At 41.6% G+C, this 72,089-nt stretch overlaps 2 protein-coding genes and 1 pseudogene across 4 annotated transcripts; 1 reads left to right on the top strand and 2 right to left on the bottom strand.

Moving 5' to 3' along the window:
* The first annotated feature begins 6,421 nt into the window (after positions 1 to 6,421).
* LOC147896093 (uncharacterized) lies at positions 6,422 to 18,389 on the top strand. Of its 2 annotated transcripts, none has more exons than XM_087382321.1 (2): positions 6,422 to 6,501; positions 17,426 to 18,389. In XM_087382321.1, exon 2 carries the CDS (start codon positions 17,596 to 17,598, stop codon positions 18,265 to 18,267), a length of 672 nt encoding a protein of 223 aa, XP_087238447.1. In that variant the 5' UTR covers positions 6,422 to 6,501; positions 17,426 to 17,595; the 3' UTR covers positions 18,268 to 18,389. The 2 variants fall into 2 exon arrangements, with proteins under 2 accessions (XP_087238447.1, XP_087238448.1); XM_087382322.1 differs by lacking the exon at positions 6,422 to 6,501 and adding an exon at positions 6,556 to 6,701.
* A 7,411-nt stretch (positions 18,390 to 25,800) lies between these two features.
* Positions 25,801 to 27,460, bottom strand: LOC147896094 (E3 ubiquitin-protein ligase RGLG5-like; annotated as a pseudogene). Its single transcript, XR_015541859.1, has 7 exons — positions 27,449 to 27,460; positions 27,057 to 27,264; positions 26,781 to 26,894; positions 26,506 to 26,603; positions 26,245 to 26,318; positions 26,046 to 26,154; positions 25,801 to 25,953 (listed from the first exon to the last, which is right to left on the bottom strand). The product of XR_015541859.1 is annotated as an E3 ubiquitin-protein ligase RGLG5-like (transcript).
* A 24,166-nt stretch (positions 27,461 to 51,626) lies between these two features.
* Positions 51,627 to 59,115, bottom strand: LOC147896095 (E3 ubiquitin-protein ligase RGLG5-like). The gene is made up of 11 exons (XM_087382320.1): positions 58,959 to 59,115; positions 58,772 to 58,865; positions 57,857 to 57,936; positions 55,486 to 55,570; positions 53,242 to 53,385; positions 52,956 to 53,069; positions 52,701 to 52,798; positions 52,422 to 52,495; positions 52,219 to 52,324; positions 51,999 to 52,126; positions 51,627 to 51,835 (listed from the first exon to the last, which is right to left on the bottom strand). The coding sequence occupies exons 3-11, from the start codon at positions 57,902 to 57,904 to the stop codon at positions 51,763 to 51,765; spliced, it is 870 nt and encodes a 289-aa protein (XP_087238446.1). The 5' UTR covers positions 57,905 to 57,936; positions 58,772 to 58,865; positions 58,959 to 59,115; the 3' UTR covers positions 51,627 to 51,762.
* Positions 59,116 to 72,089: the final 12,974 nt, after the last annotated feature.

A 72,089-nucleotide genomic window follows, 5' to 3' on the forward strand; every position in this document is an offset into this window, starting at 1 on the left:
TGCATTGACACATATGAGGGATTATTATCATTTTGAGCATTATCAAGGTCTTTGAGGTTTATCCGATGAATCGGTTCACCATTTGTAGGCCAACAGCTCCATAATCTGGCAAATGTTGCCCGAACAAAATTTTCTCCCATAGTGAAAGATCAAACTGCCAAACAAGTCAACAATGGTGAGCCTATCATGAGATCCTGGATTCCAAAGGTCAAACCACATACAAACACCTCGACCATTGAGTTTGCACGATATCCTTGGGCTAATCTGATTAGGCCCACCAATATTGTGGAGTGGGAAGCCATTGAAATCCAACTAACCATCTCCACTCAACCTCTGTGTATCTTGCCAAAATGAGCCCTGTAGTATATGTTGCCGAACACTTATCAATTTAATGAGTGTTTTAGACTGAGAGATTTAAATTGGAAAGCATGAACAAAGTGGTTACTACCATTTTGCATTCTTGCTGGAAATACCTAAAGCACCCTGTGTTCAATCCAATGCCATGCAATGACTACTCATGGCTATCAAGAATGAAGCTTGAAGACCCACTTCATGCATAGATGGTCACATTTATCTTTTAATGAGTTGATCCCGCCTTCATTATCAAGACCTTCACTTAGAGGGGGTCTATTCACCACACTTTCCCAAGCCACCCAACTAGTAGTTATGATACCAACAATGGACATGTTGCAAAACATCTTGAACATATATATATACCAACAATGTAGCAAATCTCACCTTCTAATAGTAAACATATATCAAAAGCAAACCCTCTAGGGAGGAACTCACTAATGTGAAGTATATTATATCATTCTCAGTGGCATACATAGAATCTATATCCACTCCATGAGAATGCCATAATGTAAATCCATGAATAGACACTCTCCATTTGCCATGAGGTATGAGGTGGATATAGTCCCACATAGGATTATACACATGTATAAATCCACTCCCTCACACATGATGCCACCTCATCATGCCATGTGCGCCATCATTATAATTGGGTCTCTGAAACAATTAGTGTAGTACTGTCTCAAGCAAGATAGGATGGGCTATGTAGAGACCACTTTGAGATTGGAAGGTCCATTGGAAAGGCCCACATTGGGTGTACTTGATTGCTTCAAGACATCATCCTACTTCCACTTATCTCATCATTATCAGTAGTATGGTACAAAAAAACCACTTTTGTGGCTTTTAGAGACTGTAAAAAACTCTCTAGACATAGAATTTTAAACAAAATCGATTCAAGTATTTTTACCTAACACAAAGAAGTAGTTGAAAAAATATGTAGGGACCAAATACATTTGAAAAGTCTATTTTTTCAAAGTCGTGGTTAGGAGTGTTTTTGAAAAATTCATCCTATTTTAGTCTTTTTAGCATAACTTTTGAAAGATTTTTTTGGCAAGCCACAAAGTTTGTGAAAAAATTTACTCAATGGATTTGAAAATTGAATTTTGTGAATAATTTGTTGGAGAAAAATAATCCAACACTCATAACTCATTCATCCCCTCTAAAATTATTGAGCCACTCTTGTGCTTTTGAAGAATAGAAAGTTTTAAAATTAGCTAAACTTCACTCAAATCTCATACCAAATTTTTAATTTACAACATTTGGATACACTTCAAAAGTATCATTACTTTTTGACTTCATTTGTAAAAAATGTACAACCAAATCAATGAAATACGAATCTAATTCGAGCCACAATTATGGATTAAAGCCACAATTGTGGATTAAAGCCACTTTTGTGGCTCAATTACAAGACTGTTATTATACTATATTTGAGGCCCTTTGGGAAGAACTGGTGAATCCCCAAAAATTCTAGCCTTCATTGCCACAAAACATGAAGTTAATGAGGGAAAAATCAAGAGATGGAATGCCCACTTAACATTAAGAAATACTAAGTATATAGAAGAGAGAGATCATGGAAATGGGATGACGACAAGACATGATGGAGAGGAGAAGTGTGACCAAGGAATTTGGATGGGAGACGAGAGTATCCCAACACAGATGGAACAACTCAAGAAAAGAGTGCAGACAAGACACACAAAAAAGACAAGGAGAGGGATGCCCAAAGGGAAGAGACCCTCCAAAGACATTAGTCCATCTGCATATAATGCCAAATTGGAGACATAAAATTTTGAAGCTCTAAGAGATATCTTGAAAAGAAACAAGTGAACTGTTCATCACCAAAGACAAAGGAGCTGTTGGTTCCAACAATGGTATACCCAAGCTATATCCTCTCACTAATTGTATCATTGTAGTAACAAGGAAAAAGACTTAGGGAGCATGCCAAAGGTGGAGCTCTACCAAGCAAAGTAGCAAATGCCCAGGTGCTAGAACATAGCAAGATGATAAGCCATTTTTTCTCATCCTAGCTTTGGAACTTGATGACACATGAAGAGATCTAGGGTGTTGCCTCTTGGTGGGGTATTTTAAAGGGGACAAATCTCCAATATATATTGTCTCTAGGTGGTTCCGAGGCATTTGGAAGTGTTGAGACCTTGATGTTGCTAAACTCCTGCTCAATCCATCTATGCAAGTTTATTAAGGTGACTTCATTTCTAATGAGATTGTCATCATCTCCTAACTTTCTTTTTAGCCTACTTACATGAAATATTGGATGTACTCTACATCCCTCTGGTAAGGCTAATTTGTAAGTTTGTTCTCCAATTCTCTTAAGTGTTATGGAATGGTGGTCCACAATGCCTAGGAGACAACCTCGAGGCAACTTTGGACATTTACTTGTCTTTAGGGATTCTGAAGATTCGGGCACCTTAAGATAAACTTTCTCATTTATTTCAAACGCTAGTCTCCAACCTCCTACGATGTGGATTTGCATAACTTCTTGCTCTATCTTGAGCCTTTCTAATGCTATCTTTAGCTAATTTCAGCATCTCATTCATATCCTTAAGAAAGGATTTGGCTACTTGAATCTTGTCTTTTCCACTACATTTCGGGCTCTAGGTTGAACCATACATGATCATTAATGGATTAAAACGTATAATTGAATGCTTGGCACTGTTATATGCAAATGCTAATGTGGGCAAACATTATTTCTAAATAGTTTGCCATTCACTTACATATGCTTAAAGCATATCCTCAATGACTTGATTGACCCTTGCAATTTTCCCATCACTCTATGGATGATTTGTGGTGTTCATATTCAAAGTAGTTTCCAACCTCAATAAAAATGGATGCTAAATTTCCTATCTTTGGCACTAACAAAAGTGGCTAGTAGCCCATTCAATCTATAGATTGTTAGAAAACATGGATCGAAAGAGAGAGATGGTGGAAAGCTCTCAAAGGAGAAATGCTCACAAGAAGGAATGTGGAGGAATAAGAGGGAGCAAGAGCTTATCCAACTTCCAATATTGGATTTCATTCCACACCACACAATTCAACTTGTGTGTCTACTTACAAAAATTAGGATTAGAGTCCTCATCCCCAATCCACAAGCGTGCATCTCATTGGCTTGCTAATCACCCACTCACCCATAAACCCCTCTCCATCAAATGGCTTGATGTGACCAAAAGAAATTTATTTTGTGGCCAATTTTTTAGAGGAATACAATGACTTAGGTGCTAAATATGTGAAGAAAATGAGGGAATAAACCTTTGGAGAGGGCTTTACGAGCCAAAATTTGAAATGCCTCGTGTTAGCACCAGAGCATCCGTGAACCTTTGAAGGAAACTTAGGCTTGCAGAGCAGAGAACGTCATGGCATCTTAGAGAACCCATCGCAGGCTCATCGGGTTTGCAAAATGAAGACGAACGTGGCTACGGGTATCTCTTCGGGGAAGGCTCCAAGATAGAGGGGAAAAAGATTGCTCATCGAGTCGATTCTGAGAAACTTTACATGAGCAGAGGAAATGACTATTTCAACCAAGATAAGCACATAGAGATATCCTAGAGCCTTTTGTAGTGTTGGCTTAGAGATGCTGCTCCAGATAGGATCCAAATGGAATAGGAATAAACCAGAGAGTAGTGAAAGAGAGATAACCATTTGGGGGGGTCTATCCCATTTTTGTAAACCTTGACCCTTGGGCACCTTTGCTAGCATGAGGTCCTAGCCATAGATTTATCCTTGACCACCATGAGATGGCTTGTGACACTATGTGCCTAGATGAAGCCTTGACGTAGCAAGAGGCAAACCCTTGAGGGGGGTTATGTCAGGATATGTGTGATCAAGGGCTTGCTAGGTGCATGTGTACATCCACTAGCAGTCATATGGTTGTGTGTGTGTGTGTAGAAGCATAAGCCATGACATAAGTGATGATGTAATGCAAAGGTCCCCCACATGGGGTGGTACCGATGATTGTGGAGTTCCTATGATTTAGGAGTTACCTCCTTTGATGTAGGCGAGGTGCCATTGATTAGGCCACCCTCTCTCCATTTCTATAAAAGAGGGACTTTTCTCTCAAATCAATAGAGAACACCCATTTCAATATCTTATGTGTTCTCACTCCTTTTGCCATAATGCATCTATTCTCCCCCACGTTCCAACAACTACTTCACATGAACAATTACAAAAAGAAGTCGTCCAAAAATGCAATGCTAGTGTAAAGTTGGGTTTTTATTTCATACTGAGTCACAAATTCATGGAGAGAGTGACTTTTGGCAAACCAAATAAAAAATGCACCGAGGGTGGTAATTGCAAAGATACCGATTGTCAAGGAGCGACTCTAGCCCTGCAGGACTTCCAAATGACCCTGGAAAACAATGCAAAAATCTATCGACATCGCAACACAGTGTAGCAAATCACAATGAAGTATAAAACCCTTCAGCCCAGAAACGTCAATGGTAGCAATATTCAAAGATTGGCGGCGAGGTTTTGGCATGAAAAACACACATGATGAAGTGAGACCTCCTTTTGAGAAAATATGTTGTACTAGGAGTACACACTCTCTGAAACTTTAGCCACTGTATCCTTCAGAAATAGTGACTCATGAAAGATGACTGTGGAAGACTACAATTGGCAAATTGAAGAAGAAGAAAGAGAAAAAAACTCCCATGGGCTTTGATACCATGTTAGAAAACATAGATCGAGGAGAAAGATGGTGGAAAGCTCTCAAAGGAGAATGCTCATGAGAAGAAACATGGAGGAACAAGAGGGAGCAAGAGCTTATCCAACTTCCAATATTCGATTTCATTCCACACTAGACACTTCAACTTGTGTGTGTACTTATACACAGATTAGGATTAGGGTCATCATCCCCAATCTACAAGCCTACATCTCATGGGCTTGCTAATCACCCACTCACCCATGTACTCTCATGCTTCCACTTAGGAATAGAATTCAACATAGATATGCTCTACAAATAGCCTTGCTAATTATGGAGTTTCAACCTCTTCATTAGAGTCATGCCCCATTTGCACCCTAGGTAATCCAACAATTACTCAGAGTCAACCCAAAGTCATGCCCCCTCTACGTCCTAGGTAATCCAACAATAAAATCCATGGATATGCTTTCCCTTTTGCCAAATGGAATCTCCAAGGAGTGTAGGAGACACCCTATCCTAGGGGTTCTACCTTATTGACTTAGCATTTTTGGCACTTCAATATGTAATCTTGCACGTCCTTATCTATTCCAAGCCAAGAGAATTGTCTTTTCAAAAGTGCATATATCTTTAGAATTCTCGGGTGTCCTGCACTTGGACTATCATGACACTCAAAAGGAGTTTGTGCCTAATGTCATTATTATCTGGGACACGTAATGTACCATTGTAGAACAGGTAACCATTTTCAATGCTATATTTTTTCCACTTGAGTCCTTTATCATCAACTTGTGGTGTGTCACCATTTCCACTGTGAAAGCTCCTCGATTTGTTATATCCCTCCTCATAATTTCTTTCCATATTTTAAAAAAGTGGGTTGGAGGATGCCGTGTCCTCCAATGATAAATTTTTCTTGCAAGACATTCCTTTCACATGCATCCACCTGCCATGCTCTAAAAAATGAGTGAGTCTCACCTAGCGGGACACAAAAGTCAGCCAACATCAAGGTCATGCCCAAGAGAGTGTCCGCTTGACTGGAACTACATTGACAAGGGGATTTGAAGTTGGCCCCTTAGGGTGAGAGTTCTGGGTGTCACCGTAAAAAATATTCGGCTGTTGTGAAAGCCAACACGAACGGGCGGTGATCACAAATGCTCAATTTGGTGGAGAGGCAAGTGGGGAGGGACCCACTTGCATGCATATGTGTGACAACCTGCCTTGAGTGGATGCTTGTAAACCCCAACCCCGCGCCCCCACTGGCGCCCCCTAGAGCTCAAATCTTGTGGAGTAGCAAACAGGGGGGGACTCGCGCCGGGGTGCATGTGGGGCACTCTACTCCTTGTCGTTCCACCAGGACGCCCAAAAGTCAACGCAAAAGTTGACGCGGGGTGCTTCTTATCCGTAAGTGTGGCAGCGACGTGTGTGATTATCTGTTGAGAAAAACAGAGTCTTGGGACCCCTGCTCCTTCAAAGCTCACACCCTCATCCCCTCTTCTGCTCTCCAATCGGTATGCCTCCCCCTCTCTCTTTTTTTGCCTGCTTTTGTTTTTAACAGCTTCTTGCCTCCTCGTTTCTCCTGGCTTCTGTTGCCTTGCTTTATCACATCCGCCCAGCTGCCTCGGAAACATTGACATGCTTACACTCCTTGCCCTAAAAGGCTTTATTTCACCTTACCTGCTTTTCCCTCCTTTGCCGACGGTGTTTCTAGGTATCGTTGCGGTTTGCGCACTCGCATTGTCAGTCTATGTAGGTATTTGTCTCTATGGATGTGCTTATCATGGTGCATGCTGTTTTGAAGTAGCATGCTCTCTGATGTAGGGACCAGCTCTGCCGACTAGTCAACCGGATTGGTTCGGTTGACCAGAAGTGGCCCTTTTAGGAAGTGTATTTTCTCGCCTCTCCCACCCTTCGAAGCTCTCAACTCTCCACACAGCAGCAGTAGCGATGTGCCAACTACATAAGTCGTCTCGTCTTCACTTCCACATGAAGTTGACGTTGGAGCATGTCACTGAACTTAAGTTTGCAGAGATATTCAGAGAACAGGGCAGGCCTAGGTAACCCTGCTCACTCAGGTCTGGAAAAATAAAAGAAAGAGGCAACACTTAGATGTGGAAATACACAGCAAGATTACAACAACTAGATCTTTCCGCCTCAAGCTTGGCCAAAGCACTGCCCACATGCAGTCCATAACATATATGTTACAAAACAGGGATGGAGGCTGCTTGCTGTTGCCAGCCCTCCCGCTACCCAGGAATCACACAATGCTAAAGTCAACTCCGCTTTTTTGTTGTGCACACAATTGTATAGAGAGAGAGAGACACAGACACTTTTTCAACATTACAAGATGGACAAAACCTGTTACAAAAGCGTGCTCAGTGTGCCACCATCGAGCAGCTAATGTACTGCGCAGTTGTGGACCCTTGCCACCTTATAGAGCTGTCCTTCTACCTCCTCCTGGCACTTTCTATTTTCTGTGAGCCTGCGTGCTCACCAAGAGCTTCAGTGGCTGGCTGTAGTGATGCCTGTGCACTCCTTGCTGCTTTTCTTCCTGATGAAGACATGCAGGCTGAGTGCTCCTCCTCTCTCTGGATTCCTGGCTGCAGAAACCTATCCACTCCAGAGGCTCCAGTGATACTGAATCCTTGGGCTGCTCTGCTGCAGCCAATGCTGAGCCTCCTCCGGATGATTCCTGGCCTCCCTGCTGCTCTGCATTGCAGCCAATTGTGAGGCTCTATGAATGAAATTCAATGCCCTCAATGGGGTCCTTTTATAGGGTTTGCCCTGCTGATCTGGCTGACCAGATCCTACAGACTGGGACCAGTTTGTGCTTCACCCGGTCAGATCACAGGCCTACTGCCCAGGGCCGACCCAGACGTACAGTAGACCTATACGACTTGTACTTCTGGACCAGACTTGTGCTGTGGGGGCCAGACCAATTGCATCATGACTTGGTGTACTGCCAACTGTTGTCTTTAGTTCTGCTGACCTGTCTAGTGCAGACTGCACTTGTCCTTCTGTACTGCTGACCAGACCTGCTGTCTGTTGACTCTACTGGGATCAGATCCTGAAAGAAAATGAAAGGTAAACCGAGAGATAGCAAACTCTGCTCACCTTTTCCTTTTCTTGAAACACAACCTCTGACTTGACCCTCTAATACACTCCTATGTTGATGTGCGAGTCCTTTGAGCTCAATCGACTTTCTTGGCTGTTAGACATGAACCTGATACCATGCTGGAGTAGTACCTGAACATATACATCTAGCTCAAATCCTAGCCTGTGGTACCATATCAGAACATGCGGAGCGGAAAGGAGAATCATCCACAAGATTACACCTAAGAACGCTAGGAATGTGCACACATACATGTAAATGTAAACCACGCTCAGATCGGGATTAGACAGTTACTTGAATAAAACATCCAAAATGGTGCACTCACTAACCACACTACGTGGACAGCAGGGTGCTGGCCACTAGTGCTGGATCTGAATGCTGCCCTAATCTACTGCTCTCTCCTTCAGCTGCTTGCCTCTGTTGAGGACTTCAATGGCCATGGGAGGAGCCCAAAACTCTTTACCTCCCAACACCCTCCTTACCTGCTCGCTGGATGAGCTCTCCACACAGGCTAAGGGATGCTGCTGCTGTTGCTGCTGGTGCCTCCGATACACAATGCTATTGCCTCTGTCTCCACTGTCTCTAGTACTTCTGTGGCTGGAACAGATGCTAGACTGTTGACTGCATGTGCCCTTGCTGCTGCCTCTGTCTGATCCTTCTATTGCCTGGTTGTGCACTCCTGAAGGGCTTGCTACAATCTGTAAATTGACACCTGCTTGTGCTATGGTGGCTCTATATAGGGGTTGGTAGCCCCCTGATCTGCGTATGGCTTGTGTAGGCACATTCTTCAGCTGTCCAAGCATGCATTCCAAAATGAAAAATTACCCTAAATTCCTCTCGCAGCTTTTGGGCATGCAGTTTAGGCAATTGGGCATAAGACTTGTAAATGGGCATGCATCTTGAATTATGTTGTGCATTGCAATTTGTGGACTCTTTTGTGCACTGAGAACAGTCTTAGCCTTGAAGGACTGGACCTCATTGGAACAGAAGATCCATTTAGCACTTTCAGAAGAACAGACAGGTCTTTTGAAGAAATGAGCCTTTGATTAGAGAGAAGGGGATTCGGAATGTCCAAGGCTAGATGCATGGAGTGGTTGAGAGATGTCAAATGGAGGATGTCAAGACCACATAACACGGCAGCATGTATTCTAAACAAAGATATCCACAAGTTATCTTCAAAGAAGGATTGGTTGGTCTTGTACAAAGCTATTTTCAACATGTAGTATAGAGAGGGAAGATTGAGATTTAAATGCTCGTCTGGGAGAGACTAAAATGAAATTGTTTAGTCTTCACAAGCAGTTGTAGCTTACCTTTTGATTAGCCTTCTCCCTTAGTGCTAGCCTTTGCCATGGCTGAGTCTGCCCTTCACTTCCAGAGTGCCGACAGAAAATCAGTCAAAGCCTTTGTAATAAATGGATGCTCAAGTATGTGTGGGTGTGTGGATTTGTATGTGTGAGAGCTTATGTTTATACTATGGTCTACAACCCCTGTTGGGTGCTGATGACATCAGTGGGAATGTCATAGTAGCTAGTCCCTGCTATGCGTGATGGAGTTTATGGTTTTCAACCTTATGAGTGACTATCATGAGATTGAAACTTCTCTATGTTGTGTTTTTAGAGGATGAGTTTGGGCATGTTCCGGGACTCATCTAGGTATAATAGAGAGGGAAGATCATGTGGTAACCGATGCATTATCAAGGATATGGGCTGGTGTGTTTTGTGCAATTCAAGAAATCCACCAAGATCGGATTGATGATATGCTCATAGGAATATGCATATGGATGAGGAGGCAGGACTTGGATGGCAATTTTCACCCACATTTTCAGTTTAGAAATGGGCAATGGGTTGTGTTTGTAGAGGATGAGTTTGGGCATGTTCTTGGATTCATCTAGATAGATATGGTTGACACGTCCCCAGCACTCCTGAAACCTCTGATTTGCAAGCAAACACAAGAACACACCAACGTAAGGAAACTGAGCAGGCTGCTCACCACCCAACCGTGACATCTACGAGATGTGATCCCGAATCAGGAGATGTCCCCTCCGAGCCACGAGATGTGATCGTCGAATCAGCTACTGGCACGAACTCCCAACCAGATCCTAACTAGCCTGGTGTCCCATACCACCAGGTGGCGCTGTGAAGCCTGGGATCTGCTGTTGAGCCTTGGGCTACGCTATGATGTAGGCGCGCGTCTACGACTCAATCCAAGATCAGACCTAGCACCTGGGAATGAAACTTGCTCCCATTGGCTCTCTATGAGAACTGAACCTCTGGGCCCCTTATATAGACTCGGGCCCCAAGCACCAAAAATAGCGAAGACCCCGAACTGGTTCGTACCCTTGCCATCAACTCGAGAATCAAGCCTGCCTAGCTCTAAGCCTCCCCATGCTACCTGAGCTAGTCTTGTGTACCCAGTACATGTCGGATACCAATCCGTGCACATGACATACTTCCCCTCCTCGAAGAACTCACTCCTGAGTTCATTGACTATGTAAGAGGGCAAACCATACAGCTTAAACAAGTGGTCCACAAACTCGTGAGCCAGCTGAACAGCTGAAATAGTTGTTCTAGTAGGTAAGAATCGAGCCATTTTTGTCAGACAGTCGACTATGACCCAAATGGAGTCATGACCCTCGCGCGTTCAAGGCAAATCAGTAATAAAATCCATTGAAATACTTTCCCATTTATTATATGCAATTTGCAATGGCTGTAATAAACCCGCGCTTCTAAGGCGTTCTGCCTTAGTAACCTGACAAACCCGGCAACCTACCACAAAGTTTTCAGTAAATGCATGCATCTTAGGCCAATAAAAGGTATGCTTCACAAGAGACAGAGTGCGATGTATATCCGGATGTCCAGCACTAGGAGCATCATGACACTCCCAGAGAATCTTGGATCGAAGTTCCAGAACATCTGGCACACAAATCTTTCCATTCCAGAACAATAAGCCGTTCCTAATCATCCATTGACCTCCCGTCGCTTGTACCGTAAGGGGCACAATCCCTGAGTCTTGGTCAACCATGGAGCTCCCATCTTGGACTTTCTGCCAATAAGAACTGAAATGACTAACAGTTGCGCAAAGCTCTCTCAAGGATTGAAATAGGTCTGAGGATATTTTCGTAAATGACATAGCATTTACAAACTTGACTCGACTTAAGGCATCCGCCACACTATTCAACGAACCCTTGCGATAACGTATTTCAAAATCAAAATCTTGCATTAATTCTGCCCATCTAGCCTTGCGTCCCCTCAATTCAGAGCCATCACACATATACTTGATTGACTGATGATCGGTCAAGATAAGAAACTTTGAACCATACAAGTAGTGTCCCCAAAACTTCAGTGCATACACGACTGCATAGAGTTCTTTTTCTACTGTGGGCCAACGATATTGGGTGTCGTCTAACTTCTTACTCTCAAAAGCTACAGGTCTGCCCTCTTGGAATAAAGCTTCCCCGATCGCAAAGTCACTCGCATCGGCCTCTAAAACATAAGGCCGATAGCAAACTTCAAGGTTTCAAAAGCCTTGTTCAATGCATCATTCCAAGAGATCGGCTTGGTAGATCTGCGTCCACGTCCTTTCAATATGTTTGTCAGGGGTGCCGTGATGTGTGAATAATCACGCACAGACTTCCGTAGAAATACCGTAAATCCTAGGAAAGAACGAAGTTGTTTCACCGTCTGAGGGATAGGCCATTCTAAAACCTTCTGGATACGATCCAGATCAATGCTAATACCTTCATAAGAAATCTTGTGGCTAAGTAAATGGTCTCCTTAATAAAGAAGTCACATTTACTCATCTTGGCATAGAGCTTATGCTATCTTAGAATAACTAAGACAATCCGGAGGTGTCCTATGTGATCCTCTAGCGTTCGGCTATATACCAAGATGTCATTTAAGAACACTACAACGAATTTGCCCAGAAAATCTCGGAACAAATTGTTCATGATTTGCTGGAAGGTGGCAGGAGCATTGGTCAAACCAAAAGGTAATACAAGAAACTCGTAGTGGCCATACCTAGTTCGGAATGCGGTTCTATCTATGTGTTTAGCAAATGTGAACTCTTTGGTCCCTAACTTCTCCATAAACTCGGAAAAGATCATGGGAACTTAATAACGAAGTATTAAAAGTGCAATTACAAGAAAGTAGGCAGGTAATGACATTTACAGAAATACCTGTCATCGAAACTTGATTAGCTCCCTTGGCTTTGGTACCCGGACCCGCCTGGAGCTTCGATCCCGGCGCTTGCTTCTGGTTCTTGCGCTTAGGACAATCATTCTTAGTGTGGCCCCGCTCCTCACAGATGAAGCAACGTCCCTCTTTCTTTAGCTTCAAGGTACGAAGGAAAGGGGAATGAGCATTCTTCGCCTGAGTCAAATGTTTCTTGGAGGCGTTGTCTATAGACTTCGACTCCCCGGTACCAGTGGTAGACTGGAAGAACTTCCTCTTGTTCTTCCCACCCGTGTCGGTAACTGTGGTTACCTTTGCACTAGCCATGGTATCATCATAAATGCACGCGTAATTCATGGCCTCTTGCAACGTGGTATACTTTTTGTTCTTGATATGTAACTTGTACGAGTTAGGCAAACCATCCACAAAGAAACCTAACAAGGTCACTGGATCCATCTTAGTAGCTCTGGTCTGCAAATCCCAAAACCTCTGAAGATAAACCTCAAAAGTCAAATTCAGCTTGGACATATCGACGGCTTTGAGTTTGCCTACGATATCGTAATCTTCCTCCTCCTTCAGAAACTCTTTCCTGAAGACCCCTTCGAATTCTATTCATGTTGCAGGCTTGGGTTGGAGTTCCTTCCACCACAATAACGCCTTTCCTGACATAAACCCAGTTGCAAGCTGTATTTTCTTGTCATCTGGGTAAGGGTGAAACTGGAAGTGTACTTGCCACTTGTGCAACCAAGTGTCAATAATCTCCTTGGTACGAGACTTTGGATCTCCAGGAAAAGGATTTGGAGTGATGTTCGGACCTAACACTGAAGCCATGGCATCCACATGCGTGAGTGTCTGAACAGTGCTAGTCAAAAGTGTGAGTGTAGTTTGAATCCCTTGGAGTTGCTGCGTCAACCCCGTTTGATTCGTGTTAACTTGCTCAAACTTTCCATCAAGAGCAGTGGTGAATTCACTGAAGGCTTTCTTCGTAATCAGATCATCGTAGAGACCTTGGTCATCCTCCGCATGGTAGTTCATATCCTGGTCTTCCATCGCAAGCTCAGGGTCTACAGAATCAGCCATAAAGGATGTGGAGTGAAGGTGCTTTGAAGGCCAAAGGGAAAGGAGAGAGAGTCGTGAGGAAAGGAGGGGGCAGTAGAGAAAACGGAATTCCGAAGCAGGCAGCAAACAACGATCTGCCTGGAGATTTCGTTAGAGGGGAGAGCGTTGAAGCAGAGGAGCAGCAAGGTGGCGAACTGGAAGGCTATGAGAGAAGGGCTGTTCCGAACTCAGAAGTGCAATACAGCAGCCTGAGCTAACGGGCGGTACTAGGTGAGGGCGGGTGGATGGTTGGCTATGCGCACTCATGGACTGCGAACTAGAGCAGGCGAGATGGCTGCCTGAGCAAAGAGCGCCATACTCGGCTTATAGTAACCTGCAGGCCAAAAAAAACAGACCCCTACTTTTGGTAGGGCCTTTTGCTTTTTTAAGCTTCCCAGGCCTAATTTGGACGCAGCTTTCCCCTGCCTGATCCGCGTCTAAGCCAGTCCCTCGAGATTGTCGTCTGCTGCGCACCTCCATCCTCACTCCAGCCATCAATACCCGCTCCCTAACTCTCATCCTGAAGGTTGCCCGTGGCCTTCCATCCCATCCTTGCTCTCTGCTTTAATTCTGAAACTCGCTCCTACTTCTTTCCTGCGCCAACTCCTACAACTAACGAACTACTCGCAAGCTCTTCCCCTTACAGACAACCTTTCTCATGGCCTCTCTTCCACTCCACCTTGCTTCTTGCGAATTCACCCTTACTCTTTGTCTCTCCTTCCTTCTTTCCCCATCTAAGCGCCACCCTTAACCATGAACCATAAGGCACGTGCTGGGTAATAAACATGAATTTCGAAATTAGGGCATACTTGGAGGAAAAAATCGTCCAAAATTCTTGCAACAGAAGTTCCTACCTCGGGAGTTGGCTCTGATACCAACTGACACGTCCCCAGCACTCCTGAAACCTCTGATCTGCAAGCAAACACAAGAACACACCAACGTGAGGAAACTGAGCAGGCTGCTCACCACCCAACCATGACATCTATGAGATGTGATCCCGAATCAGGAGATGTCCCCTTCGAGCCACGAGCTAAGCTACTGGCACAAACTCCCAACCAGATCCTAACCAGCCTGGTGTCCCATACCACCAGGTGGCGCTGTGAAGCCTGGGATGTGTTGCTGGGCCTTGGGCTACGCTATGATGTAGGCGCGCGTCCGCGACTTAATCCAGGATCAGACTTAGCACCTGGGAACGAAACTTGCTCCCATTGGCTCTCTCTGAGAACTGAACCTCTGGGCCCCTCATATAGACTCGGGCCCCAAGCGCCAAAAATAGTGAAGACCTCTAATTGGTTAGTACCCTTGCCACTCAACCCGAGAATCAAGCCTGCCTAGCTCTAAGCCTCCTCAGGCTACCTGAGCTAGTCTTGTGTACCCAGTACACGTCGGATACCAATCCGTGCACATGGCAATGGCTGTATGACATGATTTGCTCAATGTCCCATTCCTCTTTTAGGAGAGTCATTTGTCCCTTTGGTAGGAGAAAGTAGGTTCTTCCTTGGCAATTGGAGCAGCAAAGGTATATCTTTCTTGGCAACTGGAGCAGCTTCAATGCTAACTGGTGGATTCTTTGGACTTTCCTGGAACCCCAACTATCCCAATCTCTTCATCTTGCATTCCCTCTCTCGTGCATACCGTATCGCCTCAATCTAAGATCCGGCTTAAGGCCTACAACAAATCTCTCCTTTTTAATCATTTCGGCCCTCGAGTGGGGTTTTTGGATGTAAAACTGCTCTCCAATGGTTCAACAATTCAGAAAAACGAATCATGTATTGATTGACAACTTGGTTTGGTGCCTGTTGATAATTGCATAGCTCCTTCTAAATTCCATTGGGGTCTCTTTCCCCAGCATATTGGTCTAAGAATACAGCGCTCACTTCCCTATGCGTACCTTATTGCATGGGTTTGTTCCTGGCCTCGCCTTTTAAACAGTAAGTCAAGATCTGCAACATCTCTGCTGTATTCATGTCCTTTATCAAAGCTGGGAACTCCATCTCTTCAACAAACGTGGCAGCATCTTCATGGGGTAGTCCCATGAACCTAGGAAAATCCTGTGCCATCCCTGACTTGCAGTTTCACCCTGCAGTTTCACCCTCGCCTAAATTTTTTCTTCTCCTGTCACCACGGTGCCAAGGATATCTCCTCGTTGGGGGCTCCAAAACAGTGATGAGAGAAACCAGAGGACTGTGGGTGACCTGTATGATAGGCCTCTGACACACAAACATATATAGAACACTAGAAAAGGGCTGGCAACTCATATACTTCACCAACACATCTTGCAGCAGTGTACGGGGCTGTACAGAGCAGCCAGGCCCTCAACCCTGGTTATTTGCTTTGACCAGCAGGTCGGGTAGACCCGCCCTGGGTCGGCCAGTTCCTCCCCCTCCTGTCAGTTTTCTAGGGGAGGGGGACCCTATATATAGGGCCCCTCTCCCCCATTCTTCGCATCTCAGAGTTGAGCAACCAGCACACCTTGGAGTAGACAGCAGTGGAGGGGTTTTCTCTTGCGATTTTTCGTGAGTAGTTTGCCCTCTCTCTCTTTAGTGCTAGCCTTCGTCATGGCTGAGTCTGCCCTTCACCTCCGGAGTGCCGACAAAAATTCAGTACAAAGACTTTGTATAAATGGATGCTCAAGTATGTGTGGGTGTGTGAATTTGTATGTGTGAGAGCATATTTTATACTAATGTCTACACCCACTATTGGGCGCTGATGACGTCAGTGGGGATGTCATAGTAGCTAGTCCCTGCTATGCATGATGGAGTTTATGGTTTTCAATCTTATGAGTGACTAGCGTGAGATTGAAACTGCACTATGTTGTGTTTTTAGAGGATGAGTTTGGGAATGTTCCTGGATTCATCTGGGTATATGTTCTCTCTCTCTCTCTCTCTCTCTCTCTCTCTCTCTCTCTCTCTCTTCTCCATTGTTCAGTTCCGCTGCACTTCTCACAACCTCATATTGTAATTGTATAGATTCCAAGATCTTCAGAGATACTACATTATAGATACTACTATTGGAATATGATTCTGGACAGAGACACTAGGATGCCCCGTGGATGCCAGCAGAGACCCCACAGAGCTCAGCTCGATTATGGCTAATTTCTAACAAGAAGTATAGTCTGAAAATCATTGGTTAGTTTTCTTACCCTATTTGTGTCAGCATAAATCTATTTTAAAGGGGAGAGAATGTTGTGTCCATGACTGGCCTAACCAACACTGGTGACTGTCTAGGTTAATCTATGATCTTGGATTGGATCTAGGGAGTCTAACCTAGGGTTTGGATTAACCTAAAACTGAGACTTGAGCTAGCATGTATGAGATCTAGATCTAGTGGACGAGAGCTTATCCATGAAAGGCAAAGCTGAAGTAAACTATTCTAGGAAAAGCATGGCTTGAAGGAAACGTAGAGGCCTTTGTCGAAGTAAAGCTACTTTACACATTAAGCTGAAAGTTGAGGCTTACTGCTAAAAGATAGCCACGCTAGGCTTATAAATACAACCCTAGAACTTCGTATTGGATTTCTTGGAGCATGGAGTTGGATGTCTCATGGGGATATAGACCTGTCTGAGAGTAGCAGCTAGAGGAAGGGGCAAGTGGCGTGCGACGCATGTCTTGACCTTGAGGCTAGCTGCTCTCATGGTGGTTTAGATTTTGAAGGCTGTTCCTACCCCATATTAACTTTGCGCCAAGTAGAAAGGACTCGTCGGTTGTGTTTCTTGACTGTTATAGCATACATACATGCATACATACATGTATATATGTATATGAAGTTTTTCCAAGGAGTGGGTGATTGGCCACTTTTTAATTACAAGTCTAAGGATTTTTCTTAGCACATATTCAAGCAAGAAACATGCTCCGGCTAGTACGTCTGCCATGTGGAGAGGAACTCACGTATTTTATCTTTAAGTTTATGTTTGGAAGTGAAGAGCTAAGGTTTACTTTTTGCGTATCGTTCAAATAGTTCTTGCTGATTGGATGATTGAGCTTTGTGTACAGTGCTCTTGGGTTGCTCATCTTTTGGAGTATTCTTGTGTTCTGCTGTTTGCTTTTTGTCTGACAGGAGCTTTTATGGAGGCACCTTTACTGCCACAGGAATGAATGCAAGATCAATTTGTGGTTGAGCTCTGTACAAGGGAAGCAAGGTGTCCTAAGGTGCTAACACTGTGCAGTTGTTGATGGAAGGGTATTGCTGGAAATGCGAATATATCAGTTCTTACGAGTACACTGTAAATGATTCCATTACTTATGGATTCTAAGGGTGATCTACGTTACAAGCATCCCTTTCAGACAATGCAGATTCCAGAATGCCCCGTTTGTTGGGATTTTTTTGATGAGACCGTTCATATGCCTCGAATCCTGCGCTGTGGCCACACCATTTGTGAGTCTTGCCTTGTATATCTTCCAATTGATTCAAGACTTGGTCAACAATGCCTTCACTGCCCTGAATGCCGAAGCCCATGTTTGTGGAGGGGTGTAACGGAGCTGCCCAAAAACTTTATTCTCCTTCGTGCAATAAGCAAAACTTCACAAGCAGGTGCAAGTCATATCGGGGAAAGTTATGTATCTAGTATCATGTGTGGTCTACCAATATTTTTTTCTTTCTCACACTTTATTTCAACAGAAACTAGATGGGTTCATAGGTTGGTCAAAAGGAAATTCTGGGGAGCCACTAGGCTACTTTGTCTTGGAGCATTGCTACTGCTGTTGGTACCTTTATCACTCGCACACATGCTACTGGCATGGTGGGTTGCTGGTTTGGGATTCCTCATCTTTATGTGGTTTACAGTTGGAGGCTTTGGCTTAGGGGTATTCATTTTTTGCTTGTGGGGCTCATATAACATTGTATATATCTTCTCACAGCTTAACAGGTCTTTCCATAGAAAGCGGACAGATCTCCAGTGATATTACATTCTCAAACAATTTACTTGATGGAAAACCTGATAACAGAATTTCTTAGATACCATTGAAATTTGTAGCTTGGTTGTAGAGCAGAATGCAATTGTACTCAGTATGTTTTGGATTTTTCTGAATTAATACCAGAAATTGCTGGTTTTGTCTCGTTGAAAATGCTGCAATCTTAAGACTCTCTTAGATGAGGAAACCATTGTTTTTTTCCGTCTTACTTTTAAGCTTCCAAGTCCTAGGTCTTGTCTGGAGGTTTGGTTTGCGTGCTTGATTGCAATCGGTGAATCAATAGTCCGGCATCTCATGTGAATATTGACATTTGCAAGGGACGAACGAAGTGCACGAACTTATTGCAATCGGTGAATCAATAGTCCGGCATCTCATGTGAATATTGACTTTTGCAAGGGACGAACGAAGTGCAACAATTGATTCGTTAGAGGACCACCTGTTACTGAGAGAAACAAAATGTGATTGCTAATATCTGTCGTTGCCTCAATCGACAATTCAATTAGAGTATCCCTGTCTATCACTCGATGATGTGCGTGTTTCAAAGTAAAACTGCCCATTGCTAATACCCTCTGGTTGCCTCAAGCAACAATTCAATTTGAGTATCCCTGGTTTCGTCAATCGGCGATATCAAGTCGAAGTTGTATCTTTAAATATATGTGCGTTAAAACTACCCCAATAAATGTCGAGTGCCGAATTGATCGTTACTTGAAAGACCATAGGTGTAGGCATCTTTTTCTCTTAAGGAGAGGTTTGGGGGAGGACGATTGGAGAGTGGTGGAAAGTTGGATTTGGAAATTGAATATTGTATGTTCTATCCAGGTAGTTGAGATTTAGGGAGTTCAACTTTGACTACGGGCCTCTTTGACTACCCGCCTCTTCGTTTTGGCTCTTCCCATCCGCTCATCTCGTGGCCTTTCTAGATCACCTTTCTTTTGAAAGAGATGATGAACAACAGTGCACACATTTTGTTCTAACAGTTAGGAGATCGGACATTCCATGGTTATTCTATTAAATCTACTCAATATGGATAGTTGAATGCATTTTGCGTGTTGTCTCAACCCACTTCTGCCCTCCAGCCAAATCGCTTCTTCACTACTGATCGTTGAAGAGCTCGACTTTTGTGGCCATCTTCGAGAACAAGGAATTTATCACGATTCTTTTTGCATAGTTTAAGCATTGAAAAGGGGATAAATCATGAAGGAGCATCGTGATAGAGATTGACCATTGAAGTGTCGCAGTGCACATGCGAGGCAAAATGACAGTGTAGATGTTGAAAGCTTGAACTCAAAAGATAAAGAACGAAGACAAACGAAAGATAGACTTTTCTTTCACACTATCACCTCACAATCACAAAAAGCTTGATGGAGGAGGTTGCCGTTGTGTTCAAATCTAAGCAACCATGAAAAAATGAAGAGGTTTGAATTTCGATGTTGGTGAGGTATCGATTGTTTTGCTACTTCGTGTTCTTTGAGACTTTGGTTATGGCATCCCAAGGATTGCTTGCTCTTGATCATCATCTTGGCAATCTATCAAAAATCAAAGATTTTTATCTTGATTCTGGTATCGTGGACGAGTTCTTCGATGATCAAGATCAACTTCCTCTACTAGGAAAAATGGCCATCGGATGGTGGTTCCTTTATAGACCGTGCCCCTATTTTTCCAAAGCAAGATTGTAAAACTGTAGTGAATGTGTTATTTCTCGATGGATTTTCTTACAGTGCAGTTCACCAATTTGGAGACAGGGTTCCAAACTTGAGCTATCGTATATCTTTAATATTTTGTGGCTTGCCACGGGTTATACACTAGTACATTTTATGGACACTAGTTCTTTTGACACTCAAAAGCACTTTCCCTAGGCATAGCAATTGTGGGGCTCATACGCTAGCACTCAAAAGCACTTTCCCTAGGCATAGCAATTATGGGGCTCATACGGCTAGCGTATAAGATTATTTACATAGTTCCAGATGATATGTGTCAGCTTAATATGATTTGTCTCATTGTATTAGGTAACCCACTTTTACTAAAGCACTTATGTTCAAATATTGGTGCTCTTCAAACTGCTTGGCCTTGTGGACCTAAACAATTTGCTTTTAAGAAAGTTCTATTTCATGGGCTTTTGTAGTGCTGAGTACCCCAATGCATCGAGTCGGCAAATACCCCAATGTTTTGGTCAAATCCTTGTCTCCTTGTATGGCTTCCTTTTAGTTAGCATGGCCCCTCGTGTCACAAATAAAGAAGACCCCCACTCATTTGGATCCCCATAGAGGTAATGTATGCCCAAAGAGTAGTAGGCACCAAAGGAGTGTGCCTAAAAATTCTAGAGGATCAAATAACTTTTTCCAAAATGCAGGTCCAAGCATGGAGTTGGCCGAGCCTATAAGCAACAAAATATCATTGTGACCGAAATTATTGAAGCAACACTTTAATGGATCATAAAGTCCCTAGCTAATAACCTAAATCCACCAATGAGCAAGAAGATAAATCCACAACCATCACCACAATGGGGAAATATTGCGCTTGGCTCCTCACATGCAATTGAACCCCTTCATGAGTGAACATTCAAGCAAAGCAAGTCCTATGTTTTGATTGTTACCAAAGTCAAACTTCATGGACAAACACAAGCTTGTCATTTGTTGAGACCACCACGTCCAAAGCGATTCTAGCAACATAGACAAAATCATCAAGGTAGACTAAGATAACATCAATAGGCTTCCATCATCTATGATGTGGTCACAAAAGAACACCCAAGACAATAAATATAGCAATTGTCGATGAGTTGAAAGACTCAAAAGTCTTTCAATAAGGTGCGTAGGAGTAAACGGTTGTCTATCATAGAAAATAAGAGATCCAAAAGATGGCCCCAATGGAAAGGAGCTCCCCATTTCTTACCAAAGAATAGGCACAAAGGAATCTCAAAGAGGTCTATGAAAGTAGAATAAGAAAGACATATATGCCCAATCTTGGGAGCAATACTAGAGGACCACTTCAACCAATTCAAAGTAAGTCATTCAAACATAGCACCAATGCCCATCTAGGCTAGCCACGAAAATGACGAGTTACAACAAGAACTTGGTCATCCAGGTTATTAAAGTTAACAACATATTCGATGAATATATGATGGACATTCTACTTTATACTCTCGCAAAATGAGAGATCATGGTCCACACATCTTAGTATTGGGGGAGCCATCAACAAAGGCCATCAACCCAAGACTTAGTAGAGAGTGTGGGAGAGAGCGAGAGAAGGGGAGCCTGTACACATACTAATTCTACAATAAATTATAATGAGAAAGAAGATGAAGATATACAACTTCATGCCTAAGGGCTAGGATAAGGATTAGGATTTCTCTCTACTTCCTTTATAATCCTCTCTAAAATAGTCTACCCCCTCTTAAACTGCATTAGATAAATAGCTTGGGGGATTCACTCTTAGTACAAGGGCAACATCACCTACGTGAATAAACTTCAAGGAAACGCCCTATATATGGTATATGGTCCATGTAGCATAATTAAACACCCCTATTTAACCTTATAAGTATACAACCAAAAGCGCATTATATCTATGTTCTTTCTCAATTACTTAGAATAGACCATAAGAAAATTTAGATGATATAGATTAGACCATCTTCAAATATTCACTAATGGGTAATATTCATTTGTTTCCCTACCATGGCCTTAAACTAGCCATAGCTCGGCCTTAGTTCATGCACACTTGGTACATGACCAATTGTCACTAGCCAATTGTCACTAGTCAAATGTGTATGTGTGTGTAATTTTTATGTTTAAGGGGTAAAAACTTGTATTTCCCTACACCCCTCCCTCTTTCCCTCTGAAATTTCAAGGCCTCCACCCCTAATGTATAAGCTTATGCCTCATCTCATAAAACCCCCCCTATTGTACACTCATGTGATATCATAAGTTTCCCCTTGTGAATCTCCCATGATAAATAGAGGGTGCATGTACAAGATATCTTTTTGGATTTGCTAGTGCATATGATAGCAATCAAAATTGAAAAAGGAAAAACTAAAAAATATCGGAATAGTATGTGCCTGATCACAGTGACTTTGCAACAAAAGCTTGTATTAAGTACATCATGTACATGGAGTAAAACTTAAACCTTCAATTCCTTCTCATAATTTGTAGCTGACCAAAACCAAGCTATTGTCAAAAGTATGAGACTTGTAGAGGGAAAGTGACTTTGTAAAGGCATCTACTTCTTGTTCTTATGTTGGATAGTAAACAAGGTCTATTTCTTAACTAAGGAATTTTCTCAGATGAAGTGGTAATGCACTTCATCATGCTTTGCTCTAGCATGAAACATTGAGTTGTCTACTAGCTAAATGCTTCTTATCTTATCATTTTAGAGCATACTAGGTTGTCTTGAAAGGATTTTAATATTTGATCGTAGTCATCTAAATCTGCTATATTTTATTTGTTGATGATAAGGCCACTGTTGTTTATTTCTTGCATTACCAAGACAAAGCAAGTGATCCAATATTTAAGTTATATCCCCTCAAATATCTTTTGTCATTTCAATTCTATTCAGTTGACATCAGTGTATCTATGAAAGTTAAAAGATGTATATTTGTCATGAAGCAATCTGTAATCCCACATGTATCTTTCAAATATCAGAGGACCATTTAGCTACAAGAAGAACAATCTTTTTGGAACACATTAACATGCACATTTACAACTTGCATCATCATAAGTGTCCAAGAAGATCTATGAAAATATCTTGTAAATCGTTAACCATTCTCCTAATTATTAAACATTCTTTAAAACATTCTCTCACATTAGATTGGTTGTTGGACATGCTAGAATTAGTATTTCTTTTTGTTTTTATCATTACTCATGTAATTATTTCCATTATAATAAGATGCTTTAGCCTTGAAAAATTAAGATGGAAAAATCCAATATATTCAGGTCTAGGCTATGCATGCTCATATCCTACACTTAACATAGGAGATGCATAAGAACATTGAGTACGTAGTGTAGCTTTAAATTGAATCTTGTTTATCTAGGTTCTATTTTATTGATGTGAATCCGACTACGAACGCCAATTGAGTAAGAGATGTCTACCCTTGTGATAGTCAAATAGATCAAGCTTTCATTAAGTTGTCTATATTGATGAGCATCTATAGTAAGACAATTGTCATGAGCTAACAATTTGACGTTGCATTCCATAGGAGGTGAAAGTGGTTTGCAGAGTTGAATCTCCTTAAAAACTTTTCGAATGTATTTAACCTGTGTGAATACAATATCTATATCATTTCTTTATATTTCTATTCCAAGTTGTTCTCCATATCCCTCATGTCACTTTGATGTGAGCTGACCTTTGAACTATGAAATGAGGTATACAAACTAAAATTTGTGATGATCCATGGGTCAACATAAAGAACTACAAGAATAATATCTTGACAACCTTTTTAACATAAATTGACAGATCGAGTCTGATGGTTCAAATCCTAAAACAAGAAATGATATGAATTATTGCATCCCAATGTGATGCTTGTTTCAAACCATAAAGTGATTCTCCAACTTGCACATTTTTTTTCTCATTTCTTTGAGAACATACCTTGTAGGTTATCATATAGGTTCCCTCATCCAACTATCCTTTAAGGAAGTATTCTCCATCTGATGGATAGGCCTATCAAAATGTGAAGCATGAGCAATGATTGTTCTAACTGTTGTCATCTTTGTAGCTAGTGCAAATGACCTCTTCATAACCTATTCCATATTCTAGGCATATCCTTTGGCAACTAATCTAGCATTGTACTTATCAATTCCTCCATTTGAATTGATCTTGACTTTGAAACTGCATTTATAGCCTATGGGTTTTTTCTATTTATGCAAATTTGCCAAATTCCACTTATGATTCTTGATAAGAGCATTGTACTCTTCATCCATTGCTTGTTGCCATTTTGAAACTTACATTGCTTCTTGGAATGATGTTAGTTCTTCTAATTCAATTTCTTTGAACTTGAATGCAAAATTACTTTTACAGGTCCATTTTTTTCCGATCACAAGAAGTTTTTTTCCATATTGGCAGTGGTACTCTATTGTATATTAGTGATGACCATTATGGTTGTTGCATCATGGAACTTTTCTTTGTTGCCTTTACTCTACCATGGATTGAACATTTTTTGAGCGTACATGCATGTAAACTCTCTCTTTGTGTGTGAACAACATTGATTGAACTCTTCTGGCTTATACTCTCCTTCATTGTCACATGGAAATATCTTTATGTGCTTCTTAGTTTTTTAACCAAATATTTTCAATGTAGTGATAGAATCTCAGTTCTTCTTTAGAAAATAGATCCAAGTATTTTGGCGTAACCATTAGTGAAGGTGATGAAATACAAGACATTGTTTAAGCTTTAGGCATAACCCCAAATGTCTGAATGTATGATATGGCGTATGTCAGTGCTCCCAAATCATGAATTGGGAGAATATTGGTGGTGTTACAACATGATTCACAAACATCCTTTTGGAAGTACAGCTGTTGAAGGCCTTGAAAATGTTGTTGGCTTGAGTGTAATGTTGATGGATTTTTCCTCATGCTCCCTTAGCATTTAGTTTCACACATGTAATCCTAACTTGTGCAAGCTACTTGCATGTGGGGGCACCTCATGCACTCATGGGAAGAATAGATGTCAATGTCAATACAAATTTGTGCTATCAAATAGATGTAGAAGCATATGAAAGATTGCCATGCATGGAAAAACCATGTGCGAACTTAAGAATGAATGGACATAATAAATAAATTACACCATGGATAGAGTTTCTCATTTGTTTTCATGGGAATTATGGGCCACAAAATTAATTCAAATAGATGTGGTTGACATGCAATCATGTGCTCTATGCTTGAGTCTTGCAACATGCCCTTCTCTAGGCTCTTGGCCCACAGAAAGACCTTGGGGCCTACAAACAAAGGATTGTGGGGGACCCCATGAATGTGAGGATCCCATTGACAAGTGGGAGCTCAAGGCTAATGATTATTGTGCAAGCTATGGACTTTGTGCGACTCCTATGTCCCAAGAGGCTTCCAAGAGTCTTCAAAATCTTTATACAACCATTTCTTCTTGGGCACCTCAACAACAAATGGAAAAGGAAGGGACATCCATGTTCTTTAAAAAAACTAGAAAAGGGATGCCAAAATTTAATTAGAAATAAAGCTGGTAAAAACCGGTGGGATAGGGAACATAAGGAGTTAGAGGCTCAAGTTGAAATATATTGAGATTAAGAGATCAAATCAAGGAGACACAAACAACAAAATAATAGCTCTCCTCTCAAGCTACAAAATGGGCAACACTATAAATGAGGTAGGTGCAAGTAGGGGCTTTAATACCACATATTGCATGTACATTTATCGATGTGCTGCTATTTGCAACTGCAAAAAAAAACACGAATGTAAATAGTACCCACCTTGAACAAATATGAAAAAGTGAGACCTAAAAAAAGACATCAGATATGCAAACGTTTTCCACAGGAAATAATCATAGTCAATGATTGTGAGATTCAAATCAAATGAGAACATCGAGTTGTGACCTTTGACCAAGCAGATGCTTGGTTGCCATATACTGCTTGGGTATCTCCATAAGTGCAGCCACTAAAAATTGTGCTTCTTTATGTTCTGGTGTTGAGCACTGGGACATAATTTCTATGAAGTTCACAAACTGCATGAAATATATTTGTTAAGTGCACACAACACCGGCATGTGAGAACTATTAAAAGCAACAAGCAGCTTTCATAGAGGTAAAAACGACACCTGAAAATTGTCAAACTTGCAAGTTGGAATAGCATCATCAAACCGTTTCATCAGGTCCTAAGGCCCACCATCACCAATTCCCACCAGCATGATCGACAATGGGTAATTACTACAACCATTATAACAAGAAGCTCGCTTAATGATAATGTGCATACTTTACCTTGTGTTTTACTCAAAATTAAGGTTATTCTTATTATACCTTGCATTGACAATAGCATCCATCGTTGCCTTCTCTTGGATGGTCAGCCTTCCACCATTCATATTTCCAGTGACCTATCACATCCCAAAGCTCAGCAAATCTTGTCAATCTAAAATATACATATTCAGATAGCTGCAGTATATGCAAATCAAAAGCCCTACAATGTATCAATTCCAAAATCCACTGATACAATTTTATGCTAATTACAGACAGCTGCATCATGTGGAAATCTACAGCATTGCAATCAATCAATTCTAATACCTGCCCATCTGCTAAAATTAAAAGGATGTGATACTGGCCTCCATTTTTCTTGACATCCTCTATTGCAGCATTTATGATTGGAGCAAATGAGGTTGGGCCTGGAAATCCATTACATAAGTGTTCTGAGTGAGGCAAAATGATTTCTCTTTGAAAGTGAGGTTGCCAAAAGACGTAATTAGTATAGTTGCTTGCTTTGATGTAATATTAATAATACTTTAACACTGGAACACACAAACTTGGAAATATGTGATGAATCAAGGCTAACTTCTGGATACCAGAAAGGATAAGCCGTGGAAGTCTCTCTTTGTAACGCTGTAAAACCCCTTCAATGCCAACATAAGGTCGACCACTGGGATCCAAATTGAACACCTTTTGATCATGTGTGGTCACTGTGTCCAAACAAAAATAGAACAGGATACATCATGTGTCTCTAAAAGGACAATGTCAACTTGAAGCCTAATTGTTGCATTCTAATTGCCAGCATCCATCCTTGATAAGTATAAAGGAAATTTGGCCAAATTAATAGACGATGAAAGGGCAAGTCAACAAACCGTCTCCAAAGCCATAACAAGGAATTAAGTTATCTTCATCAAATCTGGCTAGAGTTTTTCCAATAATTGAGATGGCCTGCTCATAAGGATTCAGTACATTGGGGGAGATTGTATGAAGACTGAGTCCATCAAAAGAATGTTTTCTTGCAAGCACAAGAGAAATGATTTCTTCAAAAACATGTCTTAAGTCCATCAGAAGAATGTTTTCCTACAAGCACAAGAGAACTGATCAACTTGAACAATGTACATTCTAGAGGTGCAAGCAATTCACCCAGCTGTAGTTCAGATATTGGGGGATTTTAGTCTTTAGTCACTACGTCTGAAATAGAGCCTGAAATAGAGCATAGAAATCCACACTTTCATGAATATCAAACTGGACTCAAGAAATTAACCTGTCCATTCATTACTCTTGGTAAAATCAACACCAATTATCAAATTTGATGATTCAAATCTAGCAGCTTCAAAATCAAATTTGATGATTCAAGTCCAGAAGCTTCAAGAGCATCTGTTACCTGTTTACCAAATAAAATAATAATCATCCATGCCACTCTCTCTCTCTCTCTCTCTCAAAAATCGCAATGCCTCAGCGGAAGGCAAGGGGGCTCTGATACCATGACAAAATATGAAGAGGGGAGAGGAGAAGAGTGGAGATGAGTGGAGATGAGGCGAGAGGGCACAACTAGAGAGCACACCACAAATGACTAACTGTACACTAGATTTAGTTGAAAAAACAGAATATATACAAAGCCTTTTAGGGTTAGGGTTAGGGGATCTAACCCTTTCCGTTGAGATATCAAGCTCCACTCGTAATATGCCAGGGTGACCGTTGTGCATTTATGTCATCGACTTGTTAGCTGCAGATGCGGTTGGTACACCACCCATGAATAATAGCTGGATGACAGCTATCTTTATGTACTCTAGTTAGTGGCTCAATTAATATGCCACCTTAGTTAGCTGAGTTTGGTTTGAGATCCACATATAGGGTTCATCTATTCTTTTGTACTTAGAGTTCTTTTGGCTTTCACAACTAAGAAGAGGAAAACTGTTTTCAGCCTCCATCTTTGTGTATATTCCCCCATTGTGTTTGTGAGAAAGCTGCAAGTGAGACTCCTTCCTTCTCTCCCACTCTCTTCACATGGTATCAGAGCTCGGTTCATGGTAAGGAGCTCAGCTCCACTCGTGATATTCCAGGGTGACCGTTGTGCATGTTAGCTGCAGATGCGGTTGGTACACCACCCATGAATAATAGCTAGATGACAGCTATCTTTATGTACTCTAGTTAGGGGTCAGTTAGTATGCCACCTTAGTTAGCTGAGTTTGGTTTGAGACCCATATATAGGGTTCACCTATTCTTTTGTACTTAGAGTTCTTTTGGCTTTCACAACTAAGAAGAGGAAAACTGTTTTCAACCTCCACCTTTGTGTATATTCCCCCATTGTGTATGTGAGAAAGCTACAAGTGAGACTCCTTCCTTCTCTCCTACTTACTCACAATTAATTCCATTTGATCTCATTTTTTCCTTGCACTAATTCTATTTTGTTCTTCTTAATCTCGTTTTTTCTTTACACACTTAAATATTGTCCTCGTGACCTTTTAGTTTCTTCTTTTTTAGTTGTGGATTTTCTAAATTGAGTTAATGGTTATAATTTTATTCTAACCTGAGACAAGCTACAATTGTAAACTGTTTATTTTTCTTGTAATTCTGCTAATGGGTGTGCCTAGTTCCCGAACCCCTTTTATTAACTAACCTTGTACTTACCTAACCCCTTTTATCTAACCCTATCTCCATCTAACTATTTGCTCCATCGCTTGCCACCTATCACGTTTTCTCCACTGCCACTGTTCTTGGTGTGTTGTTACTCCACTTCTTATCTTCACCGTCTTTCTTGGACCACTCCTTCTGCCTTCCCTCGTCTCTACTTCTTCATTGCCTACTTCCCTCTTGCCTCCTCTCTCACTCAAGCTCTTAACATCCTTTCGTACGACTTTGATCGCTCCTTCCTTTTCATACTCTCAACTTTCCGGTTGCTCGACCTTTCCCACTATTCAACTTCTCCAACCTGAGTCCGTTTGCTACTCTTGGTTCTCTCGGATCTCTCTCTCTGTCATTTTGGCTGCTACTGCTCCTATTTTCTACCCCTTCCTCCCTCCCTCTGTCTCTCTATATATAAATAAATAAATAAATGTGTATTGGAGCTACTATCTCCCTCTGAGCTACACCACCCTATGTAGGAGTCCCATTCTTGTGTTATTGTGATTGCTGCAAGCATTGCGAGGAAAAAGGGCTACAAGATCATGCAATATTGTGACATTTTGTGTGTCCCACAACACCGAAAATGCATTGGATGAGTGGATCCCTTGTGCCTACAACTTGAATGACCATGAGTGGATCATGAAAGGATCGGCCAAAGGTTCACATAAGTTTCCCAAAAGTAGAGCAGTGATATCTTGCATGAGCAGAAGGACTACATCTTGAACTTAGTTCAAGTTTGGGAAGAAAGGATGGCTTGCAAAGGTGCAACATGTCTACATGGGAAAAGACATGTGACTTTCTCCATCATTCAACCAATCTAGGATACCATCACACTATAAGTCTTTTTATCTATGTACCTTTTTCACCTATAAGTGTAATGAGCCCATTTGGAAAGTTCATGTTGGTTTTATAAGAGCTCTTATTAATGGTACATGTATTCCATTTGGACTTCAAGGAGTGGGAACTAGTCTCGAGTCATTCATTGGTAAGTTCATTGTGATTCATGAGGATTTAGGTAAGCAAATGCAAGCTAGGGAGAAGTCAACATCCTTGTGAAAGAAGAATGTGTATTAATGTAGATAGATCACTCCAAGGACATCATCAAGCTATGGCCATTTGCAAAGCATTGCACTACCACAACTCCAAGAAATGCATTGGGAATGCATTGGAGCATGGTGGACTTGAGGACATTACAATCGTACTAGGACAAGATTGCAAAGGATGTGGGCAGGGCCATGAAGTTCACATTTGGATCCAAATGGGAAAGGTTGTCTTAGTTTGTCCCTCTGCACATTTTTGTTTCTTGTTTTTAGAATATACATATGCATAGAACCAAAACTAGGCCTTGCAAGCATACATATACATATGCATAGAACCAAAACTATGTGGCCTTGCAAGCATGTAGATGAAAATGACCTTGAAGATTTACTTGGGACAAATTAGGGAACCAGATCAAGTTGGATAAAAGAGTGATATGTTTCAATATCACACATGTGAGGACAATGTGCTTATTATATACCATAAATCATGCCAAATGGTGTATTTAGCTTTTCAGTACATGTACTGGAAGAAAACAAATGGCCAGTGACTCCCCCTTGACTCTAACAATTAAGACAATATAGGGGTCAGTTTGGCAATTGAGGTTGATCAGAGAGATGTCAAGAATGTGACTGTCACATTGAAATGGACTCTAAGGGATTTGCAAGAACACCTATTGGTCATGGAGGATGGCATGTCAGAGTCCTTCTACTTTATGTTAAAGGGTGAAAAGATAGGCCGATGTGTGGAGAAGTGCATGCATAGTGCCAATTTCATTCCTCCTGCAACTTTGAAGATAGTATACAATATGTTTGGCTTGTGCAACTTTAAATTATTTGCCATTTCTGGTTCTTTTTCAAGAAATGAAGGACATTGAAAATGTGATTCTTCCCTATTTTTTGATGTCAAAACTTTCCCCAAAAAATTGGGGATTTTATGATTTAGGGTTTTAACTTTTAGGGTTTAAGAGCATTTCTACATTCAATTCTCACTTTCACTTTTAGGGAGCCATAGAAACTCCCACTTTCAAAACTATCTTGCTCCCTCAGTCTCTATTTCCAGGGGTTTAGTAAGAGCTGTGTTTCGTGACTTCATCTTGTGAAGTACATTTGTAGATAATGAGGAAGAGCTCTTTTTGGTGTTTGACAGGACCTTAGATGTCCTAGGCACATATATGCAAGCCAAGGATGACTTCAAAGATTTCATCAAATACATGCAAGAGAATTTCACTGATTTTGCATATCAGCTTGATGAGTCTTAGAAAAGATGGGTAACGGTAGATTACATCATCTATCTATTCATGGCGAAACCCAACTTTGTGCTTGGCCCATTTTTGTGATAATCTTGTAGAGGATGGGTTTAGGGAGGTAGATGCCAATGACCTCCTAGAATTGGGGATCATGGGAAATATAGGAAATAGGTTCCTTTCCTGGGAGATGACATTCATGTTTCTCTTCGAGGAAGGAAATTCAGAGGAGGAAGCCTCATCGCGTCAAGCATTCCCCTACCAAATCTACTGATATCCTCATCCCTAGACCAGAATCTGACCTGTATGTGGAAGAGAATCTTTACCAAGAAAGGGAGGATATGGAAGCTAATGAAACATTGGACCGACCTACTCCAACAGCCCTGTGCCAACACAGAGCAAGCATCTGCATCGGACACCATTGACCCAGCATTTGACATATGGTCAATGTCCCCCCCTCCTTGTTGATGGAGAAGAGTATGTGTTCCTCCTTGTTGATGGAGAAGAGTATGTGTTCCTCCATTACATCAAGGTACTTTTTGGCTTGTGGGAGGATGAAGCATTGGGGGTCCTATCTGGGATCGATGTTGACACAAATTTCCAAGGTCTTAAAATTCTGGGTATAGATGGCTAGACAATGGAAGACTTTCTATTGATGATGCTAGTTACATTGAGAGATGCAGATAAGTCAATATATGTTGCACATCCCTCTGATGCAGAAGCTTCCACTTCTAAGAAGGAATAGTAGAAAGCTTCCACCTCTCAGATGGAACATGATACAACATAGAGATCCATGGACATTGTAAGAGAGGAAGGAATAGAGAGAGAGAGAGAGAGAGAGAGAGAGAGAGAGAGAGAGAGAGAGAGTGAGATGTACCTTCGGATGTAGTAGATTGTTGTGGCTAGCATTGTCCTCTTCTACTGCTCGATCAGATGCAGGTCACTAGAGGTGCTAGTTTGCACACACAGTGAGGTGGTTTGAGCAACTGGGGCTCCTAATGGATAGGCTTTCCCCCTTCTAGTATATCATTGAGGTGCCATTCTCCCCACTATGATATCATGAGGTTATACGTGAGGATCTTCTATAGCTACACACATTCTGAACCTGGTTGGAACCAAGTGAGCTCCTTGTGAAGCTCATCTTCTACAAATTTCATCTTCTACATCTACACACATTCTGAACCTGGTTGGAACCGAGCGAGCTCCTAGTGAAGCTCATATTCTACAAATATCATTGCCTACATATCTCAGATGAGGGGTTTATTGACCCACTGAGATATACGTGGATTCATTTACTCCATTCGCTGAGAATCTCTGTTGGGCAGTTTTGGGTCTCTTCACATAAACTCCGTATTGAGAGGGGTTTACCCAGGGAGAGACATATATGGACCTTATGTGGTTTAAATGGGATTGAGTTTGAGGAGCATTTCATTTTTGAATGCCCAATGTACTATGAGATCCGGGGATGCTTTTATTTCCCAAATCAGAGATCCTTGGCCGCGTTCATTCATGAAGTGGCCATACATCGTGAGTGCCTCCTTCAATCATAAAGACATGAGGAGCATACCCTGGTAGCCTCTTCTCAAAGCATGATCATGTAGTTCTTCCAATCGGGCCATACAAGCTCCCACTCTATAGGCTCTAGACGTGATCGGGATCCAAAACCAGTGACACGACAGCTCAGGCAGAGGTTGACGCAAAGATTCTGCTTGGTGACATTCCCTTAGAGTGGGAGCATGGCTGACAAGGGTCACAATTGCCCTTGTTAGACATAGAGCTATGATTAGGAGACAATGTAGGACTACACCCACAAGCAAGCGACAACATTCTATCTCTAGTTTTATGCTCTCGCTCCCCCATCCTTAACGAGGGGAGATAGAGTGGAGCACAGTTGTGACACTAGAGCATATTTCACTTTATATTCAGATGACAGATTATCTAATGATGATTAGGATGATAGTGACGATGGAGATGACTATTACTCTAATATGACTATATAGCATCTTTTATTGTCTCCATGGCTGTGGATGCTCGATAGTAGCTCCACCCTTTTAGCTTGCTTGTATTAGGTTTCTCATAGTCTCATAGACCCATTGGTCTTTTGAAGACTTCAATAAACTTTCTTTCTTTCTCTATATTCTCTCTCTCTCTCTCTCTCTCTCTCTCTCTCTTGGATGAAGGGATGGCTACTTGATACATTGGTGAGACTAACAGCCATGTATGCAGCACCCTTCTAGGGGAGTGACCTATCATCGACTAGGTGGTCATGTTCCGAGAGGCTACACGTGATTACGGGATCTAATATTATTTGGAGAAAGCCCTTAAATCCCCCACCAGATCATACAAGTAGACTTCGCCACCGTGACACCATTGCATATTAATGACATCTTCCAGAAGTCACTTATCTTTACAAGGTTTGGGCTTGATCTAGAGAGATTATCGAGGCTAGCAATAGAACATCTATACGACTAGCTAAGAGTGAGAGATCTCAACAACGAAAGGGAAATAGAAGAGGGTGAGAGAAAGGAAGAGCCAAAAGAGAGAGCCACACAAGTTTTGGTGGGTGCAGAGCACCCTAATCTTCTATGTCATCCATATATAGATGTGTTTGCATATTGTACATAACTAGAGTTAAGGTACAGTTGGCTTTAACCCCCATAACCTCCCACTTAAAGGCCAATGTGCCTTTAAGAGAGAGCAAGCAATGGACATACTATCCAATGCCCATCAATACATGACAATACTCAAATAGCTATGACTAGGTAGCCTCTTCGTCAACATATCTACAGGGTTATCATCCTTGACAAGCTCTATGCACTTGTCCTCAAGTACCTCCCTGATGAAATGGTACTTGACCTCAATGTGTTTGTTTTTTGAATAAAAGACCGGATTTCATGCTAAGCTGAATAGCACTCACGGAATCACTATGCAATGTTGGTACACCTGTATGAATCCCCAAATCTCCCACTAGCCGATCAAGCCATATAGCCTCCTTGCAACCCTCTATGGTTGCAGCATACTTGGCCTCTATGGTAGACAAATCAACACACTTTTGTGCGCGAGACATCCACGACACTGCACCACCTGCAATGGTGAACGCATAACCAGAAGTGGATCTCCTCCTATCCACATGCCTTGCATAGTCTGAATCTGTGTACCCAAGTACATGCATCTCTCCTCTGCCAAAGAAGGTACACATATCCTTAGTACCCTTCATGTAGCTCATGATGCACTTAACTACATCCCAATGCCTCTTTCCTCCTAGATTAGCCATATACCGGCTAACAACTCCCACTTCAAATGAAATGTCTAGTCTAGTAGCTATCATAGCATACATAAGACTCCTAACCGCTGATGCATAAGGAATGTTGGCCATCATGGCTCTCTGCTCATGTGATTTGGTACTATCTGCGTGATTTAGTTTCACATATGGAGGCAATGGAGAACTTACTTTCTTCCCCCCTCCATATTGAAACACTGCAACACTTTTGTTACATCTTCTGTGAAAGCCGAAGGAGTTTCCTACTCCGGTCATGCGTGATGCACATACCAAAAATATGACCTGTAGGTCCCAAATCCTTCATGTCAAAGGCCTCATAAAACTTGGCCTTTAATGCATCTAGCTCATAAGTATTCTTGTTAGCGAATAGTATATCATCCACATAAAGTGCAAGGAGTATAAGGATATTATCCTTAGCCCTTTTACTGTAGAGGCAGTGATCAATCTCACTTCTTCTGACACCCTGGGACCGAATGAAAGCATCAAACTTCTAATACCATTCTCTAGGTGCTTGCTTAAGGCCATAGAGACTCTTTTTCAACTTGCAAACCAAATTCTCTTTGCCCTTTTCTTCAAAGCCTTCCGGCTATACCATGTACATGTCCTCATGCAAATCCCCATGTAACAAAGCTGTCTTGACATCCATCTGCATAAGCTCCATATCTTCTGCTGTCACAAGTCCAAGTACACATCTAAGTGTGGTCATCTTCACAACCGAAGACAAGATCTCATCAAAGTCCACACCCTTCTCTTGCTTGAACCCTTTAGCAAACCAAACGGGCCTTGTACTTAGGCACATTATCACCTGTTACCTTCATCTTGTAGACCCATTTACATGGCAATGCTTTCTTTCCATGTGGCAAAGAAACCAAGTCCTCAGTCTTATTCTTCATGAGTGAATTCATCTTTGATTGCATAGCATACTCCCACTTGCACTGATCCTCATGAATCATAGCCTCTCTATAGCAAGAAGGCTCCCTGCAATCAGTATAAGCATCACATAGTCTGCCCCTGGAACAAATCTCTGAGGTGGTCTAGACACTCTAGATGATCTTCTCAAAGGAATTTCAGCTTGTTGTTCCATCTGCATATCAGCCACATTTGGCTCATCGTTTCCACTAATAGATGATCCACCATCTGCCCTTGATTGTGTACCTGTGGGAGTACATGGTGGCACCATATCCTACACATTTTGTGCATGGACAGCTTGTAGTCTATTAACATATGCGGGCAGGTTCACATCCTGGAAAGTGGTTCTCCTCATTTCCACATCCCTCATGGGTGTCTTATGCATCTTCTTCTCATTGAAGACCACATCATGGCTTCATATGATCTTCTTTGCTTCTGGATCCCAGAGACAATAGCCCATCTCTCCACTTTCACCACAGATAGTATTTTCTAGACTTAGGATCTAGCTTCTTCCGAAGCTCTTTTGGCACATGTACATATGCCTCATGCCCAAATATACACAAATGAGAGTAAGAGGGATTCTTGCCACTCCATGCCTCTTCAGGAATACCACCATCCAAACACTTACCAGGTGATCTTGATCACATGCATTGTAGTCTTCATTGCCTCAGCCCAAAAACCACTAGAAAGACTTGCTTTGGAAAGCATATATTGCAACCTTTCTTGAATGGTGCGGTTCATCTATTCCGCAACTAGATTCTACTCTAGAGTATGAGGAGATGTGAGCTCCCTCTTGATCCCAAGTGTATCATAGAAATGCTGAAAGTCATGAGAGAGATACTCTCCACCATTGTCAGTCCATAGGGATTTAAGCATTCTACCTGACTAATTTTTAGCCAAAGCCAGCCATTTTTGAAATACCTGGAACATATCGCTCTTTCAAGCTATAGCATAAGCCCACACTTTCCTAGTTGCATCATCAATAAATGTCACATAGTATTCAGCCCTGCCTAATGATCATGTAGGCATGGACCACAAACATATGAATGCACCAAATCAAGCCTTTCAAGCTCTTTCTTTCCCCTTCTTTTATGGGCTGATTTTGTCTGCTTCCCATAGAGACAATGCTCACAAAATTCAAAGTCAGAAAAACTCAAAATGTGGTACATAACCCAAACAGCATGAGAGTTTCATTCCATTCTGGCTCATGTGCCCCAACGTGTAATGCCACAAAGAAGTACTTGGCTGCCCGGTTATTGCAACAACATGATCAGACACCCATGATACATGTAAGGGATACAAAGTCCCACACTTGGCACCCCAATCCAAAACCATAGAGCCCTTCTAAAATTTCCAACTCTGAATGCCAAAAGTGGTCTAAAAACTAGCATCATCTAGCTAACCCACTGAAATGAGACTCTTGGTCAGCTTAGGCACATGTCTCATAGTTTTCGAAACAAATGCAGACCCATTTGTAAAATAAAACCTTATGTCAACTATTCCCACTATGTCACATGCATAGTTATTTCCAAGATGCACACGACCTGTCTTTCCACTGTCATAAGTGGAGAACCATTCCCTATGGGGAGTAGCATGGAATGAAGCACCAGAATCCAAAATCCAATATTGGGAATATGCATCATCTGAAGTGGTAAGCAAGTCTGCAAGTAGACTAGACATGAAGAGAATGTCATTGTCACTATTATCAGTGACCGCATTGATCTCCTCGATCTTCACTTTGCCTTTGTCCTCCCTTGGACTCTCTTCCTTCTTATTTGCACCCCAATTTCCATTCTTTTTCTTATATTTTTGCTCCCTTTTTAGCTTGTAGCAATCCTTTTTCATGTGACCCTTCTTGCCACAATAGTAACACTCAATGTTCCATGCCCTGGATTTGCTATGAGACTTCCCTCTTTCTTGGGATTCCCCCCTGAACTATGATCTGCCACTTTGCACATTTAAGTCTACATCTTACTTGTTGCCATCCATAGACTTCCATCTAATCTCCTCGCCCAACAAGCTAAGAAAACAATTGAAACAAAATCCCAAATGCTAGTACCTACTACAAGAAAGAAATCAAACCAAATACCAGGTGCACCCAAATATGTCTGCCTTAATGAAGGATAGTGACACCAAAACTCAAGGCTCAAAGCACCAAAATGCATCTAACTCATGTCCATATACTATGCATCCATATGAGTAAATCTGGCCCAAAAGAAAATGCCAACCGCAATGGCAATCCCAATGCCAATAAGTGCCAAAATGCCTCAAGCATAAATGTTGTCCATGAGCATATGCACCAACCAAATCTCATCTAAGAGATCATTGCACAACCTGTGCATCCAATGCAATATGTCAAAGCTATCCCTCAGCATAAAATAGCATGTGTGTGCTAAACTTTCATCAATAAAGCATCCCACAAGACAATTTGGGCCTATCAGTGCATCCAACAAGGATCGCAATGCATCCAAATAGCCTGTAAAGCATCTACTGCAACACAATGCAAACCACAAATGAGCACACAACATGGCTCAGACTGCAACCAGAGTGATCTGCATAAAGTATATCCAAAAAATCATGGCCCCATGATAATGACCGCTAGTGAAAATAGAACTTGGGATGCCTCAAAACATGGGCATCACTCCATAATTGGACTCATCAAGACAATCTGCAAATATCTCTCTTCTACTGGAACTCCAAAATCTCATCCAAGGATGGAGTAAGAGCTAGTCAATGCTTGCATTTACTTGTAAAATTGAACCTTAGGTAGATTAAAACATAAGGGGTAGCCTTATTTGCCATGTGGCAATCAATGAGAAGGTCTTGGAACCTTTGAGAAATTTCTTGCAAAGAGACAACAAAAAAACATTGAGAATCACAACTCCCTCGATTCTTCAAGGAATGCCAAGCAGCTTTGTAGGCAGATGTTTCAAGAAGTCCTAGATCCAATGGGATAGACAACTCTGCAAATGGAGGCCCAAATGTTGAGATCCCACTCAACAAGAAATGACAAATCAAGACGTTGGAGTAGACAGAGCTTCACCATAGCTTTAGTCTCTCTCTCTCTCTCTCTCTCTCTCTCTCTTCTTCCAAGTTTCCTCTAGCTATAGCAACCTTCTATGTCCTTTGTTTTATATTGGATGGGGTATACCCCACTGTTTTATTGGATAACTAGTCCTTAGGTGTTGGGCAAGATGTCAGCTTAGACACAGCTTCATATTTGTATGTAGCCTTGTGTCCCTATGTATTACCCTCACAAGTCCTTTAATGGTGCCTATATACCCTTTGACTAACATCTGGGATTCTGTCATTACAATTATGTGACACTTGAAGTTTGTATTAGTGTTTGAAGACCCACTCGCACTCAACTAGTCATTTGTAGGTGCAAGAGCTTATTTGTGGCTAGACACCATTGTGACACACTACTTGCCTTCATCATCTGCTCAATTATGGAAACAACTCTATCATTGGGACTACAACCAACCATGTGATACTACATTATCGACCTCGACTATGCAAGATGCTACTACTTGTTGCTATGTCAAATTGGGTCTTATGTCATGGAGGGGAAAAGAGGTGAAATAGGGGGGACCATGGAAATAACACTTCATGCTCTAGACTTGAGGGTGTTATTTCCCACCCTTGAGAACCATTGATGTGACACTTTGCTACTATTAGTGTGATGTTTCTTTATAGCCATCTCTCATTTCCCTTGGATTGTTATGTCATTCACCAAGGGAAAATGTCCAAAACATGATCTTCCAATGGAAAAGCATCCAAAAAATCCATCATTGTTTCCCCTCTTTATCCCCTCCATGATATAAAACCCTTTGAATATGCAATGAAACTCGTTGTTGGAATTGATGCACATGTAGAATCTATGCTTAGTCAACTACCCACCTTAGTTTAATTCAAATAAGATAGTGACTCCCTATTAACTAAGGTAAGCAATTCATTTCATCAATTCCTTTTCTTATCCCCTTGGCACATAATCATAAACAAAATGTAACTACCAATATAGAGGACTCCAAACCATAATAAAAGTGTAGACAAGGATCCAACTCTGACACATGAGAGTAGATCCTTCCTTCTCCTATAACTGAGAGTGCTCTCAACGGAAGCAAGAATGGAAGAGGGAGAGAGAGAAACAGAGAGCCACACAAGTTTTGGTGGGTGCAGAACACCCTAATCTTCTTTTTCATTCATTTATATATGTGTTTGAGTATTGTACATAACTGGGGTAAAGGCACAGTGACCTTTAACCCCCACAACCTCCCACTTAAAGGACAATGTGCCTTTAAGGGAGAACAACTAGGGAGCATACTATCCAATGCCCATCAATACATGAGAATACTCAAACTGCTAACTAGGTAGACTCTTCGTCAGCATATCTGCAGGGTTATCATCTGTATGAACCTTGACAAGCTCTATGCGCTTGTCCTCAAGTACCTCCCTGATGAAATGGTACCTGACCTCAATGTGTTTGGTCTTTGCATGAAAGATCGGATTCCGTGCAAGCTAAACAGCACTCATGGAATCACTATGCAATGTCAGTACACCTGTATGAATTCCCAAATCTCCCACTAGCTGATCAAGCCATATAGCCTCCTTGCAACCCTCTATGGCTGCAACATACTCAGCCTCTGTGGTAGACAAAGCAACACACTTCTGTGCGCGAGACATCCACGACATTGCACCACCTGCAAATGTGAACACATAACCAGAAGTGGATCTCCTACTATCCACATGCCCTGCATAGTTTGAATCTATGTACCCAAGTACACGCATGTCTCCTCTACCAAAGCAGATGCACATCTCCTTGCTACCCTTCATGTACCTCATGATGCACTTAACTGCCTCCCAATGCCTCTTTCCTAGATTAGCCATATACCGGCTAACAACTCCCACTGCAAATGCAATGTCTGGTCTAGTAGCTATCATAGCATACATAAGACTCCCAACTGCTGATGCATAAGGAACCTTGGCCATCATGGCCCTTTCCTCATCTGATTTGGGACTATCTGTATGACTCAGTTTCACATATGGAGGCAATGGAGTACTCACTGCCTTTCCCCCCTCCATATTGAAACGCTGCAATACTTTTGTAACATACTCTTTTTGTGAAAGCCAAAGGAGTTTCCTACTCCGATCACATGTGATGCACATACCAAGAATATGACCTGCAAGTCCCAAATCCTTCATATCAAAGGCCTCATGCAACTTGGCCTTTAATGCATCTAGCTCATAAGTATTCTTGCTAGCCAATAGCATATCATCCACATATAGTGCCAAGATTATTAGGCTATTATCCTTAGCCCTTTTAGTGTAGAGGCAGTGATCAATTTCACTCCTTCTAAAACCTTGGGACCGAATGAAAGCATCAAACTTCTGATACCATTCTCTAGGTGCTTGCTTAAGACCATAGAGACTCTTCTTTAGCTTGCAAACTAAATGCTCTTTGCCCTTTTCTTCAAAGCCTTCCGGCTGCACCATGTAAATTTCCTCATGCAAATCCCCATGCAAGAAACCTGTCTTGACATCCATCTGCATAAGCTCCATATCCTTTGATGCCACTAGTCCAAGCATGCATCTAAGTGTGGTCATCTTCACAACCGGAGAGAATATCTCATCAAAATCCACACCCTTCTCTTGCTTGAACCCTTTAGCGACCAAACGGGCCTTGTACCTAGGCACATCATCACATGTGACCTTCATTTTGTAGACCCATTTACATGGCAATGCTTTCTTTCCATGTGGCAAAGAAACCAAGTCCCAAGTCTTATTCTTCATAAGTGAACTCATATCTGATTGCATAGCATACTCCCACTTGCATTGATCCTCGCACATCGTAGCCTCTCTGTAGCAAGAAGGCTCCACGCAATCAGTAAGCATCACATAGTCTACCCCTGGAACAAAGCTATTAGGCGGTCTAGACACTCTAGATGATCTTCTCAAGGGCATTTCAGCTTGCTGTCCCACTTGCATATTAGCCACATTTGGTTCATCATTTCCACCAATAGATGATCCATCATCTACCCTTGATTGTATACCTGTGGGAGTACTTGGTGGTACCATTTCTTGCACATTTGGTGCATGGACAGCTTGCTGTCTATCAACATATGCAGGTGGAATCACATCTTGGAAAGTGATTCTCCTGATTTCCACATCCCTCATGGGTGCCTTATGCATCTTCTTCTCATTGAAGACTACATCATGGCTGCGTATGATCTTCTTTGCTTCTGGATCCCAGAGACGATAGCCCATCTCTCCACTTTCACCATAACCCAAAAAGATGCATTTCCTAGACTTAGGATCTAGCTTCTTTTGAAGCTCTTTTGGCACATGTGCATATGCCTCACACCCAAATATATGCAAATGAGAGTAAGAGGGCTTCTTGCCACCTCTTCAGGAATACCACCATCCAAACTCTTACTAGGTGATCTATTGATCACATGCACTACAGTCTTCATTGCCTCAGCCCAAAAACCACCAGAAAGACTTGCATTGGAAAGCATGCATTGCAACCTTCCTTGAATGGTATGGTTCATCTTTTCTGCAACTGGATATTGCTCTGGAGTATGAGGGGATGTGAGCTCCCTCTTAATCCCACGTGTATCATAGAAATGCTGAAAGTCATGAGAGAGATACTCTCCAACATTGTCAGTCTGTAGGCATTTAAGCGTTCTACTTGACTGATTCTCAACCAAGGCTAGCCATTTTTGAAATACCTGGAACACATCACTCTTCCCGAGCTATAGCATAAGCCCACGCTTTCCTAGTTTCATCATCAATGAATGTCACATAGTATTGAGCCCCGCCTAATGACCGTGTAGGCATGGGACCACATACATCTGAATGCACCAAAACAAGCTTTTCAAACTCTTTCTTTCTCCTCCTTTTATGGGCTGATTTAGTCTGCTTCCCATAGAGACAATGCTCACAAAATTCAAAATCAGAGAAACTCAAATGCAGTACATAACCCAAACGGCATAAGAGTTTCATTCCATTCTGGCTCATGTGCCCCAACCTGCAATGCCACAAAGAAGTGCTTGGCTGCTCGGTTATTGCAACAACATGATCAAATACCCCTGATACATGTAAGGGATACAAAGTCCCACACTTGGCACCCCTGGCCAAAAGCATAGAGCCCTTCTGAATTTTCCAACTCTGAAAGCCAAAAGTGGTGTGAAAACCAGCATCATCTAGCTGACCCACTGAAATAAGACTCTTGGTCAACTTAGGCACATGTCTCACATGTTTCAAAATAAATGCAGACCCATTTGCAAAAGAAAACTTTATGTCACCTACTCCCACAATGTCACATGCATAGTCATTTCCAAGATGCACAAAACCTGTCTTTCCACTGTCATAAGTGGAGAACCATTCCCTATGGGGAGTAACATGGAATGAAGCACCAGAATCCAAAATCCAATCCGGGGAATATGCATCATCTAAAGTGGTAAGTAACTCTGCAGATAAACTAGACATGAAGAGAATGTCATTGTCACTATCATGTGTGACTGCATTGATCTCCTTGATCTTCACTTTTCCTTTGTCCTCCCTTGGACTCTCTTCCTTTTGATTTGCACCCCAATTTGCATTTTTTTTCTTATCCTTTTGCTCTCTTTTCAGCTTGTAGCAATCCTTTTTCATATGGCCCTTCTTGCCATAGTGGTAACACTCAATGTTCCATGCCCTGGATTGGCTACGAGACTTCCCTCTTTCTTGGGACTTCCCCCTGAACTGTGATCTGCCCCTTTGCACATTTAAGGCTGCATCCTGCTTGTTGCTGTCCATAGACTTCCGTCTAATCTCCTCGGCCAACAAGCTACCCACAACATCATCAAATTTTAGTACTCCACCAGGTACAGAGTTACTGACAGCTGTACGGAAGGTATCCCATGAGGATAGCAATGAACATAAGAGAAATATTGCCTTAGTCTTTGCATCAAAATTCATCTTTTGAGCCTGAAGCTGGCTGAAAATAATATTGAATTCATTCAAGTGAGAAGCAATGGAGACCCCTTCCTTCATCTGCAGCTCAAACAACCTCTTCATGAGGTAAACTTTATTAGAGGTAGTTTCTTTTTCATAAGTGGCACACAGTTTCTTCCACAAATCTTTTGTAGTCTGCTCATTTACTACTGTGAAATAAACTGACTCTTTAAGATGAAGTCTAATAGTAGATTTTGCTAATGCATCCAACTCATTCCAATCATCCTCAGACATATTTGCAGGCTTAGCTTCAATCCCTGCCAAGGGTTTAATCTGCTTCTTTTGAATAAGCACATCCCTTATTTGTTCTTTCCACAAAGAAAAGTTTGTCCCATTAAACTTTTTAATGCTTAAAAACTCCTTTTTAGACATGGAAGAGGATGCCATGATGCAAATGAAGAAAAAATCCCAAATGCTAGTGCCTACAAGAGAGAATCACACCAAATACCAGGTGCACCCAAATGTGTATGCCACAATAGAGTGAAATATCACCAAAACTCATGTCTCAAAGCATCTGACTCATGTGCATATACTATGCATCCATATGAGCAAATCTGGCCCAAAAGAAAATGCCAACTACAATGGCAATCCAAAATGCCAATAAGTGCCAAATGACTCAAGCATAAACACCGTCCACTGGCATATGCATTAATAATATCTCATCCATGAGAGCATAGCACTATCAGTGCATCACCTGCAATGTGTCAAAGCTGTCCCTTAGCATAAAATAGCATCCATGTGCAAAGCGTCCATAAAAATAGCATCCCACAAGGCAATTTGGGCCTATCAGCGCATCCAATAAGGACCGCAATGCATCCAAATGGCCTATAAATCATCCAGTGCAACCTAATGCACACCATGAATGAGCGCACACTGCTTAAACTCTGTAACCTGAGTGATCTGCATAAGGTATGCTCAAGAAATCATAGTCCCACGGTAATGACCGCTACTGAAAATAGAACTTGAGATGCCTCAAAACATGGGTGCCATTGCATAATTGAACTCAACAAGAAAATATGCAAATATCTCTCTTCTGCCGGAACTCCAAAATCCCAACCGATGAGTGAGAAATGGGAGTCAACACTTATCCACTGCCATGTGGCATAAATCTAAGGTTTCAAAACCTTAGAATGAAAAATGCATAATTGAGAGACGAAATCAAATACACATAGGTCTATAACTCTGAAAATCCTCCACCGAATCGTGCAAGAACTGACAGGTAGGGGTTTTGGGGCGTCCGGAACGCAATGGGGCAGACGGTTTTGGAAACCGTGGTCTCAATCACTGGGTCCAACACATGGAATGAAAAACGTTTTTGGAAACAGAGCTGTTTGTAAACTCCACCGGAGTGCAAATGATGAGCAACATAGAAGTTTTAGGACCTCCTGAGTCCACCGGAACTAGCAGATCTGCAAATGGTTGCTCCAAACTTGAGTTCTAACACCCGGTCAGAAAAATGCAAAAAGTGACACAGTGAGTTAAAAATCCAATGAAATGATCCCAGATTCAAGAATGAAGGTGTTTCCAAGCTCCTGAAGTGAAGTGGACACCAAAAGCAAGCAATAGTTGCCTCTATAAGTCAATACGGAGTCTCTGTCATCAAACGAAACAGGGAAAAGCTTAAAAAACGACTTTTTCTTTGAAAACACTTAACAGGCTCTCAAAACCACTTCACAAAACCAAAGTAACTTTTCCAAAGGTTCCTGCAAGGTCTTTGCACACTCGGATGCAAGTAAAGTCATGCTCAAAGCTTCCCACAGAGCTTCTCCTTCCTCCCACAGAGCTGCTGAGCTTCAAGCATTCACGCACGCTCAGCTAGATCACCCGGGCTCTGATACCAATTGAGAGTGCTCTCAACGGAAGCAAGAACAGAAGAGGGAGAGAGAGAAACAGAGAGCCACACAAGTTTTGGTGGGTGCAGAACACCCTAATCTTCTTTTTCATTCATTTATATATGTGTTTGAGTATTGTACATAATCGGGGTAAAGGCACAGTGACCTTTAACCCCCACAATAACATTAGGTTTAACAATTGCAGAAGGAGAACTTAGAGCTCTGAGATATGCTTTGGACGTTAGAAAAGTGCATCAAAGGTGTGGTCATAGACCAAGAAAGGGATTTCTTCAAAGATAGTCTTGGAAGCATTGTAAAAGCAAAAAGATGTCCTAGTATCATCCAAGGTGAAAGGTGTTGAATCTGCAATTCAAGAGAAGGTGGATTGTGCATTAGAAAAGGAAATTGAAGCATGGGCAATTAAGGAATTAAAGGAGAAAAAGCAATATGTAGTCCTTGGCCTAAACTTTAGGGTTGGGGGATTGTTGAGGAGATACCTTAGAAATGGTGGAAAGAGTACCTCCAACTATCACACAAAATTTGTAAGCCCTAAACTCGCCCTACACTGTCAAAAAGTTAAGGTTCCTAAGCATGTATCACGTGTAAGATAAGAGACAATAGGCTTCAAATTCTTCTAATTAAGAGGAACTAGAAGGAGTGGAACTATGGATAGTTAAGGACCTCACCCCAAGCATGGTTGAAACAGAAAGCATCAGGTGAGAGTAGCAATGAAAGCTAGAAAGTGGTAACATACAGAGAGGGCAAAGCTCTGATACATTATTTTCATAAAGATAAGAAAACAAAGAGCTTCTCATGCCTTTAAGATGGTCCTCCTTTTTGTCTTTTCTACTTGTAAAAATGCCTTCATTGTTAACAATGTTGCTTTGAGTTTGATAGGTTGTATCTAGCTCAATGAAAATTAACACAATTAGCATCATCATCATCCTCATTCTTTGACCACATAGAGAGATGAAATGAGGCCACATGAGAGCTTAGAGAGTCACTGCCATATCTCTATGAACAAAGACATTGAAAATGAATAAAGTTAGGTTCTCCATCCACCCTCCACATAATTAGGGGAACAAAGTGATGTCTGCCAGCTACACCCTCCACATTTCTATGACACATTGGCCTAAAACTTTTGTTTTATGCTCTACCCCACCTTACATTGGTACCTATATATAGGATTGATGATTTCCTAATTTATTTAAAATGAGATTTCTAGGCATGGATTTTTGTTAACTACATGTGATTGGGACCAGTGGATTAAGCAATTTTAAATTATAACCTTTGAACAAAAATAGACATATGTAACACAAAAGCAGATGGAGTAGACAAAAATTCAACTCAAGAGTCATGACCAAGGGTCAAGAAATTTAAAATTAGAACCATTGAACATGAATAAAACATAGGAGAAACTCAAATGGGGTAGAAAATTTTGAATCAAGGGATTCATTCCATCAATGATGACCAAATTACATCTATTGTGTTCAATTTAAAAATTCCCTACCTACTCTTTCCACAATGGGCCAATCCATACATGCCCTTTGGTGTAAGGTCCGGTGACCTCTAGAGGGCTATAAAACTCAATATGATAGGGAAGGTACTAGATGCTTAATCAATCACAAAGGGCTATTGTAGGTGAATCTTTATGAGGAGAAAGGTTTCAATATTTTCAGACCCAATCAAAGGATGAATTTATGGTTAGGTGGCTAGCTTTTCATGCTAAATATGTCTCTTGAATTGAAACTTTAAGGTTATGTTAGAAATGATAGCAAGTAGGAACTTGATGCCACCTATTTAATTATAATATGTGCATGCCAAATATCTAGTTTATTGAATCATAATGCATGCATGCCAAATGTCAAGGGTTACACCCCCAACTCATGGTGTCCATTGTTGTGAGTGAACTCATCATCTCTCCCAATGCATCCAAATGTCATTTCCCATAAAATATCTCAATGACATTCTGTCTCTAGCAAGGAATTCCACTAGATGAACTTGCTATGTGCAGATTATGGTTTTTTCTCTAGCTTACACATAAGCTCCACATAGTCATGAATCAACTCATTGCTACATTCTACAAGGCTTATAATTGCCTCAAGAATACTGCCATACTTTATGCCAAAAAGCTCTTATGTCCTCTAAATATTTAAAAATCCCCTAACTTGATATAAGGTCATTACTCAAGTGTACCAAGACCTAGTCCTCTTTTAAAAACCCTTACATATCAAAAATTTCATTACTTATTCCAAATTCTATATTACTCATATCTTAAGGCCTATTCCAAGGTGCAAACAAGGTATGTGGAATTCGTTTTGAAAGACATATATCAAGCTTATTGAAGGTTAATTAAAAGCATCATAAGATTCATTATCCCAACATTTCAAAATCCATTTCCAAAGGACAAGCCAGGGAATTAAGGTCTAGTCTCAAAAGATGCTTAAAGTAAATATCAATGTAGATTCCAAGCAAATGAAGGTGTTCATTAGGGAGGGAAACACTCCAAGAAAAGGTTAAAGTGTTGACATAGTTCAACTAAAATTCAATACAATGATTTAAAGGGCAACTTAGCAACAAGGTGGCTAGAAGAACAAAATTACATAATTGAATGTTGATAGAGTTCAAGCAACTAGAATTCAACACAAGGATTTCAAGGACACTTTAGCAACAAGGTGAATCTCAAGAATAAGATCACATAATCAAGGGCAATTGTGAGAAAATACACCATTTAACAATTTAACAATATTGAGCATTGAAAGATGGCATTTACAACCAACATCCAAGCCCCAAAGACCGTGATCTTTGACAAGAACAACTATCAAATCTAAAAATGCAATGTTAAGGGATTCCTAAGTTGGTGGGATGTTTTGGATGCCTATTGAGCAAGAGTTTGCTATCGCATTGTGAGCCATTGTTTGGCTAACCTTTTTGTTGGGGCAGAAGTACATTGCATTTGAGTCAATATTCGGCTATGATTGAGGAGTACTTTTGGGGCAGAAATAGTGCTTGATTGCATTTTGTATCTCGGAAGGGATTGAGGTTTAAGAAAAATTTTTGGGGCAGATGTATTGCTATTTCAGAGCAGCCACTATTTGTGAATTCCATTGCAATGATTGTATAGCAGCCAATGGTCTTTCAGTTGTCCATTTGCTTTCTTTTCTTTGCAGGTACATTTGCCTTTATTCCTGAGCTTGCAATCATGTTTCTCAATGACAATTTTGGTACCATGTTGCCTGAGGAAGTTGGATGGACCCAACTATGCTTTGTGGTCATTTACACTCAAGAATATCTTGGTTAGAAAGGGCTTATGGGACATTGTGCTTGGTGATGAGACTCTTCCTGCTGGATCTAGCACTAGCACATCTTCCTCTACTAGTGCTACCACTCAAGCTTCTACTACCACCACACAAGTAACCGTTACGAAAGATTAGAAGGGGTTTGATCGCAGGGATGATTAAGCTTTGTCTTTGATTGCATTGTCTGTGTAGACACACATTAAGTCCACTATCAAGTCTTGCAAGACTTCAAAGGTAGCTTGGGATAGATTGAAAAGTATGTGGAATGTCAAGAATGAAGCAAGAAGCATTACCTTGCACAATAAGCTTAATGCCTTGTCCATGCAGAAAGGTCAAACTATTTCAACGCATATTGCAAAGAAACTGACATTCGAGATGAGCTCGCATCTATTGATGAGGATATAGAAGACAAGAAATTGGTCTCTATCACCCTCAATAATCTAGCTCCCTCATATGATACGTTTGATAATTTCTTGACCATTATGCTCAAGGCTGCTCCACTCACTTTTAAGGAGTTAGTTGGTTTGCTTTTACATGAAGAAACGACAACTTCCAATTCAACCCATTCCTCTAGTCAGAGTGAGCAAGCACTTGCCACTCAGGGTAAATTTCAAAAAAAGACCAACCATGCTTATCAGCCCATGAAGGGGGGAAATGCAAACATAAATGTAGAGAATGTAGACAAAGGTGCAAAGGTGAAGAAGGGTAAATGCAACTATTGCAAGAAATCTAGTCATTACATTGCAGAGTGCCAGAAAAGGATTGCCAATGAGAAAAAGAGGCAAGGCATAAGCAGTAATTATGTTGCACCAGTTGAGAGTGCATATGCTCTACCATCCCATGCACATTTTGCAGAAGAGGGAAGATTTTATATTTACTGCTGTTCAGGACAAATAGAATGGTAGTCATCTTGGCCACCGGAGCAAAGGTCTCCTCATAATCTATCCCCTCTTCTCGTGCATACCCCTTGGCAACTAACCGGACTTTATACTTCTCAGTTGTACCATCTGCATGATACTTTATCTTGTAGATCCGTGTGGTGCCAACCACATTCTTGTCAATGGGTGCATCAACCAAGTCTCATGTAGCATTTTTTTGTATGGGTTGAAGCAAGCGCCTCGTGCATAATATCATAAGATACATCAGCTCTTGCTATCCCAAGGCTTTGTCAACACTCATACAAAGCCAAATTTATATGTTCTACAACAAAAATCGAATTTGGTCATGCCTATGCTTTACGCCAATGACATCATACTCAGTGGCAATAATTTGCAGCAAATTGCAACAGTATAGTCTATCATGTGTCAGACTTTTGACATGACAGATTTAGGCCTCTTACATTACTGTCTTGACATTGAATTTTGACAAATCGAAGGGGGGATTTCTATGTCACAGACAAAATATTCGGAGTTGTTACAAAAACTTAAGATGAAGAACTGTAAGCCTATGGCCACTCCATTGGAAAAGGGAATCAAGGTAAGTAAGCATTATACATGTAAAAAAATTGATGACACATTGTACAAGCAATTGGTTGACAGTTTGATCTACTTATGCTCCACACGGCAAGACATTGCCTATGCCACAAGGTTCTTAGACAATTCATGCATTATCCCACAATCACGCATTGAAATGCAACAAAGAGGATTCTCAGATATGTACAATGTACACTTTCCTATGGGCTACATTATACTACAAATGGTGGCACTTCTTTAAGTGGCTTCATTAACTCAAATGGATCAAGGGACATCTATGAGCACAGGTCCACTTCCGAATATTGCTTCTCATTGGACTCAACATGCATCTCATGGCTCAATAAGAAGAAAGACCACCAGTGAAGTAGAATACAAAGCTACAAATTCAACCACTATGAAATGTATGTGGTTAAAGAAGCTTCTGCATGACTTACATCATGCTCATGATGGTAACACAACTCCGATCTTCTATGACAGCCAGAGTTGCATTGCTATTGGGAACAATCCTACAATTCATGTGAGCATGAAACACATTGAAAACCATTATCATTATGTGCAAGATTGTATCACAGATAGCTTCATTGATCTCACATGTTCCACTGAGGACAATGTGGCAAATATCTTCACTAAGCCATGTCGATGTCATGTGTAAAGAGACGCCAACAAGCTTTTCAAAGCTTTCTTTCCGCCATAGTCACCAACAAGCCGAGGGATACGAGACATTCAAACGATGTCAAGGGGAGTTGTAAAATGACATTGTTTACTTTTGTACTCCCATAAGCTAGTATATTGACATGTAAATGAATCCGTGCAACCATGGCACTTTAGATACTTCTAAGATCATTCCAAAGTACTACAATCGTATCATTGAGGGGGGATTTGTAGACATATACAATGATATGGTGGTGTAGGATAGACTAGGACTTAGTCTATTTTGGAGTTTTAGAGTGTTCTAGTACTTAGACTATATATACCACGTACTTGTACTTCATTTGGTTCAAAATTTCACTTGGAGTTCACTTCTTATTCTCCTGTGTTCACATGTGTTCACAATCCATATCCATTCTTGTTCCTACAGCATGTGCCAAGTAAAATAAACCAAATATTGAAATTTATGTGGACATGCACAACTTCATATCCTAACAAACTCTCCTCAACTATACATATTGACACCTCACATGTGCATGCAAATGTTGTGAATGGTTATTATCTACACAATCACAAATACAAAATTATTAATTGTTGATTGAAGATGGAAATGATATTGGACATCTGAAAATACAAGATCAAAACCAAAAGCCCAACATCTGAACTAGAAATGAGATTAAAAGGGTAGGTTTTTCCTTACAATGCTTATCATGACAAGTACTGCCCACTCTACCAAAACAGAGCATAGTGCATGCACTTCCAGAATTCTCATCGTCACAAGAGTGTTCTAGAAAACAAACACCGTGATTCCCCCTGAGGTCAATGCGATTTTGAGGCCTATGGGCATCGAGTAAATGAAATGTTTTTTTGCACCATTAACAAACTTCCCCAAATTGCTCTTTGAGTTTTACCCACAGAATTTACTTTATTTTTTAAAAAAGCATCAGACCACTTTTATTGCTGCTCCAGCAGCACAACAAAAGACCAATGCTCTGATTCCAACTTATAGCTGTCCTATTGGAGAGAAGGCATTTTAAAAAATAGGGCTGGGTCATAGTTAGAGCATGGTGCACTATAATTCACCTACTGCCAAGAAGACACTAGAAATACATGAAACTTAGTATAAGTATTAACCTGCATATTGCTTTGAAGGTCATTGGCATCAGTGTTAACATCATCCCTTAATAGAAGATGGGCATCTGACAAACTTATTTCAGCAATTGGTTTCTATACTTCAACACACAAAGGGTTTTTTGCATGTACACTTGTTGTTGCATGTACATTTATCGTTGTGCTGCTGCTTGCAACTGCAAGAAAAAAACGCGAATGTAAATAGTACCCTCCTTAAACAAACATGAAAAACTGAGACCTCAAAAAGGACTTCAGATATGCAGACGCTTTCCACAGGAAATAATCATAGTCAATGATTGAGAGACTTGAATATTAGATTGTAAATCATGGAGTTCTGACCTTTCACCGAGCAGGTGCTTGATTGCATTATATTGCATTGGTATCTCCATAAGTGCAGCCACTGCAAATTGAGCTTCCTTATGTTCTGGAATTGAGCACTGGGACACTACTTCTGTGAAGTTCACAAACTGCATGAACTAACTTTGTTAACTTCACACAGCACCAGCATGTGAGAACCATTAAAAGGACCAAACAGCTTCCATAAGGGTAAAAATCATACCTGAAAATTGTCAAACTTGCGCTTAGGAATTGCGTCATCAAACCGTTTCATCAGGTCCCAAGGCCCATCACCAACTCCCACCAGCACAATTGACAATGGGTAATTACTGCAACCATGATCCATCATAACAAGAACTCGACTTAATGATACTGTGAGTACTTTAGCCTATGCTCCACTCAAGCTTACGGTTCTTTGTATGATACCTTGCATTGACAATAGCATCCATGGTTGCCTTCTCTTGGATGCTCAACCTTCCACCATTCATATTTCCAGTGACCTGTCAGACCCCACATTCAGCAAATCTTGTCAAATATAAAATAGATCCACAAATACATATTGCATTAACTTCACATAGCTGCAATATGCAGATCAAAGAACTGCAATGTATCAATTCCAGAATCCACCAATAAAATTTGATGTTAATTCCAAGACAGCTGCATCAGGTGCAAATCTAAAGCACTGCAATCAATCAATTCTAATACCTGCCCATCTGCTATAATTACAAGGATGTGATACTGGCCTCCACTTTTCTTAACATCCTCTATTGCAGCATTTATGATTGGAGCAAATGAGGTTGGCCCTGTAAATCCATTACACAAGTGCTCTTCAGTGACACAAAATGATCTCTCTTTGAGCTTAAGGTTGACAAAAGATATACATAGTACATTCGCTTGCTTCGTTGTAATATTCATAATAATGTAACACCGTAACATCAATCTTGGAAATCAAGGGTATACCAGAAAGGATAAGCCGTGGAAGTCTCTCTTTGTAACGCTGTAAAACGCCATCAATGCCAACACAAGGTTGACCACTAGGATCCAAATTGAACACCTTCTGATCATGTGTGGTCACTATCTAGCCAAAACTGAGATATTCAGAATGCATCGTGTGTGTCAAAAAAGACAATGCCAATATCAAGCGTAAACATCGCATTCTAGATGCCAGCGCCCACTTCTTTTTACAGTATAAAGGAAAGAACCTTCCTCAATCGGAATGCAACAATGAGAGGGTAAGTCAACACACCGTCTCCAAAGCCATAACAAGGAATTAAGTTATCTTCATCAAATCTGGCTAGAGTTTTTCCAATAATGGAGATAGCCTGCTGGTAAGGATTCAGAATGCTGGGGGAGATTGTGTGAAGACTGAGTCCATCAAAAGAATGCTTCCCTGCAAGCACAAGGTAACTGCTCAAATTGACCAATGTAACACTCTAGAGCTGCGCGCAGTTCACCAATGTGCTTAAATCTATTTTAAAAACCCATTATTGAGGTGAGTCAACTCATTATCACTTGTTAAAATGAAACCATCAGAGAGTATCAACACATCCTTGTATGTGTAGCCAACTCTCCAGATTCGATGTGCAGTATGTGTAAATCTCTCACAATAAACATGCGCATACGAGGATCAATTTTGGGGATTTTTTTTAAATATTTGATGTGCCCCATGCGCATATATATATAACAGTGTACATGCCAGAAGATTCATGAAGCCTAAGCCTGACTTCGTGTATCACAAAAATGAAGCATATAAGTGAAAACAGGGATATTTTTTCTGATCTCACTTACACATGTACCCATAGACATGCCGCTTGATATAGCCACCATTTTTGAATGTCAAAGGATCCATAAAACAGTGGAAGCTTTTGATATAACGTATTTAGGGATTGCCCAGATATTAAAGTTCTTCTATTGGAGGTTAACATATGTGTTGTTATTCTGAAGGCCCAGTTTGGCAAAGACTTAACAACTCAGTTGACAAACATGTGAAGCTGCCCAAACGAGAAAATTCATGCACCAGGAAGGTGTGCATGCGTGCGTGCGTGTGTGTGTGTGTGTGTGTGTGTGTGTGTGTGTGTGTGTGTGTGAGAGAGAGAGAGAGAGAGAGAGAGAGAGAGAGAGAGACGTGCATAAGGCATCAGGAAAATCAGTGGAACCGATTCCCAATTGCATGAAAGAATGAAGGCAAGTCCCGGCCACATATGTGGCTGACAAAGGGGAACACTGGCGGTATCCGTGCTCACTAAGGACTTACTAGGGCTGCTTCTCTGTGCAGAAAATACTTCCGCCTGTTGCACTTGGAGTTGAATAAATGACTGGGGAGCAATGAAATGCAGGCTATCCTCCCCTCGACAATGTGAGGCATTTAACATGGTTCACAATGAAAACCAAAATCAAGTAAACCAGAACATTGTGAAGGATGAGCGGACCACCGTCAAGGAAGACAGTTCCTGGAGTGTTAGAAGGTCCAGGTCACAGAGACAGTGCACAACTGGATGCAACAAGAGGATGGTGAATAAGAGACTTCTTCCTTCTTTTCCATGGTTGAGCATGCAACATGTAGTAAAATCTCAATGACCTTGTACATAAGATTGGGCTAGAGTGGGAAGGGGCATTACTGGCAACTAGGCGAGCCGTCGTCAACAAGTGGATTGGCTTGATTAAATTAGCCAACCTAAGTTCATGACTGTTATGAAACAGACTAGCTCCCTCAGCTGGCTGGCCAGCTGGTCATGATCTGCTAGCTGGCTTGCATTTAAGACCCAGGTAAGGTTTGAGAGCCTATTTCCAGGCTCCAGCACAATTCCTAACTACTGCTCATGGCTGTTTGGCATGCTGCTGCTGTTGCATGTTCTAATTGTAAGCTTGCTCCTGCAGGCCTCTGAGCCTACAAACTATCTATTTCTATTGTCTAGCATGCAGATTACAAAGCAGAAGAGGTCACAACCAGAAAGCATAAAAGGGCCCTGCAAGGGCATGAAGGAATGAACTACACCAAAGGGAGAGAATGAGAGCAATGGAAGGGGTCATTGCTACAATCGGCACAAAAAAATGTCTTTTATACCTAGCTTGCGGCAAGGCCGCTTATACAATATCATCAACTACACTTTTCATAGTTTTTGTTTTTGATTTTGTTTCTCACCCTCATTTCCTTTACACTGCCCGTGTAGTTGCAAATTAAAGTATATCTTATGGTGCCGTGAGTAGGGTTGCTCTTGTCACACTCCCTTATACCACTTTCTCTAGAGATCACATCGCCAAATAAGGATCAGTATTTACAATGTCTCTCTTGTTCAGTCCCACTGTAGTGCTTTGTGGAGTGGCAGCTAATTGCTTCCTATTCACTAACAAAGGCAGGCCTGTCAGAGCATCTTGGCCTGGATCTGTAGGTTCAGCTCTTGAGTAATTTTACTCTCTAGTCGCTCTGTCTCTGAAATAGAGCACAGAAATCCACAATTTCATGCATATCAACTGGACTTGAGAAACTAACCTGTCCATTCATTACTCTTGGTGAAATCAATGCCAATTATCAAGTTTGATGATTCAAGTCCAGCATGTTCAAGAGCGTCTGTTACCTGTATACCAAATAAAAAACCAATCAACGATGCACACATCTGTGTGTGTGTGTGTGTGTGTGTCTGTGTGTCTGTGTGTGTAACATGTGGGGATTTGCTGTGCAGAAAATAGATGAATGCAGAAGGAGAACTCAAGCATGAAAGACACAAGAGATCTTCCTAACTATTGGACACTGCTTTATTTATGATGCTGGCGTAAATGCCCTAACTACTGTCTGTTTATGATTGCCAGAATGGCGTAAGAAATGGATACCCTTCAGAGTATCATGCTGCTGTAAAATGACTGCAAAATGCGATGGAAACACCCCTAATTGATGTGGAAGCCTCCTGCTGAACTAGGGGCCTCGATATGCGGTATTTGCTGCACTATGCTGCTGGCCATGAACCGCCAATGCTGCGCAGCTGCAGGCTGCGAGAAATCTGGAGGAGAACTGGCCCTAAACTCTCTGTCTGAGATGGGGGCAAAGAGCCCTTTATATGGGGCCTGCAATGGCCCACTAGGTCAACCAGTTGACCGACCAGGTCAGGCTAACCTGGTCGGTTGACTGCCCTGGTCCGACCAGATCTGGGCATCCGACTAGCCTCCAAAGCTCCTCCACAATGGACTCTAAATGCTGCTGTTCTACCCTCCTCTGGACAGAGGTTGGCCACTATTTTGCGCTTTCTGGTGGTCTAAGCTTGGCCGGCCTCTCTCTCTCTCTCTCTCTCTCTCTCTCTCTCTCTCTCTCTCATATGTGTGTGTGTTTTTTTTTTTTCATGTGTAGCATTCAAAAATCACATAATCTAAACTAAAAGCTTGCAAACCATAACTGACGTGAACAGAAACCGACAGGTGTGACCTCTTCATACACAAGAGGCATGTATGTTTAATCACTAGGGATATGCACAAGGGCTGGGCCTTCTGTGGATTTTTGCCAGAAATGATCAGCTACATACAGGAATTATTCACATGACTTGAAAAGTGAAACAGGAGGACAACATAAAAGGGGCTATGGAGACATGGTAATATGTGTCTCTCTAGACTGCGCGTGCTTCCCCCGCCCTCCACCTACCCTCCTTCCTTTCCCTGGCCCCCTCCCCCTTGATCTCATTCTGGGACAGGTTTGTAGGATGATTGGTCCTATGATCATCACAGAAGTAATGTTGGTCAACGTTCAGTTAAAACCTATCCAACAGAATTCATGTCGGCTGAGGTCTACTTGTCATTGAAGTCTTTCTACCTCATCCGCTAAGGGAAGGGCGGTGTTTGGAAACATATGGTGCTCACTTAGGGTCCATGACCTGCTTGATCTATGTGGGACACTAAAATAATCGTCATCAGCCCCTCCCCTCTTACCACATGCAGCTTTTTACATCCCCTTTCCTCAAGTCTTGCAGACACTAGCCTTCCTAAGCAATCCATGTACCTCCTGTCAGTAAACCTGTGCTCGCACACACATGCCTGCACACACACACACACAGTATTTGTGATGCTCCGATACAGGCAGCTCTAAACACTCGACCTTTTAAGCACAAGAGAAGCTAGATCAAGTGTATAAGTAACCAGAGCTGTCTTTTTGAAAATCAGGACTTGCTAGTCTTGTACATCTATTGCCCGCATGCAACGTTTATATAAATCCTTTCTCTGTACCTATTTTGCATGAATTTGTTGTTGCCAAAAGGTTCAACTAACACATGACATACGTCAGACATTTTTCACAGTAACAGTTTAAGGAATTTCTGCAGGCCTCATTTGATAGTGTAGATCCAAGATGCCAGTAAGAACAATATGCAGAGAGAGATTTAGTTTCACCATTGAAAATAATCTGCAAGAAAGTCACAACAAGGTGCAACTGCAAAATGTGCCTCGACAAAAGTGATAATAGAATCAAAAACAGCCTCCACGATATGAACAGACTATGTTTGAGGAGAATGAAATATGCGATCATAATCAATTATCCACATCCTGCAGGGGACCTAGAATTCACAAAAGATATTTTCAAAGTGCAGGCTAACTTAGAGAAGAAACAATATGTCGGTCCAAATCATTTACAAAAAAGGCATGATAGAGATCTCTGTTAAGAAAAGCTCTTCCAAATAGTGACATAAGAAGTTTGGACTTACAAAGTTAGCATTCCGAGTCATTGAGCTAAAATCTAATAAAAGAGGCTTCAAAGTTATAATTGACTGACTCAAGTTCGACATCCAAATCTGAGCTAAATTTTAGTTCAAGGGGCTTTAAAAATATAGTTGACAAGCATAATATAAATATTTGTAATTGAGACTACACAACTAGGCAGAGCTCACCTGGTAAATACTAGTGTAGTCATCACGAATGTAAGCAAGATTTTCCATCTGCTAGTAACTGTTTTGACTTGCTCTGAAATCTGCAGGTGGAAATGTACTTGTCAACCAACACTGCACAGAGTCTAGATTGTGCGTAAGAAATAACAGCAATATGACAAATCACTGTAATTATTCTCTGCTTTGCCATGCAAGAAGAATAAGTTGGCTTCTAGGCAATACATACTGATGAGCGCACAAACACCCTACATCCCTTGTAGCCCTCCCACCCCCACATGGTGTTTCCTGTGCATGTGTGTTGTGCGTACACACACTGCACATGTGGCTCTGCATGCATGCCTGTCCGTGTGCGCTGTGTGTGGGGGAAGGGGGAAGCGGGAGATCCAACTTTCCAATAATAAGCTGCAAGCGCGTTTCAAGTTTCAACACCATTTAAGCATGCACTACATGTCATGTAGCAAGCTTTGATACAAACCAAAGTTTTGGTCAAAGCTAAGTAGTCGTCTCCTTGAGACAAAGACTGACGGATTTGCTTATCATAGCCGCCTCAAATTCGGGACTAGGCATTCTCAATGCAGCAACTCGTTTTACCAGCAAGGTAAAAAATAGGGGTGGTAAAGCAACAGACGCTGCTGTTGTTGACTTCAATGATTCAATGCAAAGCAATGGCCTAAGATTCAGCGCTAGCTTCAGGTCCATTACATTGCAAAAGTCAACAAAGACAAAGAAAAACAATCTTGGGAAAAAGTAAAGCCAGCCCAAACGTGATTCCACATAAAAATATAACCTACTCACAAACAATTGACAAAACTAACGAGCCATAACGAGCACGAGCAAGCGGCTGTGCCTGCGCTAGAGAACAAAGACAAACTTGGAAGACGTTCAAGTTTTCCATCCGAATGATCACAGTGCACGAACCTGTTGCTAGATGCAGGAATGCCGAATCGAAAAGTTTCTTGTATGTCCATCGTCGCAGTACACACTATAAATAGATGATGCAGTATCCCTTTTTCTGCACAATAGCATTTTGATGCCCTTTCTTTGTCAAAAGCATCTTCATAGAGGCTCGTAAATAATGCAATTGATCAGCACGAATAAACCGTACCTGCGTGATTGGCTCTTTCTTCCGTGAAAGATTTGGCGTCCATTCTCGCCATGCCGGAGCTGCGTGGATGCCGAATGCCAATAAATCGCATTCGATCCTCGCATACACATTTACAGCAGCTTTTCCGAAAATCCGGACTCTTTGGTGGCAAACCATGCGTGATTCCTGCAAGCTACGATGATGGGGACGACGATTTAGATACGCACCGTGATGATTTTGGCTCTTTCGATCCCCTTTTGTAGTCCTTTACGAGCTGCAGTTGTTTTTGCCCTTGCACCGCTCTCTTAGACAAGCACCACTGCAAAACATGAATTTCGTGTAATTATGTCCTCGATTGTATGACTTCCTCCCCGTTCAAGAGGTCATCCACATTCAATTTTTGTTCAAATATTACACTCCCTACGTTAGCCCTCTACTAACAAAAACAAAAAGCAGTTATTGCATTAATTATTTGGATGTAAAGGGTACACCTCTAGCATGCATGTGATCTAAAGTCCAAGAGAAACGACAAATGTGAGCCTATGTTCCCTTTTTCTTTAAGTCATACTCTCTCGTATGAAGATCGAGGCACCTAGCACATCAACTCATTTAGGATAGGATTGTCATTCCAAACCAACTAGTTTACACTGGACCAAGGCCTGTGAAACCCCAAGATGGACTTCAAAATGAGAGAAAGAGTGGCTATTCCAATGCCATCCTATGTTAGCATATGCTAGAGTAGGCTTACGATAAGATTGTGATCGAAATGGACTTTTGTCATAAGAAATATGATACATCGATTCCTATTGATTCCCCTCATGGGCCAAGGCCATGAGATGTAGGCTTTAGTCTTGTGGAGCTCAGAGATGTATACATAGATATGGCATGGGTCATGACATTGCAATCACTATTCTTAGCTTACTATGTAGGTCAAGGCAATCTCTATAGAATGATTACTCAACTCACTCCATGCAAGCAAGACTATCCTTCCAGCAAGGTGTTGGATACATTGCAAGCAAGATAAAGTTGCCACTTTACACGTTCCTAAGATGAAGAATGACCATTACAATGTCACTTTGTATATTGCTATAGTGCATTGTAAACCGTGTATTCTCAAGTTATCTAAGCTCAATCTCATGTTTCTATCCTCGATAAAAATTACACGTCGACGATAAGCTTAGTGTCATGTTTCTATCCTCAATAAAAACTACTAAAAGCACCTTTATCATGAGTGATGACTCCTTTTATCAACTCCCATGTTCTCATTCACATATATCATGAGCTTGGGTCCCATTAGTAGAATCTTGTTACATGTCATTCCATTGACCTCATATTCCATCAACCCCATGTTTCTACTATCGAGGAAAATGACAATGCATTTTTAGCACGACGCCTCTTTCTATCACATCCCATATAAGCTCAATCTCATGTTTCTATCCTCAATAAAAGTTACTAAAAGCACCTTTACCATGATTACTCTTTTTATCAACTCGCATGTTCTCATTCACATATATAGTGAGCTTGGGTCCCATGAATAGAGTCTTGTTACATGTCATTCCATTGACCTCATATTCCATCAACCCCATGTTTCTACTATCAAGGAAAATGATAATGCATTTTTAGCGTGACGCCTCTTTCTATCATGTCCTATATTTTTTACATGTACAATGAGATTACCTACCATTAGTGAGAGCCTTCTTGTTGAATTATTGCTACATCCATTTTGCCAATAGGAGGAGGAAGCTTTTCATGATAACTTGGTCTTACCCATTCCATTTCATATGAAGAAATAGTATGCTCTTATGGAGTGCAATAATATATTTTCATAGAAAACCATTAGTATCAAATGAGTCACTCAATAAAGGATTGCTTTTTGAAAAAAGAGTATGCAAAATATGCATGTTTTTTACCACAAGGCTTGATATTAGAAAATTCCCATAGCATCCTTAAAGTGGGACAGGTGGTGTGGACCATGAGTACAATACTACACCTCCCACAAGGCATACACTCAATCTGGGTGCATCTTAGGAGGACCATGAGGTCTCACGAAGGGAAAACAACACATCCTTCAAAAACCATGAATGAAGAGGTTGCTTTGGTATTCAAACAATTGCAAGTGATGCAAGGGCTACCAAAAGGAGTGCCAACCTCTATGGAAAGGAATGGCATACTCTAATGTTAATATTTACTATAAAGGTATGATGAATGGTCCAAAACAAAGTAATGGCATACTTGAGTGTTAATATTTACTAGAAAAATATGATGAATGGCATAATAAACCCTCTGCCCCTCCCCTCGACCCCACCCGACCCCAACCTCTCTCTCTCTCTCTCTCTCTCTCTCTCTCTCTCTCTCTCTCTCTCTTCATTAAGTAATTAAATGTGTGAATATGATCCCTTTAGATGTAGTTTCTATCCATTCATATTTGGATGGACTCTTTATACATTGATGGCCATGCTTTCCACTATTTGATTCTTGATACTATGGTTGAACAAATCAGTGAAACATTCAAAGGTTATGATTAGTAGGAAGTGTGGGCATAAGGATTAATGTACGTTCACTCTTATGATTTGTTATTTATTTCTAGACTCACATGGCTTCATTCCCATAATGATTTACAAGTCCTATAGAGGGAATGAAGATGGCCTATCCCCCATACGTTAGTTGCTCCTCTCCTCCCTTTTCACCCTTCTCCTCTCCTCTCCCTTTTACCCTTAGCAAGGTTTATATGGGTTTTGCCACGTTGCCTAAGGGGAAATCTTTCAAACCTTTAATAATTTTTATCATAATACATTGTATTCCACCCACATTGTTGATTCTAGAAGCTCCTCCATCAAAATTGATTTTATTTTTCTCTTTTCCAAATTACCTTGACATAAGTATGTCTAATGTGCAGCCAGTAAGATAGCCATTCCTAAAGACATTCCTAATACATCTCCATTTTCCATGTCCTCTTATCTTAAATGCCTATTAGAGTTACCACTCGCAAAATGGAGAACCTTGATAGGAAATTACCCTTATGTCATGCAGGAAAGGAATATGAAATTATGTGGGATGCTCAAGAGTACCTTATAAATGCATTTGTACACATAATCTGATGTTCTCCCTATAAATCAATTTGTACATATTACTTGCTGCCCTATTTATAAAGGCATATGTACACATTTTTTGATGTAGTCTTATGCTTACATAGACATTTTGAGAGAGTAATGAGCATCTAATTCTTTGCCTAGTATTGTCAATGGAATTGGAGGGCTAACCATTGTCAAAAATATATATTAACTCTCAAAGATTCTTCAAGTATGCTACAATATTCTTTTTTTAGACCATCAACCTTTCCTATCCTCAGATACATCCTCCTAGCATGACATCTCCTTAATTCACATCATATGCAAGTTGACCCTGATCTGGGGGCTCACATCAACTTGTTACATAGGTTTCATGTCCTATGCAAGTTGGTGTGAGCTAGGGGATCACCTCCTAGATCATGTGCAAGACCGTGTTGTTAATTACAAGGCTACTGAGGCACTAATCATGTTCAAGTATTAATAAGTATCTTTAATATCTCAATTCGAACAAAATATATGTATTCTCATTCTAATTTGTCTTAGTGCCTCACGACCTCATACCATTGATTTGATTAAGTGCCTCATGACCTCATACCATTGATTACAGAGGAGCCTTACATGATTATAAGTTACATTTTTCTAAGGTTCTAGGTTCACTCATTTTGAGTTTTGAGCTCAACCAAGTTTTGAGTTCATTTATTCTAGGGCAAGGTTTTTGGTTTTGGGCTTACTTGTTCTAGTCAGTTAATTTTTATGGGATAATTAGTTCAGGGTGCACTTATTTTCCATTATCTAGTTTTGAACGTACTTGTTTTGGGTTAATAGGTTCGCTTGTTTTGGGTTGATTAGTGGTTCTAGATGCACTTAACATTCTTGGTTTTAGGTTTTGGGTTCATGGACTCTAGGTTCGCTTTCTAGATTTTGAATTATAGGTTCACTTATTCCTTATTTAGAGTTGTGAGTTTCAGGTTCAACAATTTCTTTTACTTGTATGAACTTTAGATCGATTATCACTACCAAAAACTAGGACTAAAGAGAGTAAGTTGAAACATTGAGAGATTGTGTTTAAGCGAACCTAAAATGTGAGTGATGCTTGTGAAGAACTTTGTTTAAAACTATAGTTGTAATTGACTTTTACTGAAGAACTTCAAAGGTCATGGGTATACGTTTGAAGATGACAAACTCTTTAAGGCAAGCAAGAAAGCTATGAAAGGCTATGAAAGGGAGATAGACATAAACAATTACACTTGGTCTATGAGGGACCGCTATGTACTAAGGAAATGAATCTAGTCATAGAAGGTTGTGACATGATTTCAGCCATGTATGTCTAGCATGTCAGTTTGCCAAACAAACTAGGTTGCCATGTCCAAAGAGGGGGAGAATAAGCAAATTTCCTTTGGAAATAGTGTGCTCTAATATTTGGAGTCCTACGGTACAATGTTACCCATGGAGGAGCAAGGTATTATATTACATTTCTTGAGCTCCTTACCACTAACCAGGCTCTGATACCATGTGAAGATAGTGGGAGAGAAGGAAGGAGTCTCACTTGCGGCTTTCTCACATACACAATGGGGGAATACACACAAAGGTGAAGGCTGAAAACACTTTTCCTCTTCTTAGTTGTGAAAGCCAAAAGAACTCTATATGTGGGTCTCAAACCAAACTCAGCTAACTAAGGTGGCATACTAATTGAGCCACGAACTAGAGTACATAAGGATAGCTATCATCCAGCTATTATTCATGGGCGGTGTACCAACCGCATCTGCAGCTAACAAGTCAGTGACATAAATGCACAACGGTCACCTTGGCATATCACGAGTGGAGCTCGATATCTCAACACATAATCCATGGTAGTAATATTATAAAATGTAAGGTGGCATGGCTCCTCCATGTGCCACCCCTCCACCTAGGCTGCATTTAGTGAGATATGGCCCAAAGTCCATGGGAGAAGTAATATGAAATAGGTGGAGATGGATATTATATTGGATTATTCCCTCCATGTAGGATAGGCCCATGTGGGGGAGGTATAGAAGGTCCAAGAATGCAAGTTAAATAATGGGGAAAGTAGGATAAGGTGGCAAGATTCCTTGTGCCAACCCTCCACTTGTCCTCCTAGAGGTTTGAACGTATTATAAAATTGGGGAGAGACCAAGGGAGTATCATAGACTTGAGGTATGGGGCTTGATTTATGTGGAAAAATGAGGCAAAGGGTTGTCGCATACAATTGAGAGTGTGTAACTGCCTAGCCCACATGGGAGACTTTTCCACACATACCATGCATGTGGGAGGATGCATTTATTGGGAGAGACCCTCTCTCTTGGCTATAAAAGGAGGGGGCTATTCCTTGATGAGACACGCTCATTCTTGTAAAGCCACCTAGCTAGTACTTTGATTTCCCCTTCCCTTCCTTTCAAATAAAGCATGGTCCTCTTTCCTTGATGTCTCCATCTTTACATTCCTCCTCCAATCATGTACATGCTTCTCTTCCCCACTCCCTTTCCCCTTGTGCCATAGTCTCCCTCTTCATTCCCTCCCCTTCTAATCCCTTTTCCCCTCCCATGATAACATTTTGCCATGCTTAGTGTCTAGCCTCTTGTCCTGATTTCTTTTGTGGCTAACAGAATTGGTGTGGCTGCTGGGATCGAAATCTCCATGGCTAGTGGTATAAAATCTGTTAGTCCTACGACTAGGTGCGGCTTTGTGGTCTCTTCCATGCGTAGTTCTCTACTTTTTGCACCTCCAAACTGTGTGCCTTCCCTGTCTCTATGGCTGCAAAGCCTCCCTGCTTTTGCATTTCCAGTCTGCCTGCTTCCTGCTCATGGTTCCTACGTGTATTCTAGCTAGCGAATCTTCTGCTCGTACCGGTTGCATCTACATAATTGTAACATCTGTGCTCCCTCTGAGCTCCTATGCGTGTCCACTGTGTACACCCGCATGCATCGCGAACAGATTGCGGCGGTTTTTTGGGCTCCTGCGTCTTCTAGTCATGGACATTTTTTCTGGGTTTCTACAAAACTATAACAGATCCCGCGCCCCCCTCCCTCTTCTCTTCTTCTCCTTCTCCTTCTCCTTCTCCTCTCCTCTCCTCTCTTTTTATTAAAGAGTGGGATTTGAACCCAAGACCTCCCCCTTCACAAAAGAGAGACTTATCATTGGGCCAACAAGTAGGAACTGATGAAAATGTAATGATTTTTGCTTATATATTGAAATCTCGGGAACTATGACTCTCTAACCGTGGGGAGTTTACTCTTGCTGTAAAAAGCAAAAGTATTTCATTTCTTGTGCTCTATTCACATCTCCTACTAGATCGCCAATTCGAAACTTTTCCAAGTTCACTTCACGGACACACGCCACATGAGGAGGGTGGATATTTATGTCATTTCTCGATGAATTTGAGGATTTGGTGCATGGTCCTCCGCTCATTACGGCTACCAATTGGCGAGATCTCTTTCTTGATCTTCATGTCGACCTTCAACGGCTGATTGTCTAGTGCATTGTTCAAGGAGATGACGGGTGGGATAATACACCGTGGTTGATTCAAGGTGAAGAACTATTGATACGCTGGGAGAACTTTGATTTCAATTCTACTCATTGTGCGGTGATCGAGCTACTTGCTACTTCAGAGGTAATTAAAAGGGTGTCCTTCTTCGAAGGATGGGACACTCCCCAAGCTTGGGGGGAGATTTGGCACATCTGCTTATTAATTCCTATGGATAAGCTCGTCTTGAATGGTTTATTCTCAATCTCACTACAAAGGTTTCTAGCTGTCAGCTATGGTAATGTTTCGACCAAGGAATCCATTTGTACCTAATCAACCTTTTGTACCTCATTTTGAGCTTCAAGTTGTAATTCTTTTTTGTCTAAAGATAAACTATCAACAAAGGATTGCAAGTTTATTTGGTGCTGAACGTTTGGCTCAAGTATTGAATTCTCCCCACCCTCTCCTTCTACCTATCTTGGACTACTGAGAAACTTGGGATGTCTGGATTTTAGTCTCGGTGTGATCACATCTTGGATCCTTCAATTTGATGGAGCTTACAAACCTTCGACCAAGGTTGTTGGTGTGGGTGTGAAGCTCACTTCACCGGGTGGTGAGGAGTATTGTTATAGCAAGTCTGCACCTGCAAGTACTTGCAACCAAGCTGAGTATTTGGCACTCATTTTTGGGCTACAAAAGGCACAAGAACATCACGTCAAGCAACTTGAGGTGCAAGGAGATTCCCAACTAGTGTGTGAACAATTTAGTGGAAGGTGGAAGGTGCAGAGCAAAGGCTTGATTCCATGACATCAACAACCATTGGAACTTTACAACCAATTTGAAGAAGTAAAAATTCAGCATATCCCTCAAGCTCAAAATCTAGTTGCTGATTTCTTAGCACGTGAAGCTTGTACTTCAATCATGCATGAAGTGAGTGGAAGCACCGCCCCAACAAAGCTGCAAGCCACGAAGGAGGGTGATCATTTGTAAGGAATGCAAAGGTTGTGGTCATCATGAAACTAAGTGTTGGGCATATTTGATACGAGTTTACCGACTTTGGAAGATCATCAGAAAGGTCCTCAAGGACATTGCTCAAAGGAAGGATGCCAGACTGCACACCCCTTGAAGAAATAGCATGGCGATTACAAGAACTGGAAGAAGTTGAAGGTGTTGTGCAAGCTCTCCAATTGTTGACATTTGTCATGGCATTCTTGTTTGCCTTGATGAACAACCTCATGCGGCACCGTGTCTCTAACCCTCGCTTGTAAAGATGGCTGTGATATCATGAGGGTTAGTCCTTTTAAGATTGTCTATGAGCTATTCTATGCTGAAAATTCTTCCCGGGTAGTATTTCGCAATACACCAGTCACACCCTACCCTGCCTATGTGTGCTTTGTGGATGTATCTTCACCTGATTTTCAGTTCAAGCTACCTCTTTCCATTGTTTGACCATAGATAAGCCTCATTTCATCTCTCTCTTTTCCATTTTCCAAGCATGGCTGACATTCTCGTTTTCTGTGGATGGGTTGAAGAAAATCCAAATGAGTATCTTGTGGCCTTCAAGCGCCATTGTGTTTCTCTCAACTTTCTCACTGAAGACAGATGGCTATTGGTTCTTCCCACATTTCTAGAGGGTTTGGCTCAAGTGTGGTAATCGCTAAAGCTGGCCAAGGTTGACAATAGCGATGATTGAGTATTTCGGCAAAGAAGAGGAGCCGAAGAATGTGTACATGCAGGTGGCAAACTTGAAGCAGTCAGAAGGTGAGATGGCGCGTCGATATGTGGATCGAGTGGCCACGCTCCTGGACCGTTTAATTGCTACGTAAGAGGACAATGCCGAATTTCGAGCTGGAATGACTCAGCACGTTTGGGCTACCTTGTAGTAGGAGCAAGTGACGAATTCTGCCTCAAGCTTAAATGGGAGAATCCAGAAACTATGGTGCTAGCACATGAGATTGCTCAAAGGTTTGATAAAGTTCAGTTTGGCCCCGCTTCAAAGAAGACGATTGTCCCTCCGCAACCCCCTCAATTCTTGCAACAACAACCTGGGGGGTCTAACTTAGGGGCATACCCCTACCCCCCATCAGGGATGTATCCACCGCCTCCACCTCAAATGTATGGTCCTCCCTTAGATGGTTACCCTAAACAAGGTGTATATTCTCACCTTCCGCCTCAAAGATTTCCCCAGCCTCGCCCACGAGCCCCCCTCCTTTCTACTCCCTCGGCCCCTCCAGCTAAAGAGGCCCCCCCTGCAAAAGAACCTTGAGTCAATGACCTAGCCAAGGCCCTGAATGAGATCTTCAGCTTGAGATGGTGGGCATCAGAAATCAAGCCAACCGCCCTCCAAGAGACCGTGCTAATGTTGTATGCTACGAGTGCCACTAGAAGAGTCATTATCGCACGGAATGTCCCAACATTCCAAGGGTGAATCTTCTAAGTGAATCAGGCACTGAGGATTCTGAGGTAGAGATCCTTGACCTTGGGAAAAGAAATCGTACCACCTCGGACCCCTCTCCAAACCATGGACCTGGCCACCCCAGGAAGAAGGTGCCCTTCTCAGAGCCCTCAGATGCTGAGATGGCAGACCCACCAATAGAGAAGACTGAAAGATCCCGCAGGAGTAAGTGGTCACCCTCGGATTTTCCCATCGGCTCAGGGCAAGAGGACTATTCGGTCGTTCAGGACCTTGCTCATCGGTCTTTGAGCATCACGCTCCCTCAACTAATAGCATTAAGCCCTAAGGTGAGACGTGAGTTGCAGCAAGGGCTCTCAACAAGGAGGAGCAAGAAAAAGGGAAAGGTACGAGGTATCTTCTATCTCTGAAGAAATTGATCGGCACCCACATACAGTAGATGTCATCATAGATAATTGCCGTGTCAAAAATGTGTGTGTTGATGGGGGAGCTGCATGTAATATCATGGTGCCCCAAATCATGAAGAAATTGAATTTGAAATGCACAAGGCGTTCCTCCACTCGAATCAAGGTAGCAGATGGTCGACGACTCGCCACCCTGGGAGTGATTGAGGATTTTCCCATCACCACTGTCAATAGGTTGACCACCACCGTCAATTTCTATGTAGTGGACATTGAAGATACAGGTAGGAGTTACCCAGCCATACTCGGGAGACCATGGTTGAGAAAGAGTGATGCAGTCAGCTATTGGAAGACAGGACACATGTCTTTTGGTGCTTCTAAGGAGAAGATCCCGGTGCAACCAGATGCCATGGAACCAGAAGAAGAAGAGGAGCAAGATAGTGATACTCTCTCATCCTCGGTGTCTGAATCAATGGAAGGATCAGACGGGGGGAGTTCTCAGATGAGGAAGTTTACATGATGGGGGTGTCTCCGACCCCGCCACCTACAGAAAAGGTAACATCTAGTCCTCAACAGCTTGAATCTATGCTTTCCCCAGACCTCACTCCAAGTGAGAAAGATGAGTTCCTACATTTCACGTATTAATATCACATTATACCGGGTCCCTATGGGGAATATTACCCCTATCTATTATTGGGTATATCATGGAATCCTGCAAGGTTATTCCACAAATAATTGTTATACCTTGATTAATTGTTAATAGGAATCTATTATGAGCAATCATATATATTGCTCTCCTAGGCCGAGCGTCATCAACAGTGTATGCAATATACTATTTGGAGGGGATGTACTAGTGCATCCAGTCATCATTCATATATAATCCAAATGTCATATTGTATATTCTAGGGAAAATTCTCTCATGGTAATACGTGTCTAACGCTCTTCCCATCAACAATGTTTTCTAAGGGAGGACCACCTTTTATTATGAGGTGCTAATTATACCCTCGTGTGTGTGTGTGTGTGTGTGAGAGAGAGAGAGAGAGAGAGGTTTCTTTACCTGGGTTTACTCTGGGCACTCTAGACTCTCTAGAAAGCTAGAAACCACAAAGTGATCCAGTTTTTTCTACTTTTGTTTTCTTCCGTCATTCTCTGCAGCAATAGCTCTTTGATTGTCTGCAAACTCACTACATAGATCAGGATGTATATTTGTCCTACATGGACATTGTTGCTTGATGTAATATTTTGGCTTACCAGTTTTTTTCTGGATAGCTATCTTGTAATATAAAGCATTCAAAGTTTTCACTAAAAAAAGTGTGGAGAGAGAGAGAGAGAGAGAGAGAGAGAGAGAGAGAGAGAGAGGGAGGGAGGTAGGGAGGGAGGGAGGGAGAGAGGAAGAGAGAGAGAGAGAGAGCGAGGGAGGGAGGGAGGGAGGGGGGAGAGAGAGAGAGAGAGAGAGAGAGAGAGAGAGAGAGAGAGAGGGAGAGAGGGGGAGAGAGAGAGAGAGAGAGAGAGAGAGAGAGAGAGAGAGAGAGAGAGAGAGAGAGAGAGAGAGAGAGAGAGAGAGAGAGAGAGAGAGTTTTTTAACGTCATAGGAACAATCCCAAGGAGCCAGTTCTGACTCATCCGACGTCGATCCCTGAGGATCGAACACACAACACCCAACGACATGAACCAGAGCCTTCACCAAGACCCACGCGGGTTTTATTAAACTTGATGGGGAAGGATGGCCTATACACCAGGATAGATAGTTTTTTAACGTCGTAGGAACAATCCCAAGGAGCCAGTTCTGACTCATCCGACATCCATCCCTGAGGATCGAACACACAACACCCAATGACATGAACCAGAGCCTTAACCACCAAGACCCACGAGGGTTTTTTTTAAACTTGATGGGGAAGGATGGCCTATACACAAGGATAGATAGTTTTTTAACGTCGTAGGAACAATCCCAAGGAGCCAGTTCTGACTCATCCGACGTCGATCCCTGAGGATCGAACACACAACACCCAACGACATGAACCAGAGCCTTAACCACCAAGACCCATGCGGGTTTTATTAAACTTGATGGGGAAGGATGGCCTATACACCAGGATAGATAGTTTTTTAACGTCGTAGGAACAATCCCAAGGAGCCAGTTCTAACTCATCCAACGTCGATCCCTGAGGATCGAACACGCAACACCCAACAACATGAACCAGAGCCTTAACGACCAAGACCCACGTGGGTTTTATTAAACTTGATGGGGAAGGATGGCCTATACACCAGGATAGATAATTTTTGAACATCGTAGGAACAATCCTACGACGTTGGTGGGGGGGCATGGAGAGAGAGAGAGAGAGAGAGAGAGAGAGAGAGAGTTGGTGGGGGGGCATGGAGAGGGTGCCACATGGCACAACCTCGCCTTGCACTTAGGAGGAGCTAGCTCTTGTGAAAGACACCACCTTTCAAATCTACTCCAGGATATAGCTCTGTAGCTCTCCCATCGCACGCTTTCCCGTTGCATGCTCTAGATGTGACATAGCTTTGCAACTCATTCTCTGAGAGGCAATAGTGCACCACCACATGGCTCAGCTTAGGTCACTCTCTAGGAGGCTCTCTGAGAAGCTCTCCACGTGGCATGCTCATTGGGTTCTCTTCCTTAAGAAATAGAAAATAAGAATGGTCAAAATACAATGGGATATCATAAAAGTATACACTTATCTAAGCATAGAAACATTTTTAGAATTGAGAAACACCAAGGAAAAATGAATACAAATAATTTTAACAGAATGGACAATAGGGATGTGATTGAAAACGACTTCAACCTTAAAAAATCTCACAACTAAGTATATGATGGAGAGTAGGTTGATAAGTATATAATCATGAAAAATGGGGCTAAGTGATTAGATGTAAGGAAACTTTAATTCATGAATTTTCAATGAGAGTGCTACCCTTCAATGTGCGGTAGCGTTCAAATGTTTTCATATTGATGCCCTATGGACCCTGGTATGTGCCTTGTAGGTTATAGGCACTTCAGTGTTCTAGTGCCTTTTATGCCACATAGGACACTTAGTCCTATGTGACACCTAGGACACTTAGTCCTAGGGTCTCTTTCATGTACTTTGTACTTGCTTTCTTTTCATCATTCTAGTAAGACAGCTTTTGCTTGCAGTGTCCTTGTACTTTGCTTCTCTCCACACTTTGACCCTATAGAACACACTGGGCATCTACGATTTCACAATCCTCGCCGACATTCGTGAGGGTACTATAAAGAGCAAAATAAAGGATGCCTTCATCAACCAAGTTTCTCATTTGAGCTATGGCCAGATGGTAATCACTCTACCATTCCTCTTTCACTTTGTTTCAAGTTCATAAGTTGTAAGAAAACGTAATATTCCCATTTGCAGGGCTCTCGAGTGCTTTGCTTTATGAATGCGAACAAGCAATTGGTGGAGTTTGAGTGCAAGGGATGCGGAGGCACTATTGTTAATAGAGACCCCTCAAGGCCATATTGCTACACGTGGAATAGCATCCAAGTGATTGGCCAAGTCCCATCACTGAAGGCCCTCATACTTCATCGTGATGGACCACAAGCATGATATAATGATGTTGTTCCATGTTTGAGACTTCTTCATAAAATAAAAGTTGTAAGCCTCATTTATTTTAGAAGAAAAGAATGTATTTGCAGTAGTCCCATCATTTCGAAATCCCAACGTGGAAAGATGCATTTTTGTTAGTGTGTTCCTCAATAGTAGTGAGAGCGTGGACACTTGTTATACGTTTCCTTAGAATCAGTGTGGCCATGTTGTTCGT

Source organism: Dipteris shenzhenensis, chromosome 12, assembly GCF_047967505.1.
Source record: "Dipteris shenzhenensis isolate YYH24624 ecotype China chromosome 12, Dip_SZ_1.0, whole genome shotgun sequence".
Taxonomy (NCBI): domain Eukaryota; kingdom Viridiplantae; phylum Streptophyta; class Polypodiopsida; order Gleicheniales; family Dipteridaceae; genus Dipteris; species Dipteris shenzhenensis.

Excerpts from the sequence above, each read along its gene's own strand:
- LOC147896093 (XM_087382321.1), top strand. The coding sequence starts at position 17,596 with ATGATTCCATTACTTATGGATTCTAAGGGTGATCTACGTTACAAGCAT.
- LOC147896095 (XM_087382320.1), bottom strand. The coding sequence starts at position 57,904 with ATGGAAAATCTTGCTTACATTCGTGATGACTACACTAGTATTTACCAG. Across the intron at positions 53,070-53,241 it reads TTGTTATGGCTTTGGAGACG|TGACCACACATGATCAGAAG; the intron begins GTGTGTTGACTT and ends TTGGCTAGATAG. Across the intron at positions 52,496-52,700 it reads TAATTATAGCAGATGGGCAG|GTCACTGGAAATATGAATGG; the intron begins GTATTAGAATTG and ends GGGGTCTGACAG.